Source organism: Zonotrichia leucophrys, chromosome 6, assembly GCF_028769735.1.
Source record: "Zonotrichia leucophrys gambelii isolate GWCS_2022_RI chromosome 6, RI_Zleu_2.0, whole genome shotgun sequence".
In the NCBI taxonomy this organism is placed as follows: Eukaryota; Metazoa; Chordata; class Aves; order Passeriformes; family Passerellidae; genus Zonotrichia; species Zonotrichia leucophrys.
Window position 1 is genome coordinate 9,959,081 of NC_088176.1, and position 63,203 is coordinate 10,022,283.

General features: G+C 41.9%; 1 protein-coding gene and 1 long non-coding RNA gene across 3 annotated transcripts; one reads left to right on the forward strand and one right to left on the reverse strand.

Moving 5' to 3' along the window:
- Nucleotides 1–740: 740 nt before the first annotated feature.
- LOC135449820 (uncharacterized) lies at nt 741–29,277 on the reverse strand. 2 transcript variants are annotated; one of them, XR_010440850.1, is made up of 4 exons: nt 29,204–29,270; nt 14,293–14,400; nt 4,411–4,464; nt 741–4,152 (listed from the first exon to the last, which is right to left on the reverse strand). It is a non-coding gene; the product is annotated as an uncharacterized LOC135449820 (long non-coding RNA). The 2 variants fall into 2 exon arrangements; XR_010440849.1 differs by lacking the exon at nt 14,293–14,400 and having other exon boundaries at nt 29,204–29,277.
- Nucleotides 29,278–52,389: 23,112 nt separating this feature from the next.
- On the forward strand, nt 52,390–62,203 carry SMNDC1 (survival motor neuron domain containing 1). The gene is made up of 6 exons (XM_064717514.1): nt 52,390–52,517; nt 53,126–53,245; nt 56,629–56,771; nt 58,592–58,753; nt 59,581–59,734; nt 60,511–62,203. The coding sequence occupies exons 2-6, from the start codon at nt 53,126–53,128 to the stop codon at nt 60,646–60,648; spliced, it is 717 nt and encodes a 238-aa protein (XP_064573584.1). The 5' UTR covers nt 52,390–52,517; the 3' UTR covers nt 60,649–62,203.
- Nucleotides 62,204–63,203: the final 1,000 nt, after the last annotated feature.

Here is a 63,203-nt window from a genome sequence, read left to right on the forward strand (position 1 = left end):
CTCCTCACACCACTTCCTCAGCACTCATCCCTCTGATGCCCATTTTGCTGGAAGGGAAGAGCAGGAAAACAAATGTGACCTCCAGGACCTGCTGCAACTACTGGCAGCAGCTCTTTCTGCCAAATCAGTAAAAGGAACTGGCAGAAAGGAGCCTGTTATTCCAGTTGTGCCAGACACCTGATGACAGGAGCAATTGATCCCAAATGCAAATACAAATGTTACAAAATAAACAAGAGTCAGTTGTCCTTAAAAGAAGTTTGCAACCAGAAAACTGCATTTTTTCCTTTCACAGTAATAAATTTGAAAACGGAAATTAATTTGTCAGCTGAATCATCTGAAGGTGCTTAGCCTGCAGATTTCTCAAAACAATACTGGGATATTTTTAAAAGTTGGAGAAGGGGAATATAACCAAGCTGTCTCCTTCTACCCCTTTTCTAAGCATCCTTACTTGCAGTATCAGCAGAGGTATGGAAAACATAACAGAGGAATTCAGTGAGCTCAGAAATGTTACACTTTTTCTATCAAGTTCTTAATTTTCCAACATGAATCTTCTCAAGTGGGATAAAGAAAAAATTCTTACTTATTTTCCTTAAGAAACAAATAAACAAAGAAGTCACCCACAAATCATAACATGACAAGTCATCCAAATCATGGTTTCAAAGTGAGCATTTCATGTAAACCTAATGTCTAGTTTTGTGAAATTGCTGCTGAGAAAAGATCTAAGCCACTAACAACTCAATTATAACACTTTCAGACCTGAAGTTGTCAGGATTCATACTGTTTTCAGACTTTTGCATTTTCCCCTTCCCTCATTTCCTACTTTACTACAGCAAGTATTTCAGGGAAGTGCTTAAATGCAAATAGAAATCTGCTTTCAGACCTGACTGTAGTTTTCAAGTACACAGTAATGAGTAGGGAGGGGAGAAAGATCTGTATTGATTTTTTAGTAACTTTGTCCTGAATCACAGAGAGCAGATGGGCAATTTCAAGCAGAATGATTTTATGTCTGATTGAGAAACACACAGAACAAATGAGAGCAAAAGCCAAGTCTCCTGCATAGCAAGTCCCTCCTATGGCAGTCCTCAAAATGGACCATGAAAAGCATCCCTGCCCTTGCAGGCCCCTCACAGATGGGAGACTTCAGAGCACTGCAGTGACACTTCATAGCTATATGCACAAAATTTATAGACCTGCCCTTTCCTTCATGGACAATCAAGGCTGGATGAACAGTGAAAGGCAAAGCTCTTTTTCACTCTATTAATATAAATGTAGCCAATTCTTTTTTTCTTGTGCAGAGACTCTGTGTTCCTGAACTCAGTGTGCAAATAAGACAGTGTAATGTTATTCTGACTTGCTCTTTACCTCTTTCCAAGTGGCTCTAATAGGGAATAAACATTTCTATGAGCACATCTTGCTCTACTCTCCAGCATTTCCTTCAATCCCTTTGCCATGACTTACTTAAACAATTATTTCTACACTTACACAATCCTGATGCTAACTGACTCACCTGTACCAATTACACCATTGTAAAGGGATTATCTCCATTTAATCCTTGTTGTCCTATAGATACAAATTAGACCAGCATTTGAAATGCACACAAGCCAGCTCAACCTTTGTGTTTAACTTACAGTTTTCTTGCTTGTTGTTCTGTGGCCTCTCTTGCCTTAATTAATATATTCCTACTGTTTCCAATGCCAAAACTCAAACACTCATCTGCACCAAGAGAATTCACCTGTTGTTGTCCTGTGCCTCCCCATATTACCTTCTCCACCTGTGTCTGCTCTTTCCCCAGCTACCCAGACTGCACCTCCCTTTTATGTGCAAATACCTCTGAGAGCTCAGACACAGGACCACAGGTGGGTTTGTACATATCCACTCAGAATGAGCAGAGGCTCCATGAGCTGCTGCTCTGCTGGACACCCATTCCAACCAGGGCATGGAGAGGAAATAATTAGTCCACAATTGTAAGGCCTCTTTTGACTATTAATATTTCCTTTAAATTTGCATATTTAGGAAAAATAAAGACAATGACCACAGCCTCTCTTCTGTAGCTCTTCCTCTTTCATCTGTTACATGCCATACATCAGACTTGCTCTTTGCTCTGTGCAGTGTCTCTGTTCCCAGTTTGACATGGTGAAGTTACAACATTGATTTCAGCCTTAGTGACATGATAGTAAATAACCAGTAAGAAATAAACCATAATAAATTTTCCTCAATTACTGAACATATCTGAAACAAACAGGCTGCACAACAAACACCCCTTGTGATTCTGAGAAACTGGTCGATCTAACATTAAAAGATTTCTCTAATCTCCTCCAAGGCAACACCTGTGCTCCACCCACCAATTCTACTTTCAGAAAATAAAGGGCAGTCAGTGAAAATGAAAGGGTTAATTTCTCTCTGTCTCTGGCTAACCTTTCCAGGCTATTCAGTTTCCTCTCAGACTCCAGCCCATCGGAGGCATGCGAGGTGAAGGATAGAATTACACACTGGGCATGTTTCCTGTACTTAGTGGGTGGATAGAGCACAACTTCCGCACTAATAATGTCAAGGTAATTAGGACATCCTGCAAAACCTGTAACAGGGAAGAAATAACCATTGTTTATTGTCATTTCTATTGCTGAGGTGGTGGGCTCTCCTCAGAGCTCTTCTTGCCTTTTGTTTTGAACCCATCTCTACTTCAGCAGATACAAGATCCAGTGTTCACAATATGGGCCTGGGCTAAAATCTAATTTCTTTTTCCAGTACCATCATTTCTCCCAGCTCTGTCTAAGGGCCTGAAGCAGTCACTGAAACTGGCACCTCTGTCCCTCATGAAGTCTCTGGGCCACTGGACTGCAGAAAGACAACTCCTGCTCAGTGGTGAATTAATTTATGCAGTGTGGCCAGCTCCAACAAGATGGATCAAGAGCACATCTTGCACACTCCCTTCTTTCACCAAGCAGACTCTACTCTGACCGTCAGGACAGCTGTTGGGCAGATGAGTCAGGGTTCTAGAAAGGCATCTTTGCTGTTGAGAAGAGCCCAGTGTGCAGAAGTTTCTTACTGGAGTCCTGTCTCCTGGATTGTGCTGGAAAGAAATGTTTTTTGCTAGGCTCTTGAAAGAAGTGGCACCAACACTGACCTTCAAGTGTTGCAAAGCCCAGCAGGCCCTACATGGGCCACAGAATGGAGTAAATTTAAATTATTCTTCTCAGTTTCCTACTGACTCCCTTAAAAAAGCTCCTTTATTCAATGTGGGCTTTTGGTGGATGCTCTTCGGAGGAGTGGAGATTTTCCTTTGCCCTTTGGGAAGGCAGATTTTGGAGAGAAGTAACAAACTTTCCTTGAGGCCATTGAATGTAACTGGGAAAAAAGCAAGGAATTTTGGGTAACTGAAACTTATTTTAGATCACTGTTTAAGAAGAATTTTAGAATCAGACTACTGACCCTGTGGCTTTGGTATGAACTGCCTCTCCTCTCACTAAAAATATGCCAAGGATGAGATGGCTGCCTACTGGGAACCGGTTGGTTGTGCAGCCCAGGCTCCCTGTTAGGGCTCCACGGTGACCAAGGGGAATGGATGGGAAATGAGACAACTCTGAGACTATGCATGAGCCTTTGCCTCTAAAAAAGAAGGATCCTTTGCTTGGCTTTTCTGGCTGCATTCATCACAGGCTGTGCTGTACACAGATGCCAGCACAGCCCGTCCCATCCCACAGGAAGTGTCTACGTGGTCAGATGCAGACAGTCATATGGTACCTCAGCCTTGCCAGAGGGCTGGGGGCTGCTGGGCTCCTGAAGCCCTTTAGATGATCAGCAGGGACCATCTCAGGTTCACTTAAGCCTGGGCAGGAATGTGACTGTGCAGATGTACCCTGGTCCAGCGCTGCTGGGCATTAATCCGTGTGCACACTGCCCAGCTAAACTGACCTTCTGTCCATGCTGGAATACAGATAATTTACCAGATGATCTGGTAAATTATTGCTCTTGCTTTCACAAGGTTTCCTGGCTCCTGGGTGCTGATGTCTGTAAGCACTCTAAGGAAAGCAACATTGATTTTTCCTCAGGTGGAGAATTTCAGGATGCCGCGTGTCTCTTGTTTGCTTCACCAAACGTATTTCCAAGAGTCATGGTTTTGCACACATTGCAAGCACAGCCTGCATCAATATCCTGGGGGGAATTGTGATTCTAATTAATGACAGAGTCCTTCTAAAGGTGTCTCTATTAAGCTTGTACATAAGGGCACTCTGCTAGGAAATGTCCCTTCCCTTCCCTCTCACATGGCATAAGTTGTTGCCATTTGCAAAATATATTGACCATAATGTTGAGCCTAAATTATTAAGTGTGGTGCTGCTGGGCTTGTGGGGACAGCTACATGTTTCATATCCTCTCTGAAGGGCCTTGTATGTAATGAAATTCTTCACTTACTTTTCAGAACTGCCATGTTTTCAGATTGCGCTTGTGATTGGCAAAATATTCAGCCTGTAAAATAAAGTTGTTTATTTCAGATGTGAGGCAAAGAAAAAGGTTCTTGGGTTCTCAAATAATTAAGGCTAACTCTGGAAGAGTCTGTAAAAGTGATACTGTGAAAAAAGTAATAGAATAAGACTACACAAGATTGCTAGCAATCAGAAGATAATCATTATCTGTAATAATGCTTTTCACCCTACAAAATAACCCTGATGTCTAAAAGTTGGTCTTTACTCAGAACTTACTAACATAATTATAATGCTAAAAATACCAGTATAGCTCTGTTTGGACATGCTCATTTCAAAATAAGAAAATTCATACAGGGTGGAAATACATGTGTAACATGAAGTATAATTATTCTTGAAGGGTATGAAGGGTAAAATTCCCTTCCATCATTAATAAAAGCCTCACAGCTTGTCTGGTTCATTATATGCACTGATCTTAGAAGGAATCTCCAACCTGAAGATAAAAGAAAGAGCACATCCACCCAAAAGGCAGGTCCCACATCCAGTGAGCTTCCCTCAGATGAGAACCAAAAAGCTGAGACTTGCAGAAAAATCCACCTTTCCACAAAAGTCTGGAAGGGGGAGTTTGGTGGCCGAAGTGAGTAAGTAGCAGCAATGCCTTTGGTCTAGGTCACTGTTTCCTCTCTGCTGTTACAACGTGGGAACAAAGCTGTGGGATAGCTGGGGGTGGGAGAGCTGCAATGGTTGGTCTGGGCAGTGCCTTTTCCTCAGAGACTGAGAATTTCATATACACAGCAGCCTGTGCCTCTCAGCCTTCTGGAGGAGTGCAGGCCAGCAGAGGTTAACAACTGACCCTAACCCTTCTGCCTGGGAGGGGGCTGAACTGAGGCAGAGGCAGCAGAAATCCCTGCTGACAACTCCAGAAGGATCACCTAGTGATAGACTTTAGCTGTACCCAGACTTTGAAGAATGTTCCCCCCGCTTGGCCACTGAAAAGTGAGGGTTTCATGGGGCTCCAGGAATTTCCATCCAGCCACTGGACCCTGGGGTCATCTGTGAGCAGTCCATGACCATTCCCTGCCTCAGTGCTTTGCTCAACTCAGCCTGCCATGACACAACTTTCATGGCTTTCAACCACTTCCTTCACAATGCTGCCTCATGGATATCCCCACGAGGAATGCCATTTCCTTTACTAAGCTTTTCATGCTATTTCTAGTCATGCCCAATTAGCTATTCTCCTGTCTGACTTGCTCAGCCTTTGAAGACACAGAGCTCCTAAGAGAGGCAGGTGCCAGAGAGCACGCTTATGATCCAGCATTAAGACACATAATTGCTGCAGGACTTTAAATTCCAAGCAACTATTAATAGCAATGAAAGAAATTCTATCTTTTGCCCTAGAGACTCTCCATTACTTGTTTGTAAGAGAGGGCTTTTGAAAACAGGCAGAGCTTTCATGACCTGGATCCAGACCAGAGTCAGTTCTGTTCATTGACTGCCTTCAGTTCCTCCCCCAGCCAAGTTTCTAACAGAGAGAAGCAGCTGCCCAAGACTCAGATGCTCTTCAGATGTTGATTTAATCTGTGCTTAGAGGAGTCTTCCCACAAGAACCTGGGGAGGATAAAGAGGAGCTTCTGGTGGAGGTAGTTTGGATCAACCCGGCTATCTGCTCACAGCTGCTGGAAGAGAGCAGGACAGGATGCAGCAAGTGAAAGAAGCCTACAAAATAATGCTGGTCATAGGCCCTTTGAACAAAATGTTGTTACATTTACATTACCAGTGGAAACTCTTCAGGAGAGAAATAAGTCACAGAGGGAGAGCCTCATATCAGGCTACAGACATCCCTGAACTGTCAGGCAGGAAACAAATGCCCTTCATTGTGCAGTGCCATGCCACCAACACATCTCCATCTGGGGACAAGCATCATGTCAGGAAAAGATGTCCAGAAGGGATGACTGGTGACAAGCAAAAAAACCCCGGGGTGCCTTTCAAGAACCTTCTTTAGAGGTCCTCTCTCATTTTACATGGTTTTATAGGGCCAGGAATGGATCATGTTGCTTTACATAATGCTGTCTGATGAAGGAGACCAGCTCAAGCACTCAGAACCTGCATAGGGCCTCACTGAGTGGCTGAAACCATCACAGATAATCTGTGTAGGAGCTCAATCCAGATGTACTGGTACTTTCATCAGACACCGGAAGGTCACAAAAAACATATACAATCTTCTAGAACCCTCAAAACAGAGGTGAAGTCTTTTGTCTTCACAGTTAGTGCAGCTTTGTATAACTTCAGTTGACGAGAAAACCTTAAAAGTGCTCTTCTCATAAAAGCAACCACAGAAGAGATATTTCCCATTTCAGTTCTCAGTTTGCAAAAGTACAGAACCCAGGCTTTGCTTATGAGACAGCCTGGATATCAGGAATGAGGTAAGTTTACTAATTCCCCTAAATCATGCCTCCCAGCTCTTCAAAGAAAGCAGCAGTGTCACTAAGGACATTTTACTCACACTACCTTTCTCATGCAGAAGAAAAGCAGAGCCATTCCCCACCAGGTGACCCTCTAAGGGACATTCTGTGCAGACTTGCTGACATACCCCCACCCCACCTCCTCAGACACCTTGAATGATCCTGCACTTCATCAGTGCCTTGTCCCAAATCTTGGGCTTGGAGGATACAACAAATAGCAGACATTGCCTTTCAACCCTGGATGGGATACTCATGAAGTCATGTCTGCACTGAAAAACAGTGTCGACTGTGGTTTTTTCACCCTCAAACAACGATTTGACTTGATCCTAAGCCAGCCCCATTCCTGCCGGACACAAGCGTGTCCCAGCGCCATCTAGCCAAAGTGCTTCAGAAACACACAGCAGCACCTGGAGAGCAAACCCCAGTGCAGAAATTATCCCTAAAAACACAAACCCCTCACCACCGAACCCAACACCCACAGCTGCTCTGGGCCCAACCCACACCTTTGCTTGCTAAATTTGCTAAAGGCCTCTTGAATTAAGTTGAACACAATGTTCAGCACCATTCAGAGGCTGTTTCCACGCCTTTGCTACCAAAGACAAAAAGATAGCAAGGGAACTGTTGTGGCTTCAACGATTTTTTGTTTCAGGTTTTGTATTTCCTTTGAATGAAAGCAAGAAGTGAAACCTTTGGGTGAGAGTGCAGTGTAAATCCCCAGATAGATCAAATCAGATAAAAACTGGAGTCTTTGCTTGGCTCCATAACATGGCCTGACCTGCATCAAAACTGGACCTTACTGAGAGGGAAGAATTTGCAATGAACTCCAAGAAGGAAATCCAGAAAGAACTCAAAGGTAGGATGGTTGTAACAGAGGTGGAAGGAGAACTAGCACTAACACAAGTTAGCAGCTTTCATTACAGATTTGTTTCCATCATCAGTTTAAGCCACTCTGAGTCTGCTTCCTCCCTGCCATAGACTGACATCAGGTCTCTTGTGCGAGTACTGATCATCACAGGCTTAATTGCTGTGCCAGTTTTGATTTTCAGCTGGATCCAGCTGAAAATCAAAATCTTGAAAAGGAAAAGTCTTGGGACAGTCAGAAACTAATCTTTCTCCATATTCCAAATGTGAGCATGAAGAATGGACGTGGCAGGAAGATGTAGCCAGATGTTCAGGAGAGGGCAGGACTGCTTCTTGTGGCTACAATGCAAACCTAAAGCACAAATCCACACTCCAAGCACTCTAGAAAATCCATTTTCATTTGGAACAGCTTGCTAGAGTACATGCTCAGCATCCCCACTGAGCATGCTCACCTCCAGGCTGAACTTTGCTGTAAAACTGAAGATGACTTAGAGGAAACCAGAAACTGAACTGCAGTAGCAACATTATAGCACCACCTGCAAGGCGACATGTTTAAGTGCTGATCCTTTTTACTGAAAGTTCATTCTGCATCTGTCAGACATAATAATAGAAATAGATATTTGCTTCATCAGCTGCAAACCAACCTGTTTTGCATGTACTGAGGGTCCTTAACATTGATACAATACAAATAAAAAGAAATTCCAAGGTAAAGTGGTTTACTTATATTAACGGATCCAATAATATTTCAGAATTAATTACATACATAATTATACATTAAAATATGAGAATCAGTACACTGCACAATTCCTTCTGGTCTCATGTAGGTACAGGCCATTAAATTTTAGTGGGGGAAGCTCTGTGACAGCAGATTTTTTCCTTTTTAGCAAACATTATGCTGGATATCCATGCACGCAGTTCTGTAAAGCTGGGCTGATGTGAAGCATTGAACATCCCAGCAATGAGCTTCTGAGATTTGTGAATCCTTAATTTTAGAGAATGTGGGATTGGCAGCCCTATTTCACTCACTTGAGCAATGTCAAATAATCTCAAGAGTGTTCTGCACTTCTGAAAGTTGTTCCACCCTTGGTTCACTGGCCATGGAAGACTGTAGCCTAAATCTGCACACTGGAATGAGACATCCCTCCCAAATGAGAACTTTCCTTCTCTAGCAGGCAAAGCTGCAAGAGAAACAACACAAACCATAAAGAAATACTGTAAACATCAATTTAGAGACTTGAGCTTGATGCCCTCTATCTGTGGGGCTCCCTGTGCAGCAGCAGAAACACCAGTTGAACACAGGATGTTCTTTTAGCAAATATCTCAACCCTGAGGGGATGGTCACTCCCAGCAGACTTAGGAGCCATTCAGACATTTCCCCCCAGCTCCCTGACACAGATGCCAGGCAGTGTAAAGGGCACAGGCAGTTCTTGGCAGTGTGGAAACAGCTCTCAACTGCCAAGTCATGGGAGAGTGACTTGAAATGTCCAGATTTGCTTGTCCCTGGGGCCACAATTTCCTCACTGCAGCATGTGGACAAGTCTGATTTTTCCAAACCTCTCTCCAGAGAGACAAGGTAACAGTTCAACTTGCACCCGTTTGTCTGACTCACCCCGTCTAGAAGATTCATTGGACTGGCAAAAAGCAAAAGTATATAATTAACATGGGTTCTAACCCATCACTCATTTAAGAATTTGGCCTTTTGATTTGTAAATGTACCTTATTTTAATTTGTAAGGATTTTAGTCCAAATTGGAATCTGTGCTTTCACAAACACTGGAAAAGCAAAAGGTTAAAACCTTCAGTCCAGGCCCACCTCCAGGTCAGAACTTGGTGAAGAAACCCCTGACAGCATCCAGTGTTAAGATCTTTTTTCAGATCTTAAGGCTGATAAAAACCTTCCACAATGTTACCTGAACTTTGATACAACTGCTCCATGGGCACAAAGGTGACAGCAAATTTGCTGAGATCTTTGTTTCACTCTTGCATCACCTGTGCCTGCATTAACCATGGCAGAGTTGGACTCTTCTGTGGATTTTCAAACAGAAAACAAGAATATATAGCTGAGGAATGTGCTTTAAAAAACCCCAAACAAACTCACCAAAAGAAACAAACCCAGAAGTTACTGAGCTCAGCACCAGGATGAACTTCTCTAGAAAAACATGTTTCGAGTCTGAGGAGCAGAGTTAATTTCTGTGTTGCAAACCAGGGGAAAGGGAACACAAACGGGGTTGATTCTGAGAGCAATCAAAGTTCATGCCATTGGAGGAGAAGGAGATGTGCTATATCCCTGATTCTGCCATGAATATTGAGTCAATCTGGTCTGCAGCACCATGAGAACCTGGAAATCTCTCCTGGTCACCCATTCAGTTATCAGGCTGCCCAAATCAACACTTCAGGTAGCAAAATGGCAAATGAAGGAGTGATTTGGTGTCACACCATGAGCCAGGTAGGAATTTATATAGGAAGTACTTATTTACATGTTGGCTATATCAGAGCAAGTCTGTTAGGGCCAGTTATTCACAAGTTGCTAAGATCACTGAGTTGATGCAGAAAGGGGCTGATATTTGGGTAGATTCTCTCTATTTATCAAAGAGATGCACAGAAGAGCTGGGCTGGCAGCAGCCTTTTCTATATAATAACATCACAGTGACAGGAAATGCATGCTGTTTTCCGGCATTGAATTTCTAATTCTGGCATCTTGCTTCCCTCAAACAATTTTTGTCCTGTATGTAGCTGCAGTAAAGCATTATTATCTTTTGAAAGCCTGGTTTGCAGCTTTTTGTGCTGTAGCCAGGAAGGTTTTTTGGCTTTTGTAAAGAGTAGCACATTATTACTTCATCAATGGGAAATATAAAGAATTTTCTTTTGAGGCAGAGAGGAGTTATGGAGGGAGAGAGGGAAGAAATATATCTGTAGCTTGTTATGGGCTTGATGGACATACTCTGCTGTTTTCATCAGTAGCTGTACAGCCCTTATATAATATTTTTGGGCATTGGCCAGCTCAGCCCCACAGAACTGTTTTGATCAATGCTTTTTGAAAGCAGGAAATGAATATATCTGATCTGTGAGTAATGGAACAAAACCCAAAGATTATGCAGTCAAAGCTGCAGGCCACATAAATGGCTTCTAAACACAATCCTTGAGAAAGGGATTTTATCAGCAACTCTTACCTGCTCATGTGAGGCAAAAGTACAACTGAGTGCTGTGAAGACTAAGAATCCCAAAAGTACCCAGGACACTCCTATACAGGGAAATTATATTATGCCTTAGCCAGTCCCCCAGTGCTGCTGGTGGAGTCCCATCTGTATCTAGCAGAGAGGTGCAGTTTGCAGAGCAGGAAGGAAATAAGTTGTGTTATATAAAGAAATTCTTCTTAGAACAGCAGCATAGCCACAAGCACCTTTAACTCTCATGTGGAAAACAAAAGAGAAGTAACCACACACCTAATCAGAACAGTTACACCAGTACCAAGTTCCCCTGACACCTACAACAGGACAGCAGGCTGGGTAAGATGAGTGATCTGGCATGACAAATAAAGCATTTGGAAATTACTGGAGAGCAGGAATCCTGAGCTGGCCACCAGGGACAAAAGTATCCCTGCATTACATAATGCCTGGTTATAACATTATTATGGTGTACATATTTACCTGAGGGTGAAAGGGAATTAATTCTATTGTGAAATATATTTCCTGTTTCCAAATGACCACTGTTCCAGTAAATGCCGAAAAGCCTCTGGAGATGTCCCTGTTGATGCCCTACTCTATTAAAGCTGCTCTGGTGTAGTAATTGACTGTCACTGTGATTACTCTTCTTGCTTGTCCATTCAGGCAAACTAAGCACATGGCACTGTAATTTTGGGCTTCCTGAGCAGATGACTGGTTTGAATAGCCTGAAGTCAGTCCCAGAACTACAGCATCAATATCAAATTATGTTATTCCAATTATTCCAGGATACACCTAAAGCAACCAGCTACTTTCTTGGATAGTCCCCCCTTCAACTGCACCTTCAACTCCCTCCAGTGCACTTGTGATTGCTCCAGCTCTCATTCTGGGACATATGTGGGCAGGGTGCAGCATCATCAGACACTCCTGAGGCCCCAGAAGTACCAGCTGACATCAGGAAGGTGAAAGGAAGTGGTGAAAAGTCATTACTCCTGATGGCATTAAACCATGAGATTGCATCATGTGAACAAGAATAGCCTCATAAACCCTCTGTGCCCGCCTGGGGATTTTTGATTTCAATGTTTAATTATGAGCTGTGGCCAGATTTAGTTTCAACCTATGACATTCCTTTGTCATATTTGTTCCCATCTATATTCTTGGTTCATCCTAAATTAGCCCATGGCCCAATCTAGACTGTAACAGTCAAGGACTCAATTACAACTTGTGTTGCAATCAGGTCTGGGAACAAATGATTTCCGTTTTGTGGTGTTGATGGGAACTGTGCCCATGAAAACTTGAACCCAGAGAAAGCCAGATGGTCACATCAACTCCCTTAATGGGGGAGAGGAGCAGTGCTGGCAGAGCTGCTTTTGCACTGTTGTGGTGGCCTATTATGAGAGCAAATTTCTTTCTCTGTCCTTTAACCCAATCTCACATCCCCTTTTTTGGAGGGTGGCACATCTGGCTCTCAAACTTATTGTTTCTCTGACTGACAGTTGGCAGAGGTTGGTGGCTGATTTTCATGACAAAGGGGCTTTTGTTTGCCATTCCTTTCCAGTGAGTAGATGAGAAGCAAAGACACAGAAATATTCAATGAACACAGCACAGCTTTCCAGGGATATTTTCTTTTTGAGCCTTTCCTGTAATAAAAATAGCTCCTCCACTGAAGTCTACACATTTCTGGAGAATTTTTATGTCTATCTATATATATAGATACATATACACTATTGGTGTTACTCCTCCAGAATAAACATAGATATTTTAGCCTATCTGCTGGGAAGATTTTTCAGTTTGAGCAGCCTCCCCAAGAGAATCTCAGAAATGCACTGAACAGATTGAACTCAAGTTTCAACCTCAGATTCCCCTAACCAGTCTAAGCAAATTCAGCTCAGGTCTGAATCCTATAAATGTGAACCAACTTCCTCATACTGCTCTGAAATAGGGAATGACTGCCTGCATTATATAAGATTATTTCAGTCTTGCTCAGAAATCTGCTTGCCCAAGGTCACAAGAATATTCTGGCAGAGGCAAGAATAAGAACCTTGATATCTTGTCTCCCAATCTGCCCCTTAGGCAACTAAAACCAAACAAGTACCCTTGGGAAGGAGATATGCAAGCACCATGCCAAATTGGGAAGAGGAGGGAAAAAGAATTTGACATTGTGACAGGACAAATATTCTCTTCCTCATGGGAACTTGTATCTCTAAGGCCCCTTCCAGCGGATGCTGGAGCTCAAAGAAGAGGCTGATCTTTGGTCTTGTACCTCAGAAGCACTGGGAACCCATAGACAAGCAATAAAACCAGAGCACCAACTTTTCCCATCCCTTTCCTGACATCCCAGGAGAGTTCACATCCAACACCAATCATTCTCCTCACTCCAGGTGCTTTTCAAATACATATGAGTAAATATTTAAGGCGTGTTTTCCTTTTTAGTAAATGCTTTTCTGTATGGCTTAAAGAAATGCCCATGAATGAAAGAATAAGTGAGAAAATGAAGAGTCAGAGAAGTGTGTGACTGTTCTCCTGTACCTCACTTCCCAAATAATTCAAAGTCTTGAACTGTGAAACCATTCTTCAGCACATTAAAACACATTAAATTAAAGCTCAGTTCCATACTTTAGCTGCCCAGTGGTGCCCCCTTTGGATCTCTCAGCCCACCAATGCTGGCAGCTGGCACCCTTCACCCCAGGTTCTCCCACCATCTCTGGCTGGTGGCATTGCACTGTCCCCTGTGCCGCCTTCCTTTCACTGCTGTGCCCTGGCTGGTGCTAAAGAGCAGGCAGCCTCCACGAGAAAGGCCAGACAAGCAGAAGAGGAGAAGAGGGGCTTCTCAGCTTTGCCACCCTGGGAGGCACACTGTCCCCACTGCACACCCACCCCTGCACATCTGTCCCCACCCAGCCATCCACCTGCCCATGAATCCCCCAAGGCAGCAGGGCTCTTGGCAGGCAGCAGGCTGACTCCACTGCCATGGCAGTTTGCAGTACATACATTTTTCTACCTCCCTCTGAGAAAACCTCCACAAAATGACCATGTAGGACCTGGCTGCTGAGAGGAAGAGCAGGTGGTAAACCTCCATTATGCCATGGTCACTCAGAACCCTTTGACAGAGAACTCATGGGCTCTGGTTTTCTAAATCTGACTTTGGAAGGGACTAAGGGAAGGAAACAAATGTCTAAATGTGGAAAAGGCAAATGAACTCTAAGACACCATGCTGTCAGGAACGTAATCAGGACTGGCTTGCCTGGATTACCACTGTTGCAGCAATGCCTAGGGACTGGTCCTGGGCTGAGCCAGCCCAGGCTCCTCCACATTATGCAAACACAGAATAAAGTCCATCCTTATGCAAAGAATTTAGCACAATATACACCAGCAGCAGAAAGCCACTCACCTCCAGCCACTGTCAGTACAATGAGTCCTTCAGGTGAGGGGAAAAAACAAAACTGTAAAAGCCTGTTGGGATCACTGGAAAAGGCCCAGAGTCCCTCCTACATGACATCTGTAAGAAAAAATAGGTTATATTGCATTGGCCTCTGAGGATAAGCCTCATAATAAAGCCTGGGCCTGCTTAACTTAGCAGGCATTAATACTGACAAGAGTTCAGGGTTCATCAGTCAAGCTAATTTGTTCAACATTACCCTGCTGTTGCTTATCTGGGATAATCTTTCCTGCTGGAGGAGGGTAGCTGCAGGCTAACGCATTTGGTCCCCCTTTGCATGAACTAGTTTTAGCTTTCAGCCAGTGCTCCTGCTCTGCTATAGCAGTTCTGTTTAAAAGTGACCAGAAAGAGGAAAAGAATACATTACGGGTGTCATTTTTCTTTCTATTTCACCATGTGCCAAATAGACAAAGAAGGATTATTCATTACTATCTTTACAGTTTCAGTGGCAGCACTAGAAGGCTGATAACATGAGGAGGTGAAAGAAAGGATTTAGGAACAAATCCATTTTGAAAAGCCTCTGTGAAACTTGTTTAGGATAACCCTGACTTTAATTTATTTTCCCAATACACACTTAGGAGAAAAAGTTGTGTAGGAGATATGCCTGACTCTTATCAGGAGCTGAGAAAACCTTTACTCATTGATTCACTTGTGAAATTCCCCAGCAAAAAACAACTGCCTGAAACCTTGCAAAAACACAGAACGTGCAATACTAGAAGGAATCTGAAAATAACTCTTCTCTTCACAAAGATTTCAATGAAGGCAGAATAAATTGTGAGACCAGAGCACTTTAGCAGGGAAGCATCAATGGAATGAGGCAGGGAAGGGCTGGGAGAGCATGTGTTCTCTGGAGCATATGGTTACCAATTTGCTGGACATATGCTGTGTTTCCCACAGGGCACAGGAGGACTTTTGGATTAAAGGGTGTAAATCATTGGTTATCACCATAGAATTAAGTTCTATTCTAAATGTACAGAGGCTAAATATATACCTTTTTCTCCCCAGAGATTTCTTTCCCTAGTCACAGCTCAAAAAATCTACCAATCACACTGTGCAGGGCTTTTAAGAAAGAAAATGAAAATAGCAGTTCACACAGAATTTCTTCCCTTTATTATAATACTTTTGGGGGGCCAGGAGGGGCAGAAAAGGGCAGAGAGAAAGTAGAAAGACAGAAAAATGTCTTGGGACATTTTATCCCATAATTTCCAGAGGAAGCCATTGATCACAGATGTGCTTTCACACCACAGTAGCACTTAATTATTTTTCAGGACTGTTGCAATACATGTTGAGGAATCTCTGAATAATAGAACCATATGGTAACATTGTCAGAAGGAGAAAAAAAGAACCCAGTAGGCTGGGGGGAGGGAGAGGGCATTAAAATGTGCTGGCTGTAAATAGAAAACAATTTGTCAAACAAAGAATGAGGAAAAAGCAGGCGTGTGAATTGCTGAAGATAAAAATTTTCTTCACATTCTCTGGAGAAGATTCCAAGAGCCTCATTCTTTGTTGTTCCCAGAACATCTGTCCTGTGAGACTGGGTACAGAGCTGTCACAAGACTTTTGGAGGACTGCAGAGGAGCTTGGACAGTAGCTGTACAGCAAAGCAGGAGATGTGGACATGACCTGTAGTTCTGGATGTGCCATAAGTTATGTGAGGACAGGTGTTCCTCTGAAAGCTTCTCATGGTGTCTTGAAAGGCATTGAAGGAGCTACAAAAGTACAAGAAGCTTTGCCATGGAACTTTGTGCTTGGGACCATCTCCAGCTTTGCAACCACATGAACACAATTGAGGCACCACACTCTTTCCCAAAGAAGATAAGTCAGAAACCACTAAGGGTTTGGCTCTCACAAACACACAGAAAGAGCTCCTTATAGGCCCAAGAATATCCCTTTTTTCACTGGGCACCTCAGAGGGAAGTAGATATCTGAGTAAGGGATCACATAAGGAGTGGGTAGTCTGGTATGTCCATGTTGGTGTGAACTCCATTTTACACACACTGTAGTTACAGTTCACCCAGTGCCCTGGACATTCTTATGCTCTGCACTTGCAGATGGACTGGGAGATAGCCTAAAATCCCAAGCCAGTTGCAAAATCCTCAAAATCCTCCTGGTCAAAATGGTCACTTAGAAAGAAGAGAGCTGCCTGAGGAGTACCCATGCCCAGTAACTGGTAGGAGCATGCAGGAGCATTACAGCAACTGATCTCCTTGTTCCTGACTTAATCCACTGCCTCCTGCAGTGTGGGCAGCTCAGAGCTCACCTTCAAACACAGCCTGGGCCCTAATCTGCCTCACCAGGTGGACAAGAACACCCAGGCCAACAGTGTGTGTGCACTGGCACAAGGACTCCTGGCCAAAGCTGTCTAGCACCTGGAGCTGGGGTGAGTCTTAGGATAAACCCACAAGGCAGCCCTGGACACAGAAGGGACGTGCTCACGTGCAGGAGGAGGCTTTTCCCAGCACACAGGTGGAGAGACTCCACATGCTGCTCATGGGGGTGTCAGTGCAGGAACCCCTTCCATCTGAAATCAAGGCAGCACAAGGTGCCTGGGGCTGTGCACGGTGGTGGAAGGAGCCTCTCCTGAACAAAAGGATGTCACTGCAGTGATCACAATGTCCCCACCATGAGGCAGGGGGAGCAGTAATTATGCAAAGTGCTTTTCATTCATTAATCTTCACTGAAGATGTGTTCTTGAGTGAACCTCTCAAAAAAACTTCAGGGCCATTTCTTTCTTGTCCTCAGCAAGGTACAATTTCCTTTCTCCTCCTGGAGAGTACATTTCATCATCCTGCAAGGGACCAACAACTTTAACTGGCCCAATGAACAAATTTTAGATGTTCATTCCTGACTTCAGATTCACTTCAAATACACTTTAATAGTGAGAAATAGAAATGCTATCAATTTTGGAACCACATTTTTTCAAGGGCCCCAGAAATGTTCACTGCAGCTGTAGTCCTTTGCATATATAAATAACTAAAGTCACAAATGATAATTGTAAATTATCTGTCTAATGTGCAGAAAGCATCAGGTAGCCAGAGCTCCTGAGGGCTTTCACTGCAACCACAGCTGATTGCAGGAACAAAATTGGAAACTGCTTCCCACGCACCGGCCCATAACGTCACTGAAGGATTGTAAAGGGGTGGGAGATATGAAGACTTATGTTCCTCCTCAAAAAACCCTAAGAACCTGAAGGAAAGCCAAGAGAATTAACTACCTAGCCTTTGACAAACCAAAAATGACTACCAGTGTATTCAAAATAACTATAGATGATATCAAGATATGTTGCCATCATGCTTGCTTAAATAAGAGTTTCAAAGTAATAAGAATAAACTCTTCATGCTATTTTTTAAAATTTTTTTTTGGCTAACAATAAAGGAGCTTGTCTGGGCACAAATAATCTCCCTGCACACCAGGAAACTCTCTACAGGCTGGTTTATTCTGCTAACATGCCATTTACTGCTGATAAATAAAGCAATGCAATGTTTTTATTGACCTGCCATTAGTTTTGGCCCACACAAACCCTTCTGGGCTGCCTCAGGTGCTGGCTAAGGAAGGTAGTGAGCATGTGTTAGTCAGGTCTTGACTCAACTGTTTCCCCTGATCAAGACCCAGACCTACCACTCTTCCAAACACTTTCCAATTTGACATTCTTGCTGCTTTTGCTTTATCTCCCTGTCCCTTCTGGCTTTTTTAAACCCTTATAATTTTCTAGATTTCTCTTTTGCACAATATGAATTTTGAATTATTTTCTTCTCAGAGTCAAAAGCCTGATAAAGCCTAAACTCATTATTAATTCTGCCTAAATTTTTAATTCTCTAAAATCAATTTATACTGTATTTGTCAATGGTAGTTGTCACAAAATCTCTCATATCTTGCCATGACTGGCTTTTAAGCATTTTGTTAACCTTTTTTGTTCCTAGTAGAGGAGGAATATTTTAAAGTTTCAGCTTGGCACTAGAAGACCCTGGCACACTGCTCAGGGGTCAAGGCATCGCACAGGAAATATATTCCCTATAGACATTCCTAGATGACAGAGTGGAAGTTGCCTGTGACAGACAAAACTGTTTTCTTAGTGATTCATACAAGATTTGCATGCACAACAGACACCCAACAAAACAATAATTACATGTCTAAATCCTTAACAAACTACACTGCTGGGAAAGACTTCACAGATGCACTTATCAGAAAAAGCTTCAAGTGATAATTTCTTCTTCTGCTGTGCTTGTACCTCTGAACACAAACACTGCTTTCAGGCTAAGGGCAGAGTCTCAGTTTCCAAGTCTCATGTCACCACTACTTAACACTTATTCTTTTATTAGTTAATCACAGCAAGTGCCAACAAATAGGGTATTTCTGTAGATGTCCATGGGAACAAGACCCAGAGCATCTTATAAAAGAAATTAAACACATGAAAAAACACTTGTTGCTCCAGACACAATGGGGCAAAACCCCAACAGTGTAGGCTGTAGGTGAGAAAATTCCTTGTGTACTTTGTCCTACTTATGCTTGCAGAGATAGCCCTGTTCTCTGAATAGCCAATACACACAAAATTGCTGTAGACAAACATAGCACCTTAGATAAATCCTTGTTGGACAGCAGTCAGTCAGGGGAAGCTTTCTTAATGATTACATTAATTTGAAAGCACATATTTCTTAAAATCATGAAGGTGACAATTGAATTCAATAATTCAGCCTGTGATCTACCATTAGCTGTCCTTGGCCTACACCTGCTGTCAAAGTCTGGGCAAGAACAGGCTCCAGGAGCTAAGGTTGGAGGCTTGTACACACTCTGAGGATGCCAGTCTTGGAGCATAATCACACCTGTGCCCAGTCTTGTCCTGCTCCAAATTTTCCCAGGAAGAAAATTTGAGGCTCAACTCTTAAAAATGGCCACATAGAGGATGGATGTACTTTCAGACTGTGCTGCAACACAAATGAGCAGTGGGTATGCAGAAACAGATTCACATTTCCAGCTCATCAACTGAGCATCCTTTCACAGTTTCTTTTTTGCACCCTGACAGAGACTAACACAGCATGAAGCAAGGTAACATGATTGAAGAGCTTGAGAGATATTAAATCAAAAAGATTGCAATGAAATTTGCATCATTCTAACTGCTTTATTTTCCTTTTCTTGAGAAGAGCACAAGAGGTACTTAAAACCAGAAAAGGCCTTTAAATCAATTAATGGGAATCCTTTGGTGCAGTAACTTGAAAGCTTGCCTTTACTTAGGAAAGTTCCCAGCCATGCCAGTAAGCAGAAAGGAGAACAGAGAGGACCTTGATGCTAACCAGGACATGTCCTGTGCTGAGTGTGGCTCTGCCATGGTTCAGTGGAGAAATCCCCAGATGACTCAAGGAGACAAATAACATGTATTCATTGCAACCTTAATTTTCTGCCCTTTATCCCAAATCCGAACCCACTCTGTTTATGATATATTTCTGGTTTAAGTTACTTCAGTTTTCTTACTAGACCTTTTGCTGAGAAACTCCCAATTCCTTCAACTTTAGTATCATAATGACACAGTCTTCCTGAAAGAAAGAAACCAATGAAAGACAGAAAGGATAGAAAGAAGAAATAGAATAAAAACAACTTGCTTAGAAGTACTGCCAAGATGTACTTCAAAACCACACAACTGTTCTTAAACCCTTGCACCAAAATCTAGCTGTGATTAGCCAAAACAAAGCTTGTGTGGCATTATTAATGACAACAACAGGTAAAACTACAATCAAGTTTCCACTGATTCCACAGTACTGCAGCTCCATTACAAGGGTGTCTTATTAAAGAAACTTTTGGCATCTATTTAAAATTTATTTTTCCACAGAAATACTCTTATGGGATGTCCATAAAATTATCAATAATTAACACAACGTGATATTACTACTCCTTTGCTTTCACCAAAAAGGGCCTACAATGTCTGTTGACACATGGAAAATATAAGATTTTGAAAGAAGCATGTCTTCTCAATTTTGTCTCTTTATAAAGTGATTTTCTAACTTAAGTTAACTTAAAACCTTTCTACTTCTTACTTTTTAATGGGTTAAAATTTTTAATTCTTGACCGGACATGCCTTTTTTTAAAGTTTTATTTCAACCTACTTTTATACCCCTGATATTTCCAGCTCTTTCCACAGAGTAAAAAATATATATTTTTTTTTTTTTTTTGGTCATTCAGAGCATCTTCTGGTGCTCATATTGTTCATCCAGCTCTTTCAGCGTTGACTCATCTCTGTGATGTCCACTATTATCTGTCCTGTCATTTCTAATTCATGCCTTACGGTATTATGACGCATTTTCCCTTTTACTCTGATGGACAGATATGGCTCAAAAGAGAGAAGTTATGGGGAAAAAAAAGGACTTTCCTGCTGGTCTCACGTCAGCTGCTTACTCCACAATGACACATTTTTCATTAGAATCCCCACCAGCACAGGAGGAAACCTCTATTCCCCCAAAGAAAGGCCTTTCTTGAGCTGGATGTCATTAATCACCATTTGTTAATTCACTACATTCCCACTCAGTGCTGTTCTATGCACATTTTTGCACTTGTGTAACTAGAGGTTAAAGATGAGCGATTTCTCTAGGAACTCTGTATCAAACACAAGCTTTAAAAAGGCGCTTATATGTCAGGAATAAGTCCTACTGATATAGGGACCTCTATTCTCATGTAACTGCCCCAGTTAGCAGACAGCTCATGCCATGCAGACATGCCCTCATTTACAGTCCCACTGGCACAGACCAGGCACAAAGGTGTGCACAAACCATTTCTGGCCCTGGAGCCCCCTGTGACAGTCCAAGGGTGGCTTAACCCCCTCAGGGATGGGGGATTTAAGGGTAATTGACCTAATCAAAGCACAACAAATAGCTACACTGACATATTTAACAGAACCTATTATGCACATCACTGTCCTTGGTAGTTTCACGGGTTTTGGCAGAAATCACATTAGTGCCAATATTTGTGTGGGTTACCACAAGCCACACTGACCCAATAAGCTCTGCTTTAAGGAACAGGAATGCATTAACACAGAAGGTTTCCTCACATGAAAAAGATGGGTAGATAACAGGTGGTACTTAACAGCCCAAATGAGTAGTGAGAGAGTAGGATGTGATAAAAAGGCATTATTTAGGGAGACAGAAAAGAGACAAATCAAATCATTGGCAACAGCAATCTGAGGACAGATAGCCTCCCCAGGAAATAGCAACAGGAAAACAGCATTTTATGTTGTCACCTCCTGTTGTCCTGCAATCACCTTATGGCCTCATCTCTGTGCCATCAGCAGTGGCCCATGCAGCTATTAGCACTGCTCCCAGCTCAGCAGTCAGCTCCCTGACTTCCCACTTCAGTGCAACAAGTACTTCATGCTCTGGTCACAACTCCTGTGGTGTTCCCACCAGCATTTCTGATGGAGAGGTCTCCACAGTTCTCCTGGAAATCACATCTGTGAAAGATATCCTGAGTATTATACCCACAGGTGTAACATTAGAATAATTCCTGATAAAAACCAAGTGAATCATGGTGACCTACAAAGAAGGCTGGAGGTCATCACCCTCACTTCTTGCAACACTGAGAAGGTAAATTATTGCACATTAACATCATATGTGGCTCTTCCTGTGAACTACAGCAGTAACAGGCTCCCAGATCTAGGAACAACAATGGACAGAAAAATCAGCACCACCCAGTCCACTCATGCAGGCTGCAGAGCCCTGTGAGATCAGGTCTCTGATGGGGGAAGCTTCTGACCTGTCCCACACAGCTTATGGTCAGAGAGCATCACCCCACAGCTGCGCTCTCCTCAGCCTGAGCTGAGGTTTCAGCCACATGTTTGTGTTTTGCTCCAAGACTTGGGAACTGCTTGCTGTTTTGGAAATTTGAGGACAAGGAAACCAGCAGACTGGTCAGCAATACTGATTCACACCCCCAGACAACTGGGCTGATCCAAGACAGACCATGTTTGGGAAGGGGAGAGCTGCAGGGAATCAGCTTTGCTCAGCAGCAGGTGATGTAATGTCTCTGGAAAGCAAGATGGGCACAGAGCTCGGAGGCATCGTCTCTCTGTCACAAGAACTGGGGATGGAGGATATTCACACAAACGTGAGAAAAGGCAGAACAGAGGGAGGAAGGAACAAGCAGACGGGGAGGAGGAGGTGCTGAAAGCCGGCAGGGGAACAGCTCTTCCTGGGAGAGAGTAGAAAGGATTTTGCAATGAGGAAAGCTGTCGCCAGTTATTTTTGTACAGATTTAAAAGTTCACGGAACCCAGCTCTGGAAGTTGCATGTTGTGTTTTTGGCTGGCAATATCAACATAGCATATGGAGAAGCCTCAGCGTGAGCTTTACAATATTGTTTGGATTTGATATTGACGTATTTTCATTACTGAACCTGCCTTGAACTGTATGTTCTTTTCTTTTGAGGTACTACAGATGAAACAAATGCATAAAACAAAGAAGCGAAAACTAAAAACAACAAAAGAAATTCATAGGGAAATACTTGTATTTTGAATTAGACCCGAAATTTATTAACTCCAATATCCTGTCTTTAACAGCATCTACCAGACATGGTGGACTCTAGACAAGAGGAAGAGGCAAGAAACACTATACTACTGCAGATACCATGGATGCTGTTTCTCCATAATGTCCCATTATATTATTTTAGGAATTTGCTGAACTAGTGGTGTAAAGGAAGGAACACTCTAAAGATATTCCTTACATTTACTAGAGTAATAAGAAATGGGCAAATGAAGGCAAACTCTCACCTTCCATGCTCCAAGAAGATCCCTGGCAGAAAATAATTGGGAAGAAAAAGTTGTAATGGCTGAAAGCATAGAGGCTGAAGGGATTGTATCATACAGGGTTACTGAAGAACCAAAAATCCAGAAATATGGGAGCTGCATCCTCTTCCTAGTTTCCCTCCCTGTAAAGATATTCCACTGCTGAAATTGTGCTTTCTGTACTTTGAAAAATCCAGGGCTTTTGTCACTCCTGACTACTGATCACAGCTGCCAAAGGAAAGATGGTCAGTTAATTAAATGCCATGCAGCTGCCCTGGTCACAACACTTGGCATTGAAGCCTGGGGACCCCCTTAGGTGAGAAGAGCCACCGTGGCCTGTAAGGACAGCCCAGATAATGCCTTAATGGAGCTGCTGAGGAAGAGCAGGAAAAGTCAGAGGGTGGGCTGCGAGTCTCCACCCATGAGAATCACTGTGGAGAGGGGAGGATGGCTTGCTCTGCACACCTGGAATCCTGTAAAGATATCAATTAATTACATGGGCCTTGGCCATGTGGAATAGGAGAACCACAAGAAGTGTCCTCTGAGGTGCACAGAGGTGCTGTAAGAATACAAGGGAATTCTAAGGGAGGCCGTCTTCCAAAACCAGCATGTGGATGCCTAAGACCTGCTTGTGACTTTGTTTGTTTTGATTTTGGTTTATTGGGTTTTTTTATTGTTTTGTTTTTAAAGAAATATTAAGATTGTAAACTTTTTAGAACATGAGCACTGCTGACTACAACATCGCTTTTGTGCTAAACACCTTGTGTCTGTGTGCTGGATAGAGCTGCTTATTGCTACTGTAATAAGAAATCCAACAGTATCCAGCAAACACCCTGGGCTAGATTTGAACCCAAGGGCCGTGCAGTGCAAGATTTTGCATTTTCCAAGTCTCTCTTCCCTGAGTCACAGGCCCTGGCTGATAAGTTTTGCTGCAATACACACATGTTAATAAAACTGTGTCTTCCTTTGCTAATTACCATCACCACCATGAAAGGAAGCAGTAGTAAAAAGCTTTCCCACACATCTGTTCCTCCTCCTTACAGCCCATACTGCTCCAAACCATGTATTTGCATTTTCAGAGACTGCTTGCCTGAAATGTAAATGAAGACATAAAACTCATCTGTTGACAGTAACACATCACAGTAATTTCAGTGAGGCTTTAATGACAATTTCACTGCTAACATGGTTATTTTTGATATGAAGTTAAAACAGAAGAAAAATGATGGTGAGATAGCCTGAAAATCTGCATTGGGTAAAATAGAAACACTGCAGTATTCTTTGCTATACAAAAGATACATAAATATAAGAAAAGCTATACTGTAGAGAATCTCTCTTTTCCCTATGTGACTGCAGCTCTGTGTGATACCAATCTGCTGCCAGTGTGGGTTGTACTGGGCAAGATCCCTGCTAGACATGATCCTGCTCCAAAACCTCTCTTGAGCATCTCTCTGATAGAGACTTCTCTACTCCCTTCCCTTGGCATCCCTGTGTGACTTGTAACTGTTTTTTCAGGCTACAGAGGATATCCATCTCCCAGGTAGCTGCAGAAGCCAGGCAACACAACCTCAAATTGCTGCTTGATTCAGCTCATGGGAGTTTCTACCACTGGTCATGGCTCTGGTTTGTATCTATTAAAATCTGGTGATGTGTGTTGCTCAGTGCTCTGCTGCAGAACCAGAGACACAAGAATCTTCTTCAGTGGTCTCCTGTCACCACTACTTGCAGAAAGCATTGTGTTCAAAAAGATTTAGAAAGAAACACAGATAGCAAAGAGAGTTTTTCCATTAGATTTTGGTTAGACCCAAAGGCTCCTTGTAGAAATAGTTTGCTCATTATACCAAGCATTGGCAGAGAAACTCAAGAAACCAGTGGCCAGTGTAGAACCAGGTCTCTGATCTCCCTGTAAATATTAAGTGGCTGAAAAAGCTGCATTGGATTAGATATTTTCCTGCACAAGTGGGAAAAACAAAGGGAAAAGGCATAGACTTATTTTTAATATGTACTGAAAGTCACAATTAAAAACTGAAGCTACACCTTGGTGGGGAGAACAAGAGAAAAACCTTGATAATATCACTGATATTATTCGCCTAAATAAATTGGTGGGTCTGATATCCCACTGGCCTACCTACTTGCTACTCAGTTCTTGACACTCCACTAGAGCTTTCAAGACATTTTTCCACCTCTGCTTGTCCTGAGGTGAAGTTGGAACAGTTGGAAAAGAGAAAAAAAACACGTCAGCACTACCACTGTGCCCTCATTTCTATCATTGGTGCAACACTCAACCAACTCTGTCACCTCATAATCTTTAAGGTATTTATTACCACAAGCACTGCTGAGGTAGGAAGCAGTCATATCATCCCCACCATGGGGCAGACTGAGCCTTTGAGGGATCAGGTAATTTTCCCAAAGACTCAAAACAGCTTAGGCTTGGCAAACCAAAGCACAGAGCTATGCCACCTTCCAACTGGTTCAGCTGAACTCTGTTTCTCTTTTCTCCTATGCTGTCAGAACAGCCATCAGTCAACTTCCAGTTTTAAAAGACATTAAAAGAAACAATTATTTGAACAAAGAACAATTTTTATCTATCTGAAATCACAGCTGAGCACATTAAAAGTCATTCTGTAACCCATTTTCTCATTGAATTTCACAAAATGATTTGTTAAAGTTCTTAAAAATGGGCCATAGTCCAAGTCCTATTAACAGATTACTGCTGTTAGCAAAATTCTTTCATGTCATCGCATGAGGGAGATTATAAAGCACTGATGAAATGCTGTAGATTAATAGGATACAGCAAACATTACTTAACTACTCTGACCCCATTGCAGTGGCTCAGTTGTTTTTTACAAAGATCTTACTCAAACAAAGACAGCTGGACAACATTGTTGACACTGAGCACATGTGCATAATTGTCAATTAACTTCAGACACTAAATGTACATGCAAAGTAGTATTTTTGGGAAATGGCTATGATGAACCCCAAAGAGTTTCAGTATAAAATAAACAGCAATCTGACAGGACAGAAAAGCCTGACCCATATCAAATAGGTACTATGGCCCATTTATTTCCTTTTCAAGGAAGGGGAAGACATGTAAAACAAACAAATAGAAAAATTCTAGCAGCAGCCTGGAGTTGTCCCATTTATAAGGCAGATGAGTATTAAGAGACTAAAGCAGCCTTGCAAAATTGACTTCATAATTTTTAGGTTGGTGGATTTGGGTTATATTTTTGAATTCTTTTCCCCATCTCTGACCTTCTGGTGAGAAATGAAATACTAATCTTCCGGAGAAACAGCCAGGTCACCCCTCCTGCACTTTTCCAAACCCACTCAACACATGGAAGGATGGTTCCATGGTTAAGTCAACTCAGAGTCAGATTCTGTTCCCAGCTTTCCCTGTGGCTGTGGGTGGCTAAAAGCTATAAATCATTCCTCTGATAAAAGAGAGGCTGGAGAGGAATTCCATTCATCAGTGCATGCAAATATGCTGGAAATGAGAGCATTAGCATATGACAAAGTCTCCATGTGCAAACTGTCTGCATGTTTTGCAGGTGTAATTGCCACTGCATTAATCAGGTATGTGTTGGCAAAGGCAGTCAGTGTGTGAATAGGATACAACTGAATTATTTGCCACAAAGTTTTTTAAAAGAATTTTACTTAAAAATAAAAAAAGTTACTCATGTGAAAAGAGCAGCAAATGGAGGAACCAGCATAGCAGACAAGTTTTCACTGCCTACAGCCTGCAAGGTCCATTACAAACACAGGAGGCCCGAGGCTGTGAAGCATAGATTGCTTCAGCTCTATTTTTACCTGTATTGCCTACAGGCATTTCAGCTTCCCATCTCTCACCTATTTACCTATTTATATTATGTCCCAAAAACAAAGCCCCAAAAGAATATTTGAGCTGGTGTCAAGCTCTGCCAAGCTGAAGTTAAAATAAATCAGAGATTCTCCCATAACAAATAAATTGAGATGGACAAAGCCTTAAGCTCAGCCAGCAGCTGACAGAGACAGAAAACTCTCCTTTCACTGTCTCTATTTGTGCAGCATGTCTCTGAAGACACAGCTCTGCTCCAGTCCACCCCAGAGTTCATTAGGCAGACAGTGCATGATGCATCACATGTAGGTGTGTGTGGGAAGCAAACTTCATCATTTCACAAAGCATTTTGCAAAGGCTTTTCTAAGCACATGTGGTATAGTTTGCTTCAGCTGTTTAAACCTTTGCACTCAGGGCTCTGCTCACCAGAATACTTCAACTCTACAAAAAATATTGATTATAGATTCATGAATATCTCTGTAAAGAAAGTCATGTGAATGTGCAAGCAAAGGAGCCAAAACTGACTGACATTTCTATGACCTCAGTTCTTTGGTTTACTTACAAAACAGTCCAAGAGCAAGGCAAATTTTACTCCTACTCAATACACACCAACCTGAGGAACTTTCCAGGAAAGACAGGAAAGAATGCACCCATTCATTCAATTCTCTCCTAAAACTATCAGCTAATGTAATATAGCTGGGAAGGGAGAAGAAAAATAAAAACTCTATATGAGGCAGCCCCCTGCTTGTAACTTAAGTGATAAAGACCACTTAATTATTTTAGATTATCTTTATAAGAACAAACACAAGCCAAAAAAAAAAAAAAAAACCAAAAAACAAACAAAGGAAAAAAAACACCCCAAAACCAGGAGGCATCCAGACCCAAGCTTTCTAACAGGGGAAGGATAAACTCCTACCTACCCTCCCCTTGGATGATTCTTTCAAGAAGAGAGATGAAAAACAGCACAAAAAACCCCTTACAGTTGTGCTAGGACCATATGATCATTTCCATTATAGGAGTGCTTCAGCTTCCAGATACATTGAAAGAGAAGTGACATTTATAACCCTTTTGAAAAGAGAAACAAAGCAAAGCAATGAAGAGCCCAGTTGTTTCCCCTGCCTTCCTTCCTCTCTTGCCTCTCCATAACTCATATACCCTCCAGGAAGAAAGATTTGACTCTTCTTTTACTTTTCAGAACAGTTGGTCTGTCTCTAACAAATGAGGTACCCAGAAGAGGAAGTTTTGGAGTGATTGAGCTGCTGAAAGACATAACTGACCTCAGGGCATCACCTCCCCTCTACTGGAGAAACCCAACCCTTCCTAAATGCCAAAGTTGAGACATTTCCTCACAGCAATTCAGGGAAATCTTTGTGAGATGTATATTGCTAATACTTGTCATTGCTCAAATCCCACTCTCTCTTTCATTTAAGGGATGCAGGGACAACCCAGCCACTGCTGTTTTGACCATTACTGAAAGCTGCTGTGAGCCTCAACCCCAGGGAACTATGATTTTAGGTAGAAATTTTAGAGCTGTTTCTAAACAAGCAGTGTCTTCTGACTTCTTTATAAATGTGTCATTCGTTAGTTAAGCAGTGTTAGGTTTCCCCTAGACAAAGAGAATCAATAATTTCAGGTCAGAAAAAGAGCTGCTGCATTTCAAACCAGATTAATAAAAAAAAATTTCATGTGAAGTGTGGCAATGAGTGAGGAGAGTCCCAAGAATTCTGCCAAGAAAGAGTTTCATAGTTGATGAGAGAGTAATCCTGATAGCAGGCTATCTGCACCATTGTTGCACATCAGCAGTTCTGCAAACTGAGAGCTACAGTCAGGGCAAGCAATTGTGTTCATTAAGGGTCACAGATGGTATTTAAAACATCAGCAAAATGCTGCAAACATTCTTTAGGCACCTCAGTTCAAATAGCAAACTCAAAACAATACAGGAGTTGTACATTCCTCAAGTCATTTCCACAGCACTCAGCAAAGACCAGGGGACCAAAAGCTGCCAATAAAAGAGCAGATGGGTCTTTAAATGATGCTCCACATTCAGTGTCAAAGGTGGCACAGAGTCCACAGCAATGCCTATCAAACGTTGTCCAGCAGACTGAATGACAGAGGGGAATGTTTCAATTATTATTGACAGCAAGGTCAATAATAATAAAACACTCCCCTTGTAATTCAGTTGAATTCAGTTTTTCAAAAGCTTCTAAACATCTTGAAATTGTACCCAGATGCCTATAGATTGTCCAGTGTTGTATTTCATATTGTTGTTATCATATTTCTAGAGTCCCATACCTTCCGGGTGGTTTTCTCACACACAGCTTTTCACAGCAGAGTTGCTCTGCCATCTTCATCAGAACTCCACCAAGACTCTCCCTGACCAGCCAGCCCACCCCCTCTTATCCCAGTTATCTTCATTAGCCACAGCTGCCACCCAATGAAGGACATCACAGCTGCAGCCCATTTAGAACAGCTAGGATTGGGGCAAGGCCACTTATACAATACATTTATTTTACTAGGACTCCTGCTATAGTCCAGAGCAGTCACTATTAAATGCTTCATCTTGAAGCTCCCAACCACAAACCTGCCTCCACTATCCCTCCATGCACATGGACAACTTGGATATCATTGCATCAATTCATTGAACTCTATATCCAGCTCCTATTAAAGATACTTTGAAGTGGCAAATTTCTGCAAGTAGATCTTCATTCTGCTACAAACTGGCAGCAATTGAGAAGCAGGATCTGATCCCTGTCTCCTATTTCCAGCAGATGTGTGAAAAAGCTAGCTGGAGAGAGTCAAGCAGTGGTAATCTTTGGTTCAAGCATGTACTGCCATAACATACCATGAAATTATCATCTAGCAATGACTTAATCTGTGACCTGAGAAGAAACCCCCTGCCCAGGAGGGCAGAGCAAACTGTCCAATCAAAGGCTGCCACTCACAAACCAAGTGTAATTAGCCAGAGACATATTGCTACTGTTAATAACTATAATGAATCCCAAGCAGAGACACCTTCCCTGGCAGGCTGCTGTTTGGGCTTGAAAAAATGTTTCAGAATAAATAAAACAAAACCAGAAGCCATCACATTAGTTGCTGATTTTTCACCTCCTACTCAAGCACTCCACAGAGATCCACTCCAGGCTCTCAAAAGCAAGCAGTTACTCTCAATCAGAGATATCTGGCATGGAGGGAGCGACTTAGTACATTCCTACGGGTGGGTGGGTATTTTTATACTAATTCAGATAATGGAACTGGCTTGCTGAGTGGGAGAGAACTACTCATTTCCAAGACTACCTCCCAGCCCCCCTTCCACTCCATTTCTTGATTTTTAACATACTCCCACTGCTTTATGACTGGTGCATTACACATAACCAGCTCCTGAGGTGACTGCTGCTGGGTAATAGGAGAGAATTGTTCGCATTCCAATGTTGGGAGAGCTAATTTCCTTTTTCTTTTTTCTCTTCTCTTCTCTTCTCTTCTCTTCTCTTCTCTTCTCTTCTCTTCTCTTCTCTTCTCTTCTCTTCTCTTCTCTTCTCTTCTCTTCTCTTCTCTTCCTTCCTTCCTTCTTCCCTTCCTTCCTTCCTCTTCCTTCTCCCTCCTCTCCTCCCTTCCTTCCTTCCTTCCCTTCTTCTTCCCTTCCCTTCCCTTCCCTTCCCTTCCCTTCCCTTCCCTTCCCTTCCCTTCCCTTCCCGCATATAACAACCTATAAAATGTATATTACACTGCACTGCAGCAAACTCACATTTTTCACCCCACCTGCCCTCAAAGCACATGATTTAGAAAACTGAGAATGTCAGGAACAAAGAAATCACAGGATGCTGTTCTGCAGAAGGAGCTGGCCACAGCTTGTGCCTAGTTAGGCACAGCTGGTCTCAGAAGGTACCAGTCTGGGGACCAGTTATCTCAGCCAAAAGCAGGATGGCAAAAGAACTGACGCCTGATTTCAGGATGACATTTCTCACCTCTCTGGCCAGGGCTTTGAGCCAATATCCTGGGCTGATGTACAAATGTCTGGGCATATACAAAATGCTCCCCATTTTGCCAAGCCAGCATTTGTATTTTTGGTCCCTTTCCCTTGTTTTCAGAGGACAATGTGAGTCAAGAAAAAGCCTGCACAGGCAAGCCAGGACAGTCCCAGGCACATTTCAGGCATACTGCTGGTACAGGCAGCTAATTCCAAATGACAGCCAAGACCTAGGCACTCATTTTCCACTTTCAGTTACCTGAAACTCATTTACTCCTCTCTTGAGCCCATTAAACTGTGTGCAAAATGAGGTTGTATCTCTACAGCCCTGCAAGACTTTGATGGTGTTTGTACACTATTTTTCACTTCTTTATAGCTTTTTACAAAGCCACTTATTTATTGATACAATCTTTTTGTAATCTTGTCAGTACATTTCAGGAAAAGAAACACAAGGGAAATGTTAATGTCATTCCCTAATAAGGTATTCCCCTACTAAGCACAGTAGACCAATTATGCCATGTTATCAGTTATGCCATGTTATTACTGCCAGCTCCTCAGCACAGAGGTGCTTTCCTAAAAGACAATTTACTAGCCCTACTTTTATTTAACCCAAAGGTTTATCTTCCTTCCACTTTGAAGCACACATTCTCCAGAGCAGAACTAGAGAGGTATTTACCCCAGATTGTTGATGACAGAATTGGTTAAATCTCTTTCTAGCTTTGTCTGTGCTAGACAGCTGCCAACTGTGGCTGTCTGTGTAATCAAGGAGAGACATTTCAGGAGCTCTACTGGCAGCACGCTGCAGCAGGAGAGCCTGCAATGTAACAGGGCTGGGGTTTTTAGTACAGAGTATTTTTCTTGCAAAAAAGCACTTCCCTTGCCTGCAAAAAGCTGCCTGATGTACACCAACTGCATTAGGATCAAATAAATTAGAATGGTACATCCAAATCTCAGCATTCACTACAGGGAAAGCTTGTGAGCAAATGTTTCACCATGGGATACATAATAAAGTCTTCAAATACATTTTCACTAGTAGTAGACAGCTGGAAGTCAAACAGCAGCTCTAAACCCCTTTGAGATATGACAGTGCTACCTTACAAATGGGTATTGTTCAACACTTTCTATCATTTCTACCACTTTATTTTCTCCTCCATTATGAATCATGCTGGTTTCCCTGATATAATGCACAGCCCAAGCAGGTGAGGTAGCTGGCCAAAGAAAGCAAATAGCTCTGTATGGTTCCACAATTAGTCATATGCCTGTTCTTATCATTTAAAACAATTCAGAAGAAGGGATGTACTTGCCATTGAAAGTTTATTTAGATTAAAATAGATAAGATTTAAAGACAATAGTAATCTTTGAGCAATTTGGTGTTATTAACTAGAATAAAGGCAGGACTGCTATGACATATCTTCTTCAAAGATTTGCCTTGCAAATAAAAGAAGCTAAGCTGAATGAGGTACCATGTCTCCAGAATAATATATTATTATTAAATAGTAAACCACTAAATTGAATATTATGCAGATATTCTCAGAGTTTTTGAAAAATCACAACTCTTTACTTTGAAGAAAGACAGGTAGCATGTCAAAACAAATATGCAAGAGCAGAAGAGGAGGGAAATATAAGGGAGAAGGAAAAAAGCTTTTAAATTGGATGATGCATATGAAAACAAATAGCACTTCTCTCAACATAGCTATGCTGAGTTTTTCAGTTATAGAAATTTAGGCTTCAAATCCAGACTCAGACCTGCATTAGTATCACAACAGAGTCACTCAGCTGACTGACACAGAGACAGAACTCTCCAACTGAAGAACTTACACCTTTGCCTATTCAAAATAGACACAGTCTTCCTTTATTTTTTTTAACATTTTTCTCTTAGAAATATCAAGAGTTTTAAAATGGCACAGTATAAGTGTCATAACACAAAAAAGAAATTATCTTTTTGGATAAGAGCCAACCTGCAACTGAAAGCAAAAGCTACGTTCTGTGACAGCTTGGTAAATCTAAAGTTTAAAACCTATTTTACCACTTTGTGTAACTTCCCATGAGTAAAGTTGAAGCCTATTCCATGAATTGTGGTCATGGGAAAAGCCACTACTAAAGTACTATGATATTTGACAACTGAACACTGGTTTTAGTGTGAAAGATTTAGAAATAATCCCCATTGCACAAGTATTCCTGGAACTCTTGAAGGCTGAAAGTTAGTTAGCTAGTTAGTTAGTTAGTTAGTTAGTTGTGAAAGGCTAATGAATATTGAATGCATTAATAAACGTGATATTTTGTCACTCACTTCAAGAAATTCTGACCACAGTGGTTACTACAATGATCTCATATTATTATGTATTTAAAATGAAGGGGATTAAAATGAAAATTGCAACCCAGTTGTGTATCTCACCACCGATTAACCAGCAAGTTGTCTCTTAAACCGCTATTAATAAGCAAAGAGTAGCTCTTTGTCATCCTAGCAGATGAGAGCACTTTTCCATGAGAGAGTCACTTGCCCATAAATCAGAGTTTTCAGGAGCAGCACTGGGTGTGCGTAAGCAGAGGCAGGAGAGGCGCTGGTGGAGCGAGCAGCCGGCAGAGCCAGCACACCCAGCGCGCTGCGCCGGACCAAATGTGCGCAGCACAGACGTGCGGCACCGCTAATGACATCTTCTCTTGCCAGCCTCTCAGACCCCATTAGCTGGTGAATCATTCTACCATCTGCAAAAAGCAGGTCCTTCCTCCCCCATCCCCTCACTCAGGACAAGCAAAGGGGAAGCTTGAAAACAACTTTCAGCTCTCTTTGTTTGTCCTTGTGAGCAGTTTCATAGTCTCCCTTGGTGGTGTAACAGAGGATAGCTCCACTTCTCTCTCAATGGACTTTATTACAGAGCAATGTGACATGCAGAGATCAACAGGTTTCCAAGCTGTACATACAGCAGCATTCAAAATGTCAACCAAAACTGACACCTTTGATGGCAGCTGCACAGACAAATAGATTGTTTTGTGTTTACTGCCATTAAGCAAAGCAACATTCATTACAGAGCCAGGATTGAAAGAACACAAAATATTACAAGTTGGGAGACTAAATGATAAAATAGAATCTAGCTACCAGCTAAGCCCCCACTCATCTTGCAGTTTCCAGAGACCCCAGGAATCTCCTGGCAGGTCAGACACAAAGGCTTTACTTGGCGGTTTGGTGCTCAGATGTCACACAAAACCCAGACAGAACTCAGAGAAGGAACTCACATCACCTGCCTATCTTGAGCTGCTGGTTGATAACCACATGCCAGGAACTGCTTCGCTTCCTTGTTCCAAGGAGGCCAATTAGTCACTCATTGGGATGGCCAGACCAAGGACTGTACAGTAAAGAGTTCCTGGTTCAAAAGTTACTGTGCTTGTGGTCTCCCCAAAATTTCCCCTGTAGCAGTCCAGTTCCCATATAATTCCCACTAGAGCCGGCATGGCTATTTGAATACCCACACTGACAACCAGACTGGACGTATTGGATGGTTTTTGCTTCCAGATGTAAAAAAAGAAAAAAAAAAAGGCATTTTTTGCTGTGCTAGTATCATTGGGAACTTGGCATGAAAGCTGGTCAACATGACTTCAGCAACTCTGCTGTAAAAAGCAAAACCACAGAAAAATAATCTGTTGTGTCTAGGAAGTTGTTGGATGATTTTATTTTTTCTTTTAAGGTAATTTTCAAAATATTGAAAGCTGCAATACAAACTGCATTACACAGTATCTTCTCCCTCACAATTTTTTCTTTTTAACACTCATCTGGCTTTCAGATCTAAAAAAGAGTGCTAATAATGGTCTTGAAATCAGATTGGGGAAAAAAACCCCACCAACAAACCACTTGTCAGTCTAACTGATTCCATAGTCATTCACAGAGATTCTTTCAGACTTCAAAACAGCAGCCCACAACACCAAAACCTGCTCCCTGCCCACGCCTGGTCCAGAGCAAGGGTGGAGAGAGCCACTCCAAACACCCTCCCACTCTGATCTGTTATTCACATTCAGGCTCCAATTCCTGTCATGGTAAAGATGATATAGGGGGTGGAATGGATGACTTCCAAAGGTGCCTTTCAACCTGAACTGTTCAATTGTAAGAGAAGAGCAACCTAGTTCGTGGCAGCCTTTTTTCCTAGCCATTTCCATGAAGTTCCATATTTAAACAAACAAGAATGAAACAGAAAAAGGAGGAGGTTGGGGTTATAGTTGTGTCACTTTCAAGGTCTTTATGCTGAACTGAATACAACACCTAAAATCATTCTTGTGAACTTAAAGGATCATACCTATCTCAAGCATGACTTTTGCAGACCTTGTGGTTTTGGGACTTTGTTTTCTGTGTACAGACAACAACTAATTTAGAAGTTGCAGATATTGTTCAGCTAATGTGCAAACACCCATGCTTCCTTATGGCATGAAGCATCTAATTTTTTCACTCTATATTGTAAATAATGCATCCCTGGGTTTTTTGTTTTGGCTTTAAAGGGAGCATCATTAAGGGTTGTGCCAAGAAACCTGATTAAGATACTATTCTAACTTGTAAGTTCTTCTGAAACAAGCATTCATTTGACAGCCTTAAGCAGATGACAAATGAGTTTTTTAAAAGAACATTTTAAAATCAAAGAGGTAAACCAATTCTTTCCTGTAAGATGAAAAAATTATCAATTTGTTAGACTAGTTTGACACATACTCCATCAACAAAAGAATGCAGATTGTCACAACTGTCTTGAGCAGCGATCAGGAATGAGTTATTCAGATGTACTATCCCTTCCTTGATAAGAATGATACAAATTATTTTACTACCACTGAGTATGATGGCACTGCACTGACAGTCTCCTGATGGCTCCCCAACATCTGCAGCAGCTGGAAGTGGCAATTTTGCACTTTCCAAAAGAAAGCTCCTAAGCATGGGCAGTACAGGGCTACTGTGAGCTATGCTCAGAGAAAAACGACATACCAAAACTTTACTGAACTCTCCAGGAACTAGGGGTTCCTGGTTTTTTTTCATCTTTTTCCTTCTTCTTTTTGTTTCCTTGTTCTAAGATTCCACAAATAATCCACTAATAACTTAGTGGTTTAAGTTCCCTTTCTTAGTAATGACTCCTGTGCTTGATGGAAAGTGCTGGCAGCAGCAGCTGCTCAGGCAGCTCAGGTGATGCTGTTTGTGCTCTCTGATGGGATGAGGACCTCAGCACTCCATGGCAGTCACCAATGAGGAAGCCTCAGTGCCTCTGGTGGGCCATGGACACCACCACCCCATAGGAGGATTTCTCTTTCCTTCCCCTGCCACCTTCTCTGGTACCTTCAGCTTGGATGCTGGCCCTTTTAGCTTCCAAACAGTCCTCACTGAGGCCATAGTGGCAGATGGAGGAATCTGGGGAGGGGAAACAGACATCTCACTGCTCTCTATGCATGTTGGTGAAAAAACAAAACACTGTTTTATTACCTGCACAGCAGCTCAGGTAATGCCTCAGTATTAGACTCACAGGATACCAGAATTACAGAGGTGGAAAAGGATATGAGTAGCTGGAGGAAGTGTTAATATGACATGTTTAAAGCAGGTCTTTCTGTCATCTTGCATCACACAGCTGTCAGTAATCCCACAAATTAAACTTATAATTTAAAAAGAAAAAAAAGAATTCATGCTTTTTTTTTGGTAAAAAAATCTGTTAGAGTCACCACATAGAGCAAACAACTTTCTGTGCAAGTGTAGGTGGTGACTCTCCCTCTGGGAAAAGTTTTATTTTTCCCTTCGTGATTTATCCACCACTCAAACCTTTACATCCACCCCAGCCTTCAGCTGCTGCCAGGTCACAAAGTGTTCTGTGACATAAAAGCATTTTGTGACATGACTGTCACCAATGCATGTCATGAGGCTTTATAATGCCACCTCAACTTTCCCCTCTGACCAACCCTCTTCCCCTGTACTTCACACAGGGAAAGAATTTTAAAGAAACAAAAGAGGAGTCAGTCACCTAACCTCACAATGTGTGGCTGCAGCCTGAGCTGACTCAGAATCGTTTGAAATTGAGTCATTTTGTCTAGTTTGCTCTAAAGTGATAAGCTAGATGGGATAGAAATTCTATATATTATTACCCAGAATTATTTCAAACATGGAGCTAAGATAAAAGCAGAGTCCAGGGAGGGCTAATCTGTGCCTGTCAGCCCACACTTTAATCACATGCCGATTACTTTGTTAGTCATCTCTTCATCAGTGCTCTCAACCCACTCCTGCTCCTCCTGCAGTAAACTTTAATTAACCAAAGAAACACTGGAGTTACTCACTGAGAATAGAGAAACAGAAAAATGGAGGAGCTGAATGCTAAATGCCTCTCTTCATAAGTGAGAGTGAATCAGTTTGGAGGTAGTGGAAAAGACAACTCTTTAAACCCAAGCAGCAGGAATTCCTGTCTGTAAGCAAACATTTTGAAACAATCCAAAAGGAAAACTTCTGTACCGTTGCACTTTTATGTTTCTTTCCCTGGCATATGTTTTGGGTTAGCAGCTGGTCTTTTACAATAAATTTAACTGAGAAAAAAAGCAAATAGAACAACACATGAATCACCTGCGTGGAGAATTCACTAAAATCACTGCTCTTCATCTGCTATGCATTATCCTCACTCTGATGGGACAACTGTTAGCTAAAAGTCAAAAACAAGCAAGTCACACAATAGCAATGTTTGTACTTTGGGCTGAGCCACCAGTTCTTTCTAATTTTAGTGAGCTAGCACCACCCTTATAGGGTAGGTAATCGTGCAGATACCACAACAGTAACAGCATCTGTCATGCCACCAGCAAGTAACCTCTGAGGTGTTATGGTTTTGTTGTGTTCTTAGGGATAATAGTGATGGAAAGGAAACCACCACAGTAAAGGATGATCCCACTGTACAACAAGTTGAACAAGTTGCCATGACTTGCTGAAGAGAATCCATGACAGAACTAAGGTGCTCTTTTCCTGGTCAGCATCCTTGCACTGAGACTGCACTCTTCCCACCACATCAAAGCAGGCAGCATGACATCTGGAACATTTCCATACCAGTTCCAGAGTGCCAAGAACCTATTACATGACCTTAGCTATCAGGTGGCATATTGGAGAAACAAAACAGACTGCTGCATATTCCAAGAGCAGCCAGGACTGTGAGTCACACAGAAGAGCTGTGCTTTGGACAAAAGCTGCCTATTAGTGTTGCATGCTCATGAGGGATTCTGAGCAGCATCCTGCACCCAGCATGCACCTGGCACATTTGCATAATTTGCAGTATTAGAGTAGAAAGAGGATTATGAAAACAATTACTGAGGCAATATTCAGCTCCAAATGGATGTGCTGCTACTACCTTACCACAACAGACTGTTGACAGAGTGAGCTTCAGATAGATTTGTCACATCCTTTGCCTTGGTGTCCCTTCATTCTTCTCTTAACCTCTCCATTACTCTTATGTTGATGACTCTCCCAGCTTTTCTTTCCTCCCTCTTTTCACCATGATCTACTCAGCCACTGCACCACTCTCTCCCACTCATGATGATGCCTCTCTTTCTGCCAGTGTCTCTGCTTCAGCCACAACAAACCCTGATCAACTACACCAGGATCCTCCTTTTGGCAGCAAGTACTGGCTCATCTATGAAAAGACAGTAAGAATCAGCCTCTTTTTCCTCCATTTATGGAGCCATCCCACTTCTTCTGCCCCTCACCTTGCTGTCAGGCAGCCATTGCTCTCATGCCTGACCATGTGAGGATACAAAAGATCCTAACAACTAGGTCTGAGAGGAAAAGGAGCAAAGCTTTACAAGAGCTCACCATCTGGGCAGTACTTAGCTCTGAGCCGTCACTCAGAGCTAAATTCACATTCCAAGACAGCTCTATCAATACAGAGATGCCTGTGCATAGGGACCATATTCTCAGCTGAAGCAGGACAAATCTCTAAGAATTAATCTCAGTTTTCACAGCTTTTCATCTCAGGCAATGTTGTAGAAGCAGTGTCCCTGATCTAGTATTTCAAGATGTTATTGCTGCATCCTAAAGAGCAACACAAGCTGTAATTTACTCTTGTAAACCAAGAGTAGTGAGGTACTGCTCCTCTCAAGCCTGCTGCAAAGGGCAGAAGGAATCTTTCCCTGTTACCCTTAAACAATCTCAATTTTGCTGCAGCAAACTGCCATCTCTCTTCCCTAATCAACCCCCCAGAGTGGCAAGTGCACTAGGCCACCTCTGTGTTTGACAGTATAGGAAAAGAGAATGCCTGTGGTGTTGGCACAGGAAGGAGGCGCAGGCAGCCACGCACAAACTTGCTGACCTGGCACAGCTTTCAGCTCCAACACACAACTGCTTTCCCAAGCCACTCATTGTTAGTGTTTCATTGAGAATGCTGTAGAAAAGGCCCAGGGATTTGGATGGAGGTTATGGGAAGCAAAGCATGATCTGGAATGCTTTGCAGGGTAAAGACAGCAGAGGCTGCCTGGGTATATGGGGAAGGCTGGAACTAGCACCATGCAACAGCCTGTCTCCAAGTGCGAGTAAGGCTGGATTGCCACAGAAATCAATTTTCATACCTACTCTCACAGCCACTACAAAAAGCATATAAATCACATCAGTAACAACTCATGTAAGGATTGCATGATTGGATTCAGGGGTGGAGGGAGCAAAGAGAAAATTGATCTTTCCCATCACAGTCCTCTTCCTTTCATCTCTGAGGGACTCTTCTTAAGTCCCTTCTGACACCCACTTCCTACCAGGAGCTGTAATTTACCATGTCACCCAGCTGAAACCCTGCTTAGGATATTAAAAAGCAAAAATATATGCTTCTCAAGAGAAGTCTCCAGATTATCTAGCTGATTTTTAGAAATTAACAATAATAATGCTAAAACATCCAGCAGCCTAATTATCAGCCACTTCTCATTTATATTCCCATTAAATGCACAGCTGCTTTGCAAAGAGACAGGCTGATGTATGAAGACTGCCTTGTATGCTCTCACCCAAGCCTCTTCCATTTATTCCGCTGAGAATGATGACACAAATAACTCAAATGCCTGCTTGGTATTTGGCAGGTGCTATTGGTTATGACACACTATTCAAAAAGCAAACAGCAAGAATTACATGATGTTCTAAAGTGAAAAACCCGGGCATTTTATTCCTCTCACGGTAACCAAACTCTTAATTGTCAAGTATCCGCTGACCTTTTCACCATACAAAGGAATTTTACTGTGAGCTAAATCTGCCAGCTTACCTGTCCTGTAATGAACCATAGCTGAAAAGTGGGGAGCTGTGAACACTGCAACTGCTGTTGAGGGGTGGGGGGAAGAACTGACAAGCAAGGTGTCTGTGTGACAGGCACACTGCAGAGAGACCCCAAGGTGTCACTGTGCCATCTTCCAAACTCACCCAGCTGGGCTCCTTGGCAGGAACACCACAAAAAGAAGAAAGAACTTGCAATTGCATTTTCTTGGCTTTGAAATATGCTAAATTGATTTAATACGTGTCAGCTTCATGCAGTGAGATATTTCAGCATCTCTAAAATGGATTTGCAGGTGCATTTCTAATTTGCAAGGACATTCTCATGCCAAGTGCCATGTGGGTACTTACCTGATGACACAAATCTACAGCAAGAACAAGTCTAAGAAATGAAGTAGTTTTGCTAGACAGAACTAGGCTGATTTCAGGCAAGATGTTATAAGGAAACACAGAGAGGTGTATTATACCTAAGGATTACATTAAACATTGATATAACTCCATCTACCAGCTTTAGCCCTGGAACTATTTGTTGCCTGTAAGGTGGGCTGACAAAATTGATGCAGTTTTTACACACAAATTCCTGCCCACTGAGATGCAGGCTAGGATTCTCCCATCTGTTTCACATTTAGCAAAAGGCTCCCACTGTAAAATTTTACCTACTGCATATTCCAGCTGGAATAATCCAGATGACCTAAGGACAAATAGTCTAAATAATGAAGAGACACCCTGAGATGCTTTGTTTTCCAGGATCAACTGATCACATCCTGCCCAATAGCTTGATTCAGTGTCTCCAACAAAAGTGAGAAGCACAACTGAGAAGCACGACTGAGATATTTTCAAGTAATTACATTTTCACAGCAAGCAATTTTATCACCATATAAACTGAAGTTGTTTCTATCCACTCATGCTACCCATAACTAAAAAAACAGGAAAAATGGAGAAACATGTGAAATACTGTTTTTATAGCAGCCCTCAAAGCTCAAACACAACTTTTGTACTCAGCTGCTGTTTGCTTATTCCTGATTTCAAACAGCTAGAAAATGGGTTATTTGGGACATATTTGATTTAAAGGTTCTCTTAAACAGACTCTTCAGAGCCAGCCATATGATAGTGAACAAAACATTTATCTAGAACATTGAAAATGCTCAGTTTCTGAAGACATCGATTGTATTCAAAGAAGAAAAGTTTGTCATGAAAGAATGAGTAAGAATGAGAATGAGTAAAAAAGGATGATGGACTCCAGCAGAATACACAGTAATACAATAAACAGGTTTGGCTGTATTAGTTGACATGAAAGGTGACAATGCCACACTTTAGGGTTATAAGAGTTGTAAAAAGAGCATCCTTATTACAATCAGGGCTGCTGCACTGACAGCAATACTCCCAGAGCAGTAGCAGAGGTTGCTACATTTTATGCACAAAGATCTTGGGGCAGGTGCAGTTTATAAACAACAAAACAATTCCAAAGCTCAAGATGTAGCCTTAAATAACAATTTGCAGTAAATGCTACAACTGAGCTAAAATGAGAAAGAAAATTTGCACTTATGATTTGAGGGGTTGACTTAGCCAAAAAGTCAACAAAACCACAATGAAATATGGGAAAGTATAATAAACCTAACAGCTTTACAGGAATTTGTGATAAGTCAGATGTCAAGTTTGGATGCAGCCTAGAATTTAGCAGGGTTTTTTTTTTTTTTGGTGGGGTAACCAAACTATGAATAATATACTTATTTTAAGTTCTGTTTCCATGTCCCTCAAAAAAACTGTGAGTTTCACAGTCTCTTCTAAGTAACCTCAGCCAACATACACAGGTTACCCATAATGTAAACTTGATGAATTACATCTGGTTTCATTACCATGCAGCTCATAAACCACAAAGCAGACCAAAAGCACATTTTCACAAAATAATTTGGAGTCAATCAGGTTCCAGAGCTTTAAGATTTCGAACTTGGAAATCAGGAACTAAACACATGTGAATTTAAGGCAGTGTGTTTACTATCAATGATGTTTCCTCTCTTGCATGGCTATAAACATTTATAGTGGTTTATTTTTGGTGGAGTAAGGAAGAGGCGATGAAATTAGGTTCAATGATTCTGTTTGCTACAAGAAAACAAGATATTTTTATTTACAGGCATATAGCTGAGTGCTCTGGGAGCTCTCCTGATAAATGCTTCACCAGCTGAGTCACAGTGTGCACAGGATTAGTCACGGCTGAGAAAGAGTCCCAAGGTTTCATTTACAGCCGCAGCTTTACCTGATGTATATTAATTTCTCCTGTGAGCAGCAGCTCTCTGAAGATGTGTGCTTCAGGAGCCTTGGTTCTGTCACTGCCTCCTGGAAAACGAGGGCCAGAGTGCCAGCAGGCACTGGGGAAGGCCGGGTGGGGAAGAGGAACAGAGGAATGGAGGGCTCCCAGCCCGTACACCAACATATGTTCTGTGGGCCTGGGCAGAGCGCAGTGTGCGTCACGCTCGCTTGACGCTATTTCAGGCGACAATGGGTAAAGAAATGACTTAGCTGAGCGACCCAGCACACTCCTTTCATTACGTGCTCCTGCAGAGAAGCCCAAGCAACTGGCAGTGCTTCTGTGCCTGTGAGCTCCTACCCACTGTGTTCCCACTCTGCCCTGGGGGGCAGGGACAAGAGGTAAATAACTTAGCCCAGGGTTTAACTGCAAATCCCTGACAGAATAAAAGCCCTACCAATATCTCAGGCATCCAGGTTCCAAGTCACCCCCTGCATGGAATCCCTGAAAATCCTCTGCCTGAAGGATCTAACCTAGCAAAGCCTGGCTCTTCCATGAGAGCTGAGAGCTGTAAATAACTGCCTTCATCGGATCACCAAACAAATACAGGGCATCTCTGCTACCTTTCCTCACAAGCTTGAGCAGAGTCCGAACACGGGTGCATGCACAAGTTGGCTGCACGTCTTGTGTTTTGAGAGGCTCAGATGAAGCAAAAGGAAGATCAAACCTGCTCACTGGACCAGCTGTATAAAACCAGAAATGCAGGATTCCTAAGTGGCTAAAGAGTGTAAGCAGCCTTTGAACCTAAGACAGTTGCGTTTCTGCACCTTACCTCCAGTTTTCACACAAATGTTGAGTTTAGACATGGAGGGCCCTTGCATTGGTGTCCACATCCTCCTGCTACCAGTGTGAATGATGCTGCTTTCCAAACTGGCTGCTCACATTCTGCCCAGCGGATGTCTACATCTTTCTACATCTCAGAGACTTGTCCCCAGCCAAGTGAACTACTGACACACTTGAAGTTTCTTCAAGTGAAGGTCTATCTTAATGAAAAAACATTGAAAAAAATAGAATTGTAAAGTAAAAATTATTAAAACTGCACTTAAGGGCTATGTTATTACAGAATTAGCACCTAAATAAACTTAGAATCACTGCTGAATATATTTTTACACAGAAGCAAACCACAGTGAAGCTGCTCCATGCTGGCTTGGTTGAAGTATTAGATCAGCTATGTTAATCCTTTTTTTTTTTCCAGTGAAACCACTTGGGAAATAATCTTTGTATTCAAAGCTATATTGTTTATAGCTTTGAATACAAATATAGAAGTCAATTTGTCTAATGAAAATAAACAGCTCCGTGAAATAGTTCTGTTTTTTTTGAGGTGAATATACATTTTATCTAGTTTAGCATGTCCATAGGGTGTGTGCTAAACATTGGGTCAGTTTTGCATTTCTTCCTGCAGCAGAACACAAATTGTTAACTTTCACCTGTAGGTTAAACCATGCCTAGTTTCCTTCCTTCTATTATTCTGCATATTCTGTATTCTCCTTCCTCTCTTCCTGTTTCTGTGCTAAGGAGACTGACATCTACTTATGACAAAATTTTCCTCCTTGATTCCTACAATTTCTCCAATAGACAAATTGGAACTTTTCAAGAATTTCTCAAATCAACACATTTTTATAGAAGCTTATTTGGGCTTGACAGAGAGTTCTTTAATACCCTGTAAATGTAAATATATTGCCTGAAAGCTTGACAAGTTCTGAAAAAGAAGTAAATCAATATCTACCAAACACTCTGTACTAAAATGACTTGTATTATTAATACAACTGATGACAGGACTAGTTCACAGTGATTTAAAGTTTCAAAGCCAATAATGTTTCCCTGCTCACATCCATACAGATGCCCCAAAGAGAAGGAAGATTATTTCCCAAGTGGTTTCACTGAAAAAAAAAAGGATTAACATAGCTGATCTAATAGTTCAACCAATTTGCACCACAGTTCCTGACAAGATCTCCCCCAAGGCTAGCCTTAAAATTATATGACAGCCTAATTTTGCCTTGTTTTACATTAGTCTGAAACCAAGCCTAGATTTTATTGAACTTTGATTCTGTTATTTTACATATAATCCAGATTAAACTTCTAATATGGTTTCATGCTTTGAAAAGCATCATCATCTACTGGTAGGGAGTTTTTAGTGCAGCAGGAAATGGAATTAGGAGAGATCCACTGACTTAATTGAAGATGCCACTAAAAGCTTTGCCAGCTGCAAATATCCTGCCCTTTCTGACTTCAGCAGTGATCCTGGGAGAGAATGTGGAGCAAACTGTGGTCCATGTACACAACAACTCTAGGGGTGCATTTACTGCCTTCAGACCACTAACATTATCAGTATGATTTCAGGATATGCAATAATTTGGTATGGTAATTCTGCTGTGCCTGCCAAAGGAAACACCTCTACCTTCTCCACTGCTGCAAAGTATATTCAAATCACCAAAGAATCTAAAAAAGGAGAAATGTACTATGAAAACTCATCTGAATTTATGCCAATAGTATTTCTTATGGTCACCATTCTGATTTAACCAGGCAGCTACCATCTTCATTCTATTACAATAAAAGGGAGGTGGACACCCCAAATAAATGCCCTAAGTCTAGAAATACTGACACCAGGAGTGCTAGTGAAATAAGTCTGCCAGGAAATATCTCAAAAAAATTAAAAAGGCAGAAGAAAAAAATATCCCTGCTTGAGTTTTGCACCATGTTTTCTCTCTCTGTCTTAAGATACCAGTGTCATGACTCACTCTGGAGATTTGAATTGCTCCCTGGGCAACATGACCTTCTCATACCAGCTTTGTTCCTCATGCTAGCAAAAATTGGTCATCCATGAATACTGAATGAAGAAACTTCCTTATTAGTCATCTCTGGATCTATAAAACTAATACTGGAAACTGGTGTTTCAACAAGCCCACTGCTGCTTCAGGTATGTGGCCTTCCAACATTGCAAGTCTAAATAGTTTCATCAGGTGTGGGAGGAAGGATAGAAAAGGGAAAAGAAGTTAGATACATAAATCATCTGTCCCTAGATAAAATCTATGGATCAGCACTACTTTCAGCAGTTTGGATCTATATTTATGTTTTCATTTTTATATGCCTGATTGGCAAATCCCTTGGCAATTTTGAAACCAATGCCTAAAAAAACCCCAAACTTGAAAACCCACCAAGCCCTCAAACTGAGAAGATTTCTGTTTCACTTTAGCTGGTTAGCTGTCCATCCTCATGTACGCTGTAAACCACTGTGACTTCTCATCCTCATGTAAAAACTCAGATCAAATTCTCCTTCCGAACACAGGAAGAACAGGTATTTGTCTACACAGTCTTGCCTCCATCTCTCCTGAAACAGTTCAGTACATCCCTGACTGTGCATCAAACTAAAAATTCAGAGGAAAGCATATGCATCTCAATAATTCATGTTACAGGCACATTGCCTCCTTCAAAAGATAGTGCAATAATATTAAGTCATACCCATTATAATGGTCACTGACAAAAAATGTCACCTTGTTCCCCGGGACATTGGTTCCTTTTTTGTTTAAGCTCTCTCTGCTGGTAACAGTACAGGCTCAAATTCCATTAGACAGCATATTACACCCTCTCACCAAATTATGTGAATAGGATTGACCAAGATGAGACAAACATCCCCATAATTGCAGGGGACCTAATCCATTGTCTGTCCCTGAGTCAACAAAGCACTAAGCAAAGTGCTAAATGTTCCTGCAAATCTAAAACTTTGCAAAGACTTCAGATTGATAACTACACCAAAGAACTGAAACTTTCTCACATAGGAAGCATAGCACAAGCAATCAAAATCCTCATGGAAATCCTCATTTCAGTGCATGAAACAGCACAACATATTAACTACACCTTTTCCTCTTTGTAACTAAAAGATGTAGACAGCACTGCTCTTAGGCAGTGCAAGAAGAAATTTGAAAGAAAATTTTTTAAAAAAAATCCAACCAAACCCCTCCCATAGATTTTTAGCCAATATGAGTAAAAATTATCCCAGAGCCCAAACTTAGTGTTGACATCTCTGTGTAAAAAAGAATCCTTGCTATATCTCTAAATTGGTATCTTACTATACCCTAGGCAACCTGTTATCTTGGTTTCCCATTAAGATGGATACCACAATACGTTTTTATTAAGTTTAAAGAAATATCCACCAGTAGCTCCACTATTTTTGCTTTCAAATGACATATAAATAGGAACATTGATAAAAATAGTTCTAAATGCCCATCTGATCTACTCTTCTTTTATCAGCAGCCTCTGCAAAGTGCCATTTGCTGGCCAAGGATCCAATCTGACTTCATCTATAAATGACTGTAATGGCATGCAAGACAATTTCTGTAGGAGACATTTCAGTTTCATTTTCAAAGCAAACATCTTTAGAGGCATTTCCAGTTTCTCTAAGTGTTGGATCAGCTGTAGGATGTAAGACAGCACTCTCTGATTACCAAAAACTCTGATTACCAGGAACAGGATGCTAAACCACATGAAAGCAGTCTTGCTGCTCAAGTAGTGACTAACATGCTGTAGAAGGAATGTTTAACAAGTTCCTTCATGCAATAGGATGGGTGAATGCCATCTCTCACCACTATGTGCATGCTCCAGAAATCCTCTCACTTCAGGAAAATGTGTCTGAAAGTCTGTCAGTGGAATGAAGGATAGAAAAGTTTGGAACAGTGATGCACATATTTTGCATTTTATGCAAATTGTACATTTTGTTTATATTACATCAATGCATGTGAATTCTCTCTACAGCTACTATGGCATAGTTAACCTTTTTAAAGGTTCATGTACACTAGAGTCAGCAAAAATAAACTTATCATAGTTCAGAAACAAAAATGTTAAGTGCTGGCAACTTCTAGGTTCACAGGATGGAAGTACAATGTGGCATGACAAAGCCAGACTACAGTAGTCCTTGACACTGCTCTGATATCAGCTAATCATAATCTGTTTCTGCATCAGTAGATCTCACTATTTGCCATGGACTCCTTGAATTCTATTTAGAAAGAGAATTCTTCATTTTCTCACTGGATTTCATTTGGTTTTCATCAGTACTTCGTGGCAGCATTTTTTAATTGTTCATTTCTACAACATAAGGTATCTGTATTACGCCTTGTTCTAAAGGAGGGCAAAGAAACAAGAGGTACAGAGGTCCAAATGTGTCCATGTGACTAATTAATATTTTGATGTTAACTTCAGAAGAGGCAGAAAATAATCAAAACCCTCTTTTTCAAATCTCTTCCTATTTTTGACTACCCTCAAAACTACTCATATTCCCTAAGTAACACTGATGTGTTACTTAGAGTAGTAGTTACTTAGAGTGGCAGCTCTTCCAAGTCAAGATACTATGAACTTTCAAAACCTAGGAATGTATGACAGTTCCTAAAAGCAATCTAACCATGCCCCTGTGGCAGCAAAGTTATCTCCAGATGAATCAGAGCTTTTGTGGTCAGTTCTCAACTACAAGTCCCATGGGACAATCAACTCTAAGTTACACTCTAAGCTTTTGTTCCATATATAGCACTACCTCACTCACAGTATGTAGATACTCCTACACAGGAGAATAAACCCAGTTCTTTACAGGGCTATTCAGTAGCCCTCTTGCAAGGCTCTCTTCCTCTTCTTTCAGCTCACTTTCCTTTAAAATTCACCAAATAGTAACACAGGTCCCACAAACAAGTGCCTATTTTTAACTGCACATTTTTGGTTGCTTTAAATCCCCTGTTCTGAACAGTGCTCAGACCAGGCCTGTGCAGCTCCCATGGGGGTGGACCACCAAGGACTGATTGCTGGCAGGGAGCTGCAGCTGTGGGCCACAGCAGGGCAGCTCAGCAGCACCCAAGGCCACACAGCTCGTGGTGGGAGGCTGCTGCCCAGCTGCCACAACCCCCAGGCAGAGCGTGGCACACAGCTGGCAGCAGCCCTGCCCTGGGGAAAACACACACAGTCATCACTGCTGCCAGCTGCACCTCGTATCCCTTCCCTCTCCTTTCATGTGCTCTCCCTGTGCATACAGAACCCTGCTGTTTCCTGCCCTCACTGGGCAGGACCTGGGTCTCCTCTCCCCTCAGCAGCCCCACACTCCATCCCAGCAGTCCATCTTGTTCCTTCCTTCCCAGGTCCCACCCCACGCACTAACCAAAACACCCCCACGCTGTTCCCATGTTAACCTCAAGTTCCTGCTTCCCAAACCTCCCACACTGCTGGCTTGCTGCTTCAGCTCTTCTCCTAATGCTCCCAGGCTCCTCTACCCTCTGCCATGGCCCTTGCTCCCTACTTTCCAAACTTCCCTTATATTCTCAGCATTCCTGCCTCTCAAACACCTTCTGGATGTGAGGAGTCTCAGGAACACAATTCCTACACCCCAAGAAAAAGAACCAGCACGTCCAGCTGCCTTCTCCTGCAGTGCCCAGGCCTCCAGGGCTGACCCTCCCTGACACAGATGGCAGAGTGCCTCAGAGAAAGACTTGGAATATTGCTCCCAACCAAAGGCTCACACAAAGCTGCAGTTCCCATCTGGCAGGCTGTGTGCAGGCCAGATCAGGAGTCAGCAAAGGGACCTGCTGCTTGTGCCAGTAAACGACCACACTGGCAGGCTGTCATTTCCCACCTAAGCTGGCATTCCCACAAGCTGTCAGTTGCAAGGGAATGGAAATCCAAGAGCCTCAAATCCCTCTGAAATGGATGACATCATGAAGGATGCAAGTTTTCAGTCCATTCTTTCTAATTCTGATATTTTCTTCTTATTGCCATGTTGCCCCACCCTGGATCTTATTCTTCATTGAGTTCTGATTCACCTCAGTTTTAGTCACTGTGCCTTTTTCAGCAATGGGAATCATTTCTGCAGTAATTCAGAGGACAGGACATGTTTGAACTCTCAGTTTCTTTGCTTAGCACCACAGTTTGTACTGATTACCTGGGCTGCAAAGAGTCAAATTATCTTCAGGAATGCATACACTATGACTTGCCTTCCACACAAACTTCTGTGTAACAGGCACTGAAAAATCTGACCATTAGGCCAAATTTCAGGAGAGTAAAACCGCAAAAAATGGAGACTCAAAACACACAGAACTTCCCTGAGAAATGTTCAGCCCACGCTTTACAGCAAAGAGGCACTTGAACCTCTCACCAGTGTAAGTGTGTATTTTAATCAAGTGCCTGGGAAAGCAGAATTTCTTTCTATAACTTGGTTTTATAAGAGCCAAGCTTTGAACTGCTAAATTCAGCCAGACTCAAACAACTGGTGCAGAAAAAAACCACAATCAAGTGGTAGAAATAAATTTTGCAGAAACAACCACAACAAAATGCCTCATAAAGGGAAATATTGCATAATTGCATCTATGGACAGAGTTGACAGTTCTGCTTATAATGACAAATAGTAATCCCTTCCCCCTAAAATAAGGCAATTTTTCCTTAGAGGCACAGGACAATCGAACAAAAAAACCTTCAGGAAAACAGTCCTGAAAATTGAAATATTAATACAATATTTTCTTAATCCAAATTAATACAGCAATAACTTTCAAGACTGACATACTGCCCCACTGACAGAACAATGCCTGCCATGCAGGCAGCCTACCAGAAAAGCCTAAAAAGATTCAGTATCTCTATTCTGGCCTAGACTTGGGTTGCAATTTCTGTCATGAGGACAGACTGGTTTATTTGCAGATGCCAGTTTTTGGCTAGTGGCTAGGTCTCTGTGCTGAGCACAACAACACATCCATACAAAGCTGAAAAACAGGACATTAAATTATTTTGACATAATAACATCTTCAAAGCATCGGTTGCTGCTCAGCACTCAGATTTCTGATCCTTAAGTGCTTCAAGATTTAATGCAGAGTGTTGTGGATTTAAGTGTACTTATTTACCAAAGCACATCCATGTTCCAAAAGACTGCATAGTCCCAGTTGCCTCCAAAATCAACTTCCTATATATGTTCCCATTATCTAGGCATAAAAATCACGCAGCAGTCTGTAAAAAGGAGGCGGAGTTGTGGAGCCGTAGCAGAGCCGTTTCCCGAGCAGCCGGTTAAACACCACCACCTCCTGGCCGAGCCGAGCGGGGCTGCGCATCAGTTTGCCTTGATTCGCAGGTACCCCCTTCCTTCCAAGGCACGCCCAGCCACCCCCGGCACCGCAAACCTCGCCTTCCCACCCGGCCGGGCCATTCTCTTTTGGTAAAAGCAATTAAGTTGCCTTTTTTTTTTTGCCAAGTTACATATATTGGTATAAGTAATGGTAATATGCTACTACGTATGTATCCGTCCAAGCAGCAAACATTTAATGAAGTATAAAACATATTTTAAAAGAGTGTATTCTGTAAGACAGCAGGAAGATGTTCTCCTTACACTGTTTTTTCTCAGTATAGTATAAAAGAGCTTCTTTAGTCAAAGACAGAAAAAAGGTCTCTATTTTTAGGTGAAGATAAATCCAGTGTTAAGGATGCAATTAGTGAGAATTTTCAATTTGTAGGAAATAAAGATCAGTCATTTCAAGATCTGGCTTGTTTTCCTATATATAGCATTATATAGCCTATATATATATTATATATCTTATAATGTTGGTGCCTCTTTTTAGATGTCTGCAGACTACATAAAACTCCATACTCTACTAAAAACTACATACTCTACTATATAACCATAAATCTACTTCAGTATTAACTCTCACCAAACCTTTTATAGAAATAAAATGCCTTGTTATGCTTGCTCCTGCAACCACAGAAGTGATTTCCTTTTTGCTGTTGCTGCCTTTGGAGATAGCTTGATCATGGATGCCTTCTCAGTCTCTCTTGATCCTACAGATACAGCATAGATTTCTTGTCCTGAAATGTGAAGTTGAAATTGATTGTATTAATGCCTGTTCTAACTGATAGGTATGCTCACAAAGTCAGTCAGTTAGGATTGCTCTGTATCGAAAAATTTGTATGCATTTCAACAGTTGCTGATACATCTGCAAAGTCTTATCAGAAAATGTTTCCTTAACTATTTCTAGTTTATAATTGCGTAAAAATGAAAACACCAAAATGTTGCTGCTATTTTCATTGTTACACTTGGTCTCATCAATAATCCCTGAACAGAGTCCAGTAATTTCTGCATTTTAATTATCAAATCATACACCAAGATACGTTTCATTCTGGGTCAGGATATCCTCAGAGGACATACACCAAATGCCACAGAACACAGTAGATGTATTTTCCTCATAATACACAAATCCAATGAGTGGAGTCAGCTTCCTGTGCAGCACCGTGTGCCTGTGACCATGAGGGGCAGGATGTGTGCAGGAGACACTGATCCTCCTGCTAACATGAATAAAATTTTTGGGCATTTACTTAATTTGCCTGGCTCACAGCCAAGTTAATCACTGGGTTTCCACCAGAAATATATACTTTTGTCCTGTGACAGGCTTGAAGAAGCCACTGAGCTTTTCTCCTCAGTTTCCTCTCCTGTTGCAGGACGATTATTGAAACTTACTCGCTCCTAAGCTGCCTGGCAGTAAGTTTTGCGTGGTTCTGATAATCATGCAAGCAGCCAGAGGGTGTTGCTATACTTGCTATTGTCAGGAACAAAGATGTGAGGGAGCAAAGCCCCTGGGTCCAGGCAGGGTCAGGGACTCTGGTCCTGTGCAGCAACGTGTGCTCGGACAGTACAAATCTGCCACGGTCCCTGGAGCCGAGCCCCACAGAGCACAAATCTGCCGTGGTTCCTGGAACCGTGTGCTCCTACAGCTCAAATCTGCCACGGTTCCTGGAGCCGTGTGCTGCCACAGCACAGATCTGCCGTGGTTCCCGGAGCCAACCGCACAGAGCGCTAAAGGAGGAATTTTAAATTCCCGGCTCCGCCCACCCCGGCCCCCGGCCGCCCCCTCCTGCGGCCCCGCCCCCTCACGGGGCTGTGGGCAGGGCGCCCCGAACACGTGACCCGCGGGCCGCGTGACGCGCTCGCGGGCCGGTGGCACACGTGACCGCTCTCGCGAGCTCCGGCGCGCGCCGGCCGAGGCCCCGCCCCTGCCCCCCCCCAGGCCGGCTGCGGCGGCGGAAGGAGCCGGAGCGCAGCGACCGCGGCCTCACGGGACCCCGAGCGGAGCCCCCGGCCCGGGCACGGCCCGCACCCCGCACCGCCGAGGTAAGAGCGCCGGATGGGCCCTGCCGGCCCCGCGCGATGCGCCCCTGCCCGCTCTGAGCGGCCTGGGGCCTGGGCTGGGCCCGGCCTGGGCCTGGGCAGGGCCCGAGCCAGGGCAGGCCCAGGCCCGTCTGTTCTCCCGCGCCGCTCCGAGCCCCGGGAGCCCCGGCAGGGCCCTGCGCTCGGGGCCCGCGGGGGATTTCGGTGTGAGGCTCGCTGTGTGCGGCACCCTCAGGGCACACACCGCCGTGCGCGGGGTTTGTTGGGACGTGCATTCATTTTCTAAGGGGCCGGGGCGGTGCGAGGCTTGCCCGAGGCCCCGCTGCTCTCACGCTGTGTGTGAGCCGTGCCTGTGCCCCGTGCACGGACACGTGTTTGTGCCCTCTGTTCCTCACAAGCCTCTTGAGAGCGGCCGGAACTGCACAAAAATTAAATGAGCGAGGATCTATAGTCAAATTACTGCACAAATACTCATCATTGAAACTTAATGAGCTGTGTTTCCAACACGTTAGTAACAGCTGTTTTTGTTGTCATTTCACCTCACTTGGACCACAAAAGCAGCAAAGCCGTTGTTTTGATGTGCGGTTTGTATGTGTGTTTGTTCCTCGTAGATGTCAGAAGACCTTGCTAAGCAGTTGGCCAGCTACAAAGCTCAGCTCCAGCAAGTCGAGGCTGCCTTATCTGGCAATGCAGACAATGAGGATTTACTGAAACTGAAGAAAGACTTACAGGTGAGAACTTGAGGGTAGGTGAAACATCAGGGTCTTTTACAAGTGTTTTAACTTGCCTAAATACTTGTCCTGCAACAAAAACAGACACTTGGTGGGCTGATTAGTTTCATTCCACATAGCTTGATATAGTCATGGTAAGCTTAGTTTGGAAAAACCCTAAGTATGGCCTATTTTAATTTTCTTTTTAATTATTAAAAAAGATGTACTAATTTATACAGCAAACTCATTTTCTATAAACTTTAGCCAGAGAGGTGAAAGATATGCCAGTGCTGTCTTTACTATGTGCTGGGTTTAAATTTTTTTTCCTGAAGCATTTCTCAAAGTCATTATTTTTTCTTGCTTTTACTAATGCTGAAGCCTCATGGTTTAGCTTACCATGATGTTCTTACTGAGATCTCAAATAACTTGATCCAGAACCTGCTTACTTATTAAATTAATTTGCAGTGTTTAAAGCTTTGGAGTGTAGTTTTGTATTCTTTGTGATCTGAGTCTTGATTGTGTTTCTATATAAGAAAGGAAAGGAGTTGTGTTTTTCATTTGTCACAAGAGCATAGTGTGTTCCTAACAGCTAAAACTCATTTCTGGTCCTTGGGATGTGGTTTAGTGACAGGAAGGCCACCAGCCTAATTTTAAATATATGAGTGGTCTTTTAGATTCTTGTTCATATAAAGACACATTGGCATATAGCAAATCCCAGCAGTGCTGTTAAGATCTCTCATGAGAGTGCAAGATGCTGCTTCATTTCTGTTGTGGATTGCTTTAGCCATCAGGTGTAACAATATACAAAACTACCCAGTGCAAGGTTCAGTGACCACTGCTCTGTGTGGAAATAGCAGAAATAAATTGGGGCTTCAAAACCAAAACACAAGTAGTGCCTCCAAATAGTGATCTTTAGAATTCCTTTTAAACTGCAAAGGCTTTGTGCCCACAAGGCACTTTATAGATCATCTGAATGTGCTCTGTTGTACACTGTTAAAAGCATGTGTATATTTTTATATTTTTAAAATGCACAGCAAAACCCATATGGGATGATATTTCCGATACCAACACGACCTCGGCTTTGATATGCAGAGATCATTGATGTGAAAGGACAACTTGCAAACTTTTTAATAAAAGCTTTCTGCACAGAATGGGGAAGATCTTTACACTTTCGTCCCCAAAAGGTTTGCTATCCGTATGTTCCACCTTGAAAATGACATAATGTTTTGCAGACTTGATATATGCCAACTAAGCCAACAGCTGTAAGAGTGGGTTTGATGCATCAGTGTCCCAACTAAACAGCTTTTTGTCTGTTCAAAAAGATGGTTACTATGTTACTGAAACATCTTTTTCCTATTATAAATACTGATGCATTTTGTATGCTTAGATTATTCAAGATTAAATTATTAGAAGAAATTGTTAGAAGTACTTAGCTTTTTGCTTTTTGGTTCACCGAAACATTTCTAGGACAGTGTCTGTGCACCCAAAACCAGAGTTACCTTTTCTAGGCTTGATGGCAGCTGTCATCTTGTGTAATTGGAGATGAGACCTGTGGGTGTTGTGCTCTGCAGTGTAGGGCTCTGTCTGCCTTTGTGAAGACCAGTTGGTCAGGAAAAATCTTGGCAAACTAAGTAGTGTTCCCTGTGGGTCACACCTCCTTATCATGGGATGTGGCACCAAGCCATGTTCAACCTGTTTGGCTGCACTGAGCTGCTGTGGTAGTCCAAGTCCTGCTCAGAAATTTTCTTGGAATGATCTCTTCTCTTAAAGACTTGGGAGCTGTCTCATGGCTTGCAGTAAAATTAATGTCTCTGTCTTGTAAGCCAAGCATTATGGTAGGGGATGATCAGATGAAGATTTTTCTCAAAAGTTTGGTAATTTTAAAGCCTCATGTGTATGGGGCTTTATTAATTTCAGAGAATTCTTGATAGTCTTGTCTGAAACTATTCACATCCAAGTTCTACAATAAGCCATCTCTGAGGCAAGAATTAGTCAACAGTTTGGTGTTACTGGTAGTTGCAATACCTGAAACACTTGTTTTCAGGAGTGCCTTGTGCCTGGTGTGATGTACTTGACCTGCTGAGAGAGATTCTTAAGCCATGATGCCTCCTGGATTTGCAGAATACAGCTACCTGTATGTTAAGGAATAGTTTAGGATTTTGCACCTGGGAGGGAAAATTAGGTTAATGCGGTATGTTCTCAAATTAGGTAACTTGATAATGTTAATCTGTTATGCTTTAGGAAAATGGTCAGCTAAGTAGTAGAAGTAATTGTGTGTTCTGTGCTCACAGTTGCTACTGATTGTGCTCACCAGAGTAGTTATTAACCAGCAGCTCCTCCAAAGCAAAGAGCAAAACTTACTAGCTGTTGGAAATTCAGACATCAGCATGCTGCAACAGAAACAAACTGTTAGGCCTTTGGTGTTAGTTGTATAGTTTGTCAGATATAAGTGCTTGCCAGTTAATACATCATAAACTTACTTGGGAAGTGCTTACAATCCTTTAGGTTCTTAAGGGATGATGAACAGCTCCTTTACTGCATTTTCCTGAGTCTTTGTATGCTCATAGCTGAAGTAAGATGTGAAATGGGAAGTTCAGGCTTTGAACACTTTCTGTAACCCTCCCCTGACTTAGATGTTTACTGTTTGTTAGCAGAGTGACTGGTTTATGCTGAGGTACTCAAAGAATGAAGAATTTTTCTTCTTTAGGGCCAGCAAAGTTTTTCTGCATTATATATAAAGTTCATATGGCCCTTTACATGCTGTCTCCTTTGACTTTTTAACCCTAGTGAAATCCAAGGGAGGTCTTGATTGCTTAGTTTTTGATGTAACATTTACAGGAAAGTGGGAGAGCTTTTTGCAAGCTCCTGCTTGCAAATGAATAATGTGTAAAGGAACTGGGAAATTTTGTTACTTTGTCATCTTGAATTAGCAAGGGGAAGGCCTGACCTGAAATCTCAAAGTCAGGGAGTTTAGGAAAAAAACAAACACTTCAATCAGAATGACCTAAGGAAGGCAGTTCTGTAGTGTGCACCTGATGCTTTCTAGCAAAGTGAGAGGGCTGCACAGCTTGGAGGGTGCTCTGCCACCTGACTCTGCATGCTGCAGTTCAGCCAATGAGAGAAATGCTATAAAAAATAATAGGCTACTATTTGAAACTTGGAGGAGGGCATGGGCAGCTTTACAGCAGTACAGTGAGGACCATACATATTTTTATCTACAATTGCAATTAATGAGTTGAATTAAATTATTAAAAAACCACGGCGAGTGTAATTCACACATCAGCAATGAATATAATATAGTAACTTTAAAAAAATCAAACCAAAACCAGTAAGCTTGGGGTAAATATATGCTTGGTAAGAAGAATTTGAAAAATTATTCTTTGTGGGTTTTTTGTCTTTTATAGGAAGTCATAGAGTTAACCAAAGATCTCCTTTCAACACAACCTTCGGAAACCCTCGCGAGTTCCGACAGCTCCGCGTCCGCCCTGCCCAGTCACTCCTGGAAGGTTGGGGACAGGTGTATGGCCATATGGAGTGAGGATGGACAGTAAGTGTAGAAAGCTTCTCTAACAGTTACATGAAATAGTTCAATGGTAAGAGACTTTCATTCAGTTTGAATTGACATGGGTGACTAAAAGCAAAAAGAAATTGCGAAATAAATGTGGTATTAAGTGTTCTTGGACTGTTTATTAAAGGTCAGTATTTTAGGAAACAAAGAGATGGGGGCCCTTTTTTTCACTAACCTTATAAAAGTAGGGTAGCTTTTGTAAATTACCACTTGCTGGTGTAATAAATGGTAGATGGAAAGAATTGGTCAGTTAGGACAATCTTTTGTAAAGCTTTTGAGATGTGTAATTCATGATTTGTCATTGCATTCATATATGTATGTCACTGATTGCTATGAAGAAAAATTCTTGCTGTATCTGTTTGGGCCTCTAATTGGAAATTAATTTTCAATTTTTAATTAAAAATGCTGGGTTTGGCTATAAAATAACTACGTAATGTAACTTAAGAATTAATCTAGCTTTTGGGTTTGGTCTCATGTATTATCCTGTGCAGTTCTGGGAATACAAGCAAATCATTCTGACTCCATAAACTTCAAAATAAACATTTAGAAATTACTTTTCATACTGCAAATGTGTAACTATTGCAGCTTTAAAAACACTGCTTTTGCAGGACCAATATTGCAATTGTTACCACTTAGAGAGAGGCTCTTATTGGATGAACCTGCTTCTCTTAACAATGTAATAGCCATGGAAAGATTTTGGTGTAGCTCTTGATGTCTTAAGTAGAAAACTAGTCTAAAAGTAAAGAGTTCTTCTGTTTATTAATGAGTAAAATGTTTTTGTGTTAGAACCTAAAAATTGAATCTTAGTCTTAGGTCACCACTGGATCATTGTTTTTGGTCTGATCCCTTGGTTACGGGATCAGAGCTTGGGGAAGAGTGTGTCAGAGTGTTCATGGAAGTCATCTTATTGGACTTTATTGTTCTGCTTTTTTTAGAAAATCCTTCTTCTGTTGCAGCATTTCTTAAGAGCAGTGTTTCATAAAGAGCTAGCCAGAATTTTGGGTTTTCGTGTGTTTGCATCTAATGCAGCTCAAGGCGTTGGCCCACTGAAAACACACTAGAAACTAATTTAGTAAATGTTAATTGGAATACTGTCTATGAAACATTTCCTTTTTTTCCTCTGTTTGCTCTAGATATATCCTTTTGCCCTTAAGTTCGACACAGTTATTTTAAATATTTTTGGAAATGTCACTTTTTAAAAAAAAAATTTTAAATTTTTTTCCCATATTTATGTGTATGAAACACCATAGTGTTTCATACACGTAAATATGAAATGGACAGGTCACTGTGAAAATTTCAAAATTTCTGTTTTAAATCAACATGAAAGCTTTTAAGCTTTAAAGTGTTGAAGAGGGAATGTTTTGAAAGCTTCAGTTTTTCTTAGTTCTTTGCCTTATGGAGAAAAACGGAATGAAAACTTTGCACTTCTGAGCTGACATTTTCTAAAACTTCTCAATGAATTCTGTGAATGCAGCTTTTTTTTTTCTATCCCATGACCTGCCAGAACTAAAACCAAATCAGGATAGCTGATTAGATTGGCCCCAGCATGAATCATTAGTTGTGGTAGCTGTGAGGGCATTGCTTGTTGAAGCTAAAGGTCAAATGCAGCAGATTCCAGTCTTTGTACCTGTGTCCCTTTGACCTTAAGACAATAATCCCTTGATTTGTGTATTACCCCTGAAAATGAAGGCTGGGATCTGCATATTTTTCACTTAGTGGCATTAGCTGGCTGATGTAGGTGTTGAAGGGCTGAGTATTAAAGCTTTACTCACATGCTTACAGCCATGATATCTTTACAGGTGTTACGAAGCTGAGATTGAAGAAATAGATGAGGAGAATGGAACAGCTGCAGTGACATTTGCTGGATATGGCAATGCTGAAGTCACACCTCTGTTCAACCTCAAGCCTGTGGAAGAGGGAAGGAAAGCAAAAGAGGACAGTGGCAACAAACCCATGTCCAAGTGAGTAATACACAGATGGTAGTCTGAATGCTGATTTGTGGGTTGGTTTTGGGTTGGTTGTTTTTTCTTTTTCCTCCCTCAACTATAAAAACTGGTTAATGAAATAGGTGTTTTTCTGGTTTGTTTTTGTTTTAAATTTACATTTACTTAGTATCCTGCTATGTCTAACACAGGAAGGTATTTGTAAGGGCTGAAAACTTTTTGTTTTTTTTACTTTGGAAAAAAAAAAGGTACAGTTCTTCAGTTTGTTATAGCCAGTGATCCCTTCCCTAAAAGATTGTTCTGAGGATGCTGCATTTGTGGAGGCATAGATTGACTCCTTCAACTTCCTTGTCTTCACTGAAGTAATCTCTGTCCTTTTCCTTCCACCCCTGTCCAATGATTGGTGGCAGAGTCCTGCAGACCTCCAGAAAAGTTGGGGCTTTTCACTCCAATGGGTTATTCACACTTTGCAAACCCAAGATGTTTCTGAAATGTAGAAGTGCTGACAGGTCCCATTTCCCCCAGAAGTGAACTGCACCCAGTCCCATGGGTTGCTGTGTTTGGCACGGGCTCCTCAGGTGTGCTTGGTGCTTGTTGTTATGCCAAATGCATCAATAAGTAAGGTAATGCTTATTAATGGAAAGATAAAGTTTGGAATTTTAGGTTTTTGGGATTTTCTTTTTACCTCCTAGAAATGATGAATATTTACAAGCTTTATTTCTGTAAATTCTGTAAACTTCTGGAAAATTAATGTGCATGTCTGTTTTACAGTCAGATTGTAGTTTGTTACAGGAAGAGGCACAAACATGAAATGTGGGATTTTTGTTGTTTTTCCTTTTCTCCAGAAAAGAAATGATAGCCCAGCAACGAGAGTATAAAAAGAAGAAAGCTTTGAAAAAAGCTCAGAGAATTAAAGAACTTGAACAGGAACGAGAGGACCAGAAAGTCAAGTGGCAACAGTTTAACAACAGAGCCTATTCTAAAAACAAAAAAGGCCAGGTTTGTTTACTTTTGTCAGTATGTGAGTAGCAACAGGGCATAGACTTCTGTGCAATAACTTGGGAGAAAGGAGGTAGTTTTTAAAGGGATGTATCACGGGGATTTGGGTGTCTTTGGGATTCTGAAGTGTGCATTTTTGTGTTTTGTGCACTTCAAATGCTTGAGTTTTTTACTGGATTGTTTTGGAGGAGTGCTGCTCCTAAGAGGGTGAGCTTTCTCTTGGCTGGCAGAACGAGGCTTGCATCAGGTGCCAGCTGGTGTTTGTTGGAGCCAAGAACCTGAGGGCCCCTCTGAACCTCCAAGTCTGGCTTCTTGCTGTGTTTATGACCCAGGAGGCACAGTGCTGAGGACGTGCCCTGGAACAGCAAGTGGGGGGCAAAAAAGGTAGCAAGGACATTAAGTCTTATTCCATTTCTGTCATGGCTTGCCCAAGAGCTGCCAGACATAGTGGTAAAACTTTAATCTTCCTTTTGAGCAATTATTAGAGGTGCCCTTATGAGAGGTGATTTTATTCCTTCTTGGCCTGACCCGAGATCCTCAGTACCACAATCACATCCAGTATTGAGGTGCCAGAAGTTCCCAGCCCCATTGCTTCACTCAGTGACAACACATCACAGCTGGGCTGGCTGGTAAAGTGTCCCCATCTGTGGGGCAGAAGTTGAGAATGCTGAAGCACTTCAGATGGTAATGATTGCTTGTTTGTTTTGTTTGGTTTTTTTTTTTGTAAAATCCAGCTGGTGATTATTCAGACATGGTGTTTTCTGTTTTATTTGCAGGTGAAAAGGAGTATTTTTGCTTCCCCTGAGAGCGTAACTGGCAAGGTTGGCGTTGGAACATGTGGAATTGCAGACAAACCTATGACACAGTATCAAGATACCTCTAAATATAATGTCAGGCATCTGATGCCTCAGTAACAGGTGGAAAAGGTGGAACTTCATCTCTGCAGGGCTTTACACTTACCTTTTTATCATTATATTTTTCTAAAAGTAAATTATTTGTTGGCACATAGTGAGTAGTCCATTTTGTCACCATCACTTTGGCTTCAGCTGATTTGAGCCTTAAATCTCCAGCTCTTGATTTGAACATCCCCAACCATTAAACTTTTTGTAGCAGGTAAACATTATTGAATTCGTGAACTGCTGTTGCCTGTTACTTTCAAAGCAGTATTTGTCTTCAGCTTTGAATCTTTCATTCATACCAGTAGTGAAGGTTTTTTTTTTCCTTCAAAAAAAGTGGTGGTATAAAAATGGCACCTTAAGAGCCTCCCTGGTTTCTGTAGTCACGGTGCTGTCTGTGACATGCTCAACATTACAGAGCTGCTGCAGCTCTGGGAGAGAGCTGACATGTCACATGGAATTGCTAAGGAAGTTTTAATAACTCTCTTACAAATCCACTGTGGATCAGTTTGTACAGCTGTAAATGAGGGCAGAACAGGGCTGATAGGATCTTTATTACTAATGATCACTTACATTCTAGAAACAATAAATTTGACTTAATTCCAGTCCAAATTTCTTGCACTTGAATTTCAGCAGAGGAGATGCTGTTTCTTGTTGGTTGTTTTTCTTTCTTTGTTTGTTTTATAAATACTCATCAAATTATAATAGGAAGTTAATGAAATGTAACCAGAAAACCATAGGACAAGGAATTGTACTTAGGAGTCCCCACCCATCCCCAGGGGTCAGAGCTGGTGCTGTGGAAAGGAGCTGTCATGTCCTCCCTTGTGGATCTTGTGGTGTGTCACTGCAGTGACAGCAGTGACAGCCTGGGCCCCCATCCAGACACGGAGAAGCACAGCACAGCAGATGTGAATGGTTAGCTGGTTAGGTTAGCTGTGAGTGAGTAAAGGTTAGCTGGGAGTTTCTGTCCTTACAGGACTCACTGGCCCTAGTGTCCATTGTACCTTCAGCTGTATTGCAGTGCTGCTGAGCCCCTTCAGTTTTCTTCAGGAACCCACGTGTAAAAGCTCTTGCATTTTTGTACTCTCTGTGATTTGCTTTCCTCTGTTCCTTGTCTCGCACTTACGGTAGCGACGCCACCTCTGGACCCGTAATGTGTTTCAAGAAGTTAATGGGTAGCCCTGTATACAATGTAGATATTATTTTTGTAAAATCTAGGGCTGAGTTAATGGACAAGAGTACATCAGCTATTTCCCCCATTAAATAAAACGTGTGTCTTGTCCATTAACCCTGACCATTATTTCCCTGTATATTATGTTAATGTAGCTCATTTTGTAATTTGTTAACTAGATCAGGTCACGTCAGCAATTGTTGATGCACTGATTGGTGGAAATGTCCATCAGTTACCTGAGTCACAACTCAAGCTAAACTCTACAAGCAGTAGTTTAGAATCCATACATAGAAAAAGGTTCTCCCTGTAATGGGAGATGGTGATTTTTATGAATACAAAGTGTGTTAATTTCAGTTTTGTATGTTTAACTTTTATTAAATAAAGTGTTTAAAATCTGCTGGATATATTTGTTGAAGTGGAATTATTCATGGGGGGAAGATAATGGTAAATCAGGACAGGGGTGAGTACAGAATCTGCTGGGACAGAATGTCATACTCAAAAGTGGCTCTGAAGTACAACACACTCACTGCAAGATAAAGTAGGTGCTGCTTAATTCCTTATCTTCAGTGGTAGCAGAGGGGTTAAATTTTCTTTTGCATAGAAAACATCTCAAGAGTAAAATAATCTGCTTTGTAGGAAGGGAGTGTGTAGTGCAGCCTGCAGCTACAAGCACATGTCCCAGCAGTGACATTAACTAGGTGACAGTTGTGCCACCCTGACAGCCCAGTGCTGAGGAAGGTCACCTGTTGTCTTTCACAGGTGCCTGTGATACAGTGTCCCTTTCACTGATCCAAAAGGAGCATCTTGAAGTCAGAACTGACACATGCTAAAGCAGGCAGAACGAGTTTTCAGGAAGCCTATTCTGAACTCCACCTGTTCTTTTAACAGAAAACAGTCTTTGGAAAAGAAGGCTTAATCCATATCTGACATGAGCTACATCTGCTCATCTTTATTGTAATAAATACAATAAATAGACTATACCAGGGCTATTTATTTGTTCACTAGCTCTGGAGAGCAATACAGTGAGTCATCAGAACACAATGGGTGCTGTGAGCCTCCCCTGCAAGGGACAGTTCAGCCCAAGTTGTTTTAGCTATACCTTTAAAAAAATATAGCAAAACTTGTACCTTTCCACTGTCACCTCTTGTAACAGGGCTGCCTCATGGACTTTGGTGCAACTCTTCTGTTGGGCACTGCAAAGAAGTGCTGAAAGAAAGTTTTGATTGGCTTTTTCCTGAAACACCTTACCTGGGTGAAGTGAAACAATGAGACCACTGTGCCTGGGGTGGTCCCATCTATGAAGAGAATACATCTTGAGAACAACTTTTATAAACAAAAAAAGCTGCCCAACCAAAACTGCTGTGTTGGCCACACAGCCTTTCCTTATAGCACATCAAGATTT

Excerpts from the sequence above, each read along its gene's own strand:
- SMNDC1 (XM_064717514.1), top strand. The coding sequence starts at position 53,126 with ATGTCAGAAGACCTTGCTAAGCAGTTGGCCAGCTACAAAGCTCAGCTC. Across the intron at positions 56,772-58,591 it reads ATATGGAGTGAGGATGGACA|GTGTTACGAAGCTGAGATTG; the intron begins GTAAGTGTAGAA and ends ATATCTTTACAG. Across the intron at positions 58,754-59,580 it reads GGCAACAAACCCATGTCCAA|AAAAGAAATGATAGCCCAGC; the intron begins GTGAGTAATACA and ends CCTTTTCTCCAG.